Source organism: Triturus cristatus, chromosome 11 (genome assembly GCF_964204655.1).
Source record: "Triturus cristatus chromosome 11, aTriCri1.1, whole genome shotgun sequence".
In the NCBI taxonomy this organism is placed as follows: Eukaryota; Metazoa; Chordata; class Amphibia; order Caudata; family Salamandridae; genus Triturus; species Triturus cristatus.
Genome location: NC_140594.1, coordinates 93,142,345 through 93,214,433, shown reverse-complemented (window position 1 = coordinate 93,214,433; position 72,089 = coordinate 93,142,345).

The window sequence follows — 72,089 nt, the reverse complement described above, 5'->3', positions numbered from 1 at the left end:
TCTATGGCAAAATGAACCCCCTCATTTTGTTCCTTTGCAAATTAAATGTTTTAAATGTTACCACTTTATTCCAATCAAGATGGCTTCAGGTGTGCCATACCTTTGTCATAAGTAAGACTGTTAGCGCTCTAGTTGTTCTTTAAAACACTCTGGGATTTCTGTCATTGGGTTATACTTGGGTATTTCATCTCGGTGATATTTGTGCTACATTTGGGCTCTTTTGTCTCTGGTGGCCATCTTGGGAACCTTGTTATGAAGATTCCTAATTTCCTCATTTACTGCAGTCTCCTCAGTAGGCATACTGTCAGTTTTTTACTTTGATTCAATGAAGAAGGCATTCAGATGTGTCACACATTTGCCATAAATTCAGAATGTTAGCACTCTAGTGGCTCATTAGATCACTGTAGTAAAGCTACTGCTCACCAGGGAAGTCTGCTGCTGGTATTGAAAGTGCATGTTTCAGTCTGCATGTCAGAATTCTTTAATGAAATAGAAGAGGATTTGAGAAGTCACTCAAAATGTGCCCTAATTTTTCTTTCTGCAGCACTAATCATAATTTCTATGGCAAAATGAACCCCCTCATTTTGTTCCTTTTTAAATTAAATGTTTTAAATGTTACCACTTTATTCCAATCAAGATGGCTTCAGGTGTGCCATACCTTTGTCATAAGTAAGACTGTTAGCGCTCTAGTTGTTCTTTGGAACACTCTGGGAAGCTGCAGTAGAACACAAAGGAATCAACTGACAGTCTCTGCCCTTGTTGGATGTACATGTTTTACTGAGAATGTCAGACTTCATTCTCACATGACTGAGAAAGATAATGTGAATTTACAGAAAATATGCTCTCAGTTTAGCTTATAGATCACCTTCCAATCCTCTGTGGGAAAAGCATGTGAAAATAGTTTTCTCTCAAACATGATTCATGATATCCCAGCAGAAGGCTTTTTCACATGGTAAAATCACCTTAGAACATACCACAATTCCTAAAATGAGTATGGTACCATCAACAAATGATTTATAATGTAACTAAAGTCTTAAAACCTTCTATTAACTGCAATGCTTTTTAATGAGGTGTTATTATGTATATTGGTCCCAAGATGGCTGCCAACACTTCTTGGATGAAGTGCTGACAGCCAATCAGATCTCACAATGAGATGTGTGGTTAGGCTCTGCCCAGATATTTATATGATTTTACTTTTGATTTTCACAGGAACTACTGAACGGATTTACACCATATATGCAAAAGGCACATGCCTGGCCTGAGGACTACCTCTGTGCCAAATTTCACGTAATTCTGTTCAGCCGTTCGGGCTGTACCTTCGACTAAAGGTCCTATGGAAAAATGCATGTGGAAAACGCATTTTGGGGACCCCCCCTTTTTCTCAGCCCCCGCTTGACGAATGAATCACCCCGAGACTTTCAGGGTAGGAGCTGAACGGAGCACCCCATTTGTTTTGAAAATTTCGCGAGGATTCGTCAACCGGCGCCAAAGTTATTCAAAATAGAATTTTGAGATTTCCTATGGAAACTAGGTTGTAACTATAACTATCTACTGGCGACCGCCAGTAGATAATATATATATATATATATATATTCACTGAAAAAAACATAGGTTTCAGGGGCGTTATAGTTAGGAATTGGCATTTAAAAAACCTTAGAAATTCACTGAAAAAAACATTGGTTTCAGGGGCGTTATAGTTAGCTGGATATTTCCCTCGTACAAAACCCTAGAAATTCCCCTGTTATAGTTAGTTCAGCTAACTATAACTCGCGCCCCCGTAATGCACTGCTGATGATGTCACATATTACATCATTAATGACATGGTCAGTGACATCACTGATGACATCACTGATGACATCTGAAATGACATCACTGATGACATCACTGATGACGTCATCCATGTGATAAATTAGTGCATCTTCTCACACCCTTTGATATACTCAATCAAAATTTCAGACGTCCATTCTCAAAACCATAGATATTCCAATACCCATAACTACATACCCACTCATTGACTCTTAGATCTACACACACATCCACTCACTCACCTGTACAGTCACTCATACTTACAGTCACTCAGTACAGGACTATCATATGCATTTATACACCTACATAGACACTCACACACAACCAATCATCCATAGAGGTACTCTCACACCTAGTCAGTCATGCAAATAATTAATCACACTCCCATTTTCTCACCTATGCAGTTATACACACACATGTTCACTCATAAAAATAGTACCAGAAACGCCCCTGAAACCTATGGTTTTTTCAGTGAATTTCAAAGGTTTTTTAAATGCTAATTCCTAACTATATCAGGCCTGAAACCTATGGTTTTTTCAGTGAATTTCAAAGGTTTTCTAAATGACAATTTTGAATGTATTAATTGTTATACTGATTTTTTTGATACTGATTTACTACATTTTTTAAACTATTTATTTTTAGATATATTATTTTTAATTACATTATAATTACATTATACAATACAATACAAAATATACTTTCTCAGAATGAATTACTTTAGTTTAAATACTTGGCAAATAGGCAACAGACTTTTAAGTACAGTAGTTACAGTTGTTACAATGGGCAACACAATTTCAAACACAAAGCAACATTGAGCTCAATATGAATTTCTAGTTAAATGCAATTAGTTACTTTATGGATTACTTTTCTAACCACAAGACTGAATCCTAGATTCAGTCCTTGGACATCTCCTGTAAACAGTTGAGTAAAAGTGCTTTAGTTACAGTAGTGAATTTTAAGGAATATTATTGTATTTTAAAAGTTGACACTTAGAAACTTTTTCCCATAGAATCACCAATGTTATCCTACGGCAGAAAATTCACTTATCAGGTAAGTAGTGTTATTGTTAATTTTTCTGACTCAGTGGTGGATCCTGGATCCAGCACTGGCCAACCTCCTGTAAACAGTTGAAAGAATGTGTTTAAGTCATACAGACAATTTTTTAGGAATATTTTTGTTTGTGAAAATAGACACTTAGAAACTTTTCTGGTGAAAACCAAACAATGGATTCCTATGGAAGGAAATATAAGTTACTGGTAAGTACGCTTAGAATTACTTTTCAGGGTCAGTGCTGAGCTAAATGATGCAGCCCTGGGTTCTCTCCTGATAACAGGTGAGTAAATCGGAATTCGTAGTTCGGCTGATTTTAGAGGAATATTTGTACGTTTCAAAAATGGACACTTTGAACATTTTCTGGTGAAAACCACACAATGGATTCCTATGGAAGGAAATACAAGTTACTGGTAAGTACGCTTAGAATTACTTTTCAGGGTCAGGGCTCAAGCCCCCCCTCACAGGATTTTATTTTTTTTAAATCCCCGGGGGTGGCGGTCCCCGAGGCTGTGGGGGGGCCATGAGCCCCCCACATACATTAACATAAACCCCGGGGCGTGGCGGTCCCCAGGGCTGGGGGGCCCCTCTGGGCCCCCCATTATAAAACCTTATTTCCCCCGGGACTTGGCCCCCCCGGGGGCTAAATCTAAACGAAGCGCGGGAGTCCGCGCTTTGTTTTTTTTTCATTAGTGGGATGCACGGACCCTACGCGCATCCCGCGATTTAAAAAAAATAAAAAAATTTGGGAGGGCCTTGGGGGTCCTTGTGGGACCCCCTGAGCAGGCCTAGGGGGTCAGGGTGTTTCTACCCTGCCCCCTTGTTGCGTTTTGCGTCTTTGTTTTTGTGCTTTCTTGTGCCTCGGTTCTACCGAGGCACAAGATGGCTGCCAACACTTCCTGATTCAGAGTGTTTGCAGCCAATTAGCATTCAGCTCGTGCTCGGGAGGGTTCGGGGAGGGTGCGGGGCGGATCCGCGGATCCTCCCCGGCCATAGATATCACTAACTTTTAACTCTAATTTTCTCAGGAACTACTGAACGGATTTACACCATTTAAGCAAAAGGCACGAATCTGAACTGAGGACTACCTCTTTGCCAAATTTGGTGTAATTCCGCTCAGCAGTTCGGGCTGTAGCTGCGACAACAGATCCTATGGGAAATTGCATGGGGAAAACGCGTTTTGGGACCCCCCCTTTTTCCCGGCCCCCGCTTGACGAATCACCACGAAACTTTCAGGGTAGGAGCGGAGCTGGATTTGCGACCGCCAGTATATATATATATATATATATCACCATAAACCTCCTCCAAAGAAAGAGCAGAGGCCGCACTGGGGAAGCCAAGGAAACATCATTTATTCAGCGGTAACATCGGCGAATGCATTTCGGCTTCATCAGCCTTCATCAGCGCCAGGGATGTTTGGGAGGCTTTTTCAAAAATCACCACTGTATGAAGGTCCCGCCTCATGCTGATTGGCTTGGCTCCGCTCCACCCCAATTACGTATATATATATTCACTGAAAAAACCATAGGTTTCAGGGGTGTTATAGTTAGCTGGACTTTTCACTTGTACAAAACCATTGAAATTCCCCCGTTATAGTTAGTTCAGCTAACTATAACTCGCGCGCCCGCAATGCACTGCTGATGACGTCACATATTACATCACTCATGACATGGTCAGTGACATCACTCATGACATCACTGATGACATCTCAAATGACATCACTGATGACATCACTGATGACATCATCCTTGTGATAGAGTGGCAGACCTCCTCTCACCCTAATATAACCTTTGATACACACATTCAAAAATAGAGACTAAAATTTTCAAAACAATGGACATACCAATACCAGTTACAACAACCTCTTCAGTAATTCTAAGATCCACATACACATCCACTCATTCACCAACAGTCCTATACAGTCACTCATACATGTACTCACTCATCATATGTACTCATACACCTATACATCCTGTTACACAATGCCACTCATCCATAGAGTTACTCACACACATAGTCACTCATGCTAATAAAGAATCAAACATACATTTACTTGCATATACAGTTATACACACACCACCATACTTACTTCTACGGAAACTTACACATACTTAGTCTTTTAAACAATCACTTATAGAAACACATACTTATTCATACAGGAACTCTTTCAATCTCTCACTCTCACATATACTCACATATATACACCAATAGTCACATATACTAGTTTAAAACATATGTAGTTACTCATAAAGACACTATTGAGACAGTCATTCACTCACTAACACACCCATACACACACTCATCCACCCATACAGTCCTGCACACATGCTGTGTTCAACACATACAAACAGTGAGTCACTCATTCATGCACCTATGCACTACGTAATACCCCCCACCGAACCATGCAGACACTCAGACTGATACTCAAAAAACCAACTAATAACCTATATAGACACCCATGTAGCTACTCACCAACCCATGCAGCAACTTATACACAAAGTGAGAGACTGATACAGATATTTACATATTTAAACATTACTCACTAAGCCATGTATTCACTATGATACACTTAATCAGTCAGTTACACAATCAATTTTTCAAAAACAAATCATCCATTTAGACACTTATATACCCATTTATTCTTCCATCGACCTTGAGATATACATATATAAAACATATTTAATTTTCAGAAAAACACACATTCACTGGATGATGTCATCAGTGATGTCATCAGTGATGTCATTTGAGATGTCATCAGTGATGTCATGAGTGATGTCACTGACCATGTCATGAGTGATGTAATATGTGACATCATCAGCAGTGCATTGCGGGCGCACGAGTTATAGTTAGCTGAACTAACTATAACGGGGGAATTTCAATGGTTTTGTACAAGTGAAAAGTCCAGCTAACTATAACACCCCTGAAACCTATGGTTTTTTCAGTGAATTTCTCAGGTTTTTTAAATGCTAATTCCTAACTATAACGTGCCTGAAACCTATGGTTTTTTCTGTGAATATATTATATATATATATATATATATATATATATATATATATATATATATATATATATATATTAAAAATTTAATATATATATATATATATATATATATATATATATATATATATATATCTATAATTATATATATAAATATAATATATATATATATAATATATATTATATCAATGTGTAATTTCAGATGTCATCATTGATGTCATGAGTGATGTCACTGACCATGTCATGAGTGATGTACTATGTGACATCATCAGCAGTTTATTGTGGGCGTGCAAGTTATAGTTACCTGATCTAACTATAACGTGGAATTTCATTGTTTTTTTACGAGTGAAATGTACAGCTAACTATAACATGTGTGAAACCTATGGTTTTTTAAGTGAATATATATATATATATATATATATATATATATATATTCACTGAAAAAACCATGGGTTTCACACACGTTATAGTTAGGAATTAGCATTTAAAAAACCTTAGAAATTCAGTGAAAAAACCATAGGTTTCACACATGTTATAGTTAGCTGGACATTTTACTCGTAAAAAACCAATGAAATTGCCCCGTTATAGTTAGTTCAGCTAACTATAACTCGCACGCGCCCGCAATGCACTGCTGATGACGTCACATATTACATCACTCATGACATGGTCAGTGACATCACTCATGACATCACTGATGACATCTCAAATGACATCACTGATGACATCATCCAGTGAATGTGTGTTTTTCATTAAATTACATATGTTTAATATATGTATATCTCAAGGTCGATGGAAGAATAAATGAGTATATAAGTGTCTAAATTGATGATTTGTTTTTGAAAAATTGATTGTATTACTGACTGATTAAGTGAATCTTTATGAATACATGGCTAAGTGAGTAATGTTTAAATGTGTAAATACCTGTATCAGTCTCTCACTTTATATATAAGTGGCTGCATGGGTTGGTGAGTAGCTACATGAGTGTCTATATAGGTTATTAGTTGATTTTTTGAGTATCAGTATGAGTGTCTGATGTCTGTATGGTTCGGTGGGGGTTATTACGTAGTGCATAGGTGCATGAATGAGTGACTCACTGTTTGTATGTGTTGAAGACAGCATGTGTGCAGGACTGTATGGGTGGATGAGTGTGTGCATGGGTGTGTTAGTGAGTGAATGACTGTCTCAATAGTGTCTCTATGAGTAACTACATATGGTTTAAACTAGTATATGTGACTATTGGTGTATATAAGTGAGTATATGTGAGAGTGAGAGATTGAAAGAGTTCCTGTATGAATAAGTATGTGTTTCTATAAGTGATTGTTTAAAAGACTAAGTATGTGTAAGTTTCCGTAGAAGTAAGTGTGGTGGTGTGTGTATAACTGTATATGCAAGTAAATGTATGTTTGATTCTTTATTAGCATGAGTGACTGTGTGTGTGAGTAACTCTATGGATGAGTGGCATTGTGTAACTGGATGTATAGGTGTATGAGTACATATGATGAGTGAGTACATGTATGAGTGACTGTATAGGACTGTTGGTGAATGAGTGAATGTGTATGTGAATCTTAGAATTACTGAAGAGGTTGTTGTAACTGGTATTGGTATGTCCATTGTTTTAAAAATTTTAGTCTCTATTATTGAATGTGTGTATCAAAGGTTATATTAGGGTGAGAGGAGGTCTGCCACTCTATCACAAGGATGATGTCATCAGTGATGTCATTTGAGATGTCATCAGTGATGTCATGAGTGATGTCACTGACCATGTCATGAGTGATGTAATATGTGACGTCATCAGCAGTGCATTGCGGGCGCGTGCGAGTTATAGTTAGCTGAACTAACTATAACGGGGCAATTTCATTGGTTTTTTACGAGTAAAATGTCCAGCTAACTATAACATGTGTGAAACCTATGGTTTTTTCACTGAATTTCTAAGGTTTTTTAAATGCTAATTCCTAACTATAACGTGTGTGAAACCCATGGTTTTTTCAGTGAATTTGCAAGGTTTTTTAAATGCTAATTCCTAACTATAACGTGTGTGAAACCTATGGTTTTTTCAGTGAATTTGCAAGGTTTTTTAAATGCTAATCCCTAAATATTTCGTTTTTGAAACCTATGTTTTATTTCTGAGAATTTGTATGGTTTTTTATATGCTAAGTTATGTATTTTTAATAAAAGATATTTTTTTTTATTTAAATAAAATTACTTTATATTCATTTATATATTATCTGTATTTTTTTATAAATTATTTTTTTAAATAATTCAATTTGGATATTTTTTTTTATAATTTTTTAAATTATTTAATGTCCTCTTTTTTTTTTTTTTTTTTTTAATTTATAAATTCTTGGGGTGCGCGCTCTGAGCGCGCACCTAGTACTATTCCGTATGTTTTTCATGAATTCCGGCGTACGTTGTTTACGTACGCAAATATACTTATTGGTGCGCGCTGGGAGCGCGCACCCAGTACGTATGCGTACGTCCTACACCCTCGACGCGGTTTACTTCCGCATACGCTAAAATTACGCGCAATAACGGTCGCGTATACGCGTGTTAAACGTATGCGCGCTAGGTACGCGTATATGACGTATGCACCTGCGCGTTTACGCGTTCGTGCATACGTCATCACGGGGTGCGCGCACGGAGCTTGCGCAGTGCGCGCACCTTGGGTTTATACATAATAAAACAACATTTCTTATTGGTTATCATTACTTTCAGTTTCTAATTGTTTCAATACCACACCCAATCCCCTCATGGCAAGTCATGTGATCAAGAATCATCACTTATGATTGGTTTGAAGTACTTTCTGTTCCAGATTCTTCCCAAACCACACCTACTCCCCTCATTATTAGTTCTGATTCCTTTGGAGAAGGAGCTATTCTGTTGTTGAGAGACAATGGCTGAACAGCAACCTACTTCAGACAGTGAGCAGGACACTCTTGAGAGGCAGAGGAACAGGAAGCAGAAAGACAGCTTTGTATGGCAGTTTTTTACTTTTCCTGAGAATGAGAAAAAGGTAAATGCACCGAAAGTTACATGTGTACTTTGTAAAAAAGTCTTATCTCGTGGGAATCCTAACAAGAAATATTCTTTTAGCATTCACACTATGTTGAGACATGTTTACAAAATGCATCCAGCATCTTATCGTCGAGCTTCTGGAGAAAACTCTCCACCTGCTCAGCCGACGACATCAGCAGCAGCTCAGCCGAGCACATCTTCGGCAGCTCAGGGGAGCACTTCAGCTGCGATGGTGCCTTCACCTGTTTCTTTACCTCTTGTTGGTCCACCTTGTTTGGCGAGGTTGTCTACACGGTGCACTGATTGCGGTTCTCTTATTTCTGTGGGGGAGACCAGTCTTGATCTCCTTCAGAGAAAATTTGATGCACATTCATGCACTAGGCCATAGATGTTTTTTCTTTTTTTGCGTTTTTCTCTTCCTGTTTCCCTCCATTAACTCAAGGGCTCTTTTAAGAGCCACTTATAAACTTAACCAAACAATTTTTTTTTTTGAAAATTTTTTTTTAAATTTTTTTGAGGTGCGCGCACCCTGCGCGCACCCAAGGTTTTTTTTTTTTTTTTTTATTTTTATTTATTTTTTTTTTTTTTGAGAGAGACTCCCCCTTTTTCCTACTAATGCAACTGTGAAATCACCAGAGCAAAACGCAACAAATCTCTTCCTGTAATTCCTATTTGCACACAGAGTCATGTTTTCACATTAGTTACAAAACGAAAAATCTTTGCCAATTTGAATGCACACTTACTGCTCTTTTTTGTTGGCAAGTGAAAATCACTTTTACAGACTGACACATTATGAATCCACTTCTCAGATTTTTTTTAATGCACATGTCCAGACTGCTTTTTCAAACCACAAACCATGTGTATGCTGGGTGACTGCCTACACTCCAGCAAGGGCAACCAGCCTTAGTGATGCTGAATGTATTTGCATTACAGACTGAAACCTCAAAACCCCACAGCACATTATCAGAGCCAGGACCTCTGTTCTCTACACCTCTCTCCACTCAGCAGAACCAGATAATGGCAATCTTTCCCTCTATTTTTCCACACATATACATGTTAATTTCAAATCTCACTGCTTCCCCCTTTTTTTCAAATGTAATCACACATTTCTATTGCTTGAAAACCAACCCTTTTCCAAAAGTACCCTTCCCCCTACTTCACTTCTGCCTAGTTCCCTTCCCCCAACTTGACTTCTGCCTGCTACCATAGCAACAGCTCATGGAACACTGCTGTGTGCAGTTAGGTCAGAAGTTCGCCAAACAATGTTTCAATTCCACAGAGCAAGAGTGCTTGACCTTTCAAACCTAACAGCAAATCCATAGTACTGTTCTTTGGTAACACATTTTTCTGAACCAATACAAAACATGCATCTATTATTTTATACATACAGCCTAGTTTTTAGTGTAGAATGGTATGAAACAGCCAATCAGTTCTTTTTTTTATGAAAAAAAATATGTATGCCTCCATTTCCAAACTGTCTTTCATTTCTTTTTACCATTCTACTGAATTACACCTCCTGAGTGCATCCAGATCTCCTTTGAAGATGTTCACAGTGTGGATTGTAGGACACAGCTATGTCTTCTGGAGTGAAAAATTTGCAGAGAAAAGAGGTATGGTGAGAGACCTTGCTTTGCCAAATGTAGACATCAAGTGGATTGGTCAGAGAGGGTTAAAGTGGCACCAATTAATGCCTTTAGTGAAAACCTTTCAACATCTCCCACAGCCTAACCTTATTATTGTGCACTGTGGTGGTAATGATCTAGGCACTTTAACTGGGGTAGGTTTGGAAATGCTTATTAAGGACACCTTTGTGCAATTGATGTCGCTTTTTCCACAAACTGCCTTTGTATATTCTAACATATGCCAAAGGCAAAAGTGGAACTGGTCCAAACAATTTTGTCCGCAGATTGACAAAGCAAGGAAGCACGTCAACAAATCTATTTCTGCTTTCCTCAGAGACTATGGTATGGGTTCCATTTACCACAACAACTTGCGTTACGACATGCAAGACATTTATAGAGGAGATGGTGTGCACTTCAATGATGAAGGGAACAGAGTCTTCCTCTTGAACCTCAGACTCTGCGTCGGTACTTACTTGTAGGTACCGAAAAACAAAAAATAAACACAAGGGCTCTTTTTAGAGCCACCTTATATCTAAACACTTAAATGCAATTTTTTTTAAATTTCTTTTATTATTTTTTTTTCCGGGTGCGCGCAGGGTGCGCGCTCTCGGCGATATTTTTGTACAAAATATTATTCTTTTTTTTTGCCCTACAAGGTCCTACTTTGACCCCCTTACAATGCCTACTGGGTCTATTTCTACCCACTCTGCCCCCTTTTCAAGTGCTCCCCCTTTGTTTATCACACCCTCTTTATGCGATAGACAAAATGGCGGCCGCCGCTTCCTGACTTCCACCGATTCGAATGTTTACTAAGATCTAACAACCAATCAGAATTGGGCTCGCGCACGGCAAGGTGCGCGCACCCAGCGCGCACTCTGCGCGCTTACAGATATATATATTGATTCAAAGGCTATTTTCTCAGAATCTACTGAACAGATTTACACCAAACCTACAAAAGGCACTTCCTTGACCTAGGGACTACCTCTCTGCCAAATTTTGAGTAATTCTGTTCAGCCATTCGGGCTGTAGCTCGTTCTAAAGGTCCTATGGAAAAATGCATGGGAAAAACGCGTTTTGGGACCCCCCTTTTATCTCAGCCCCCGCTTGACGGATCCCCCGAGACTTTCAGGGTAGGAGCGGAGCGTACCGCCCCACCTATTTTGAGAAATTCGCGAGGATTCGTCGACCGGCGCCAAAGTTATTCAAAATAGAATGTTGAGGTTTTCCTATGAAAACGTGGTCCTAACTATAACTACCTACTGGCGACCGCCAGTAGGTAATATATATATATATTATCTACTGGCGGTCGCCAGTAGATAGTTATAGTTAGGACCGAGTTTCCATAGGAAATCTCAAAATTCTATTTTGAATAACTCTGGCGCTGGTTGGCGAATCCTCGCGAAATTTTCAAAACTAATGGGGCGCTCCGCTCAGCTCCTACCCTGGAAGTCTCGGGGTGATTCGTAAAGGCGCTGGTTGGCGAATCCTCGCGAAATTTTCAAAACTAATGGGGCGCTCCGCTCAGCTCCTACCCTGGAAGTCTCGGGGTGATTCGTAAAGCGGGGGCTGAGAAAAAGGGGGGGTCCCAAAACACGTTTTCCCCATGGATTTTTCCATAGGGACTTTAGTCGCAGCTACAGCCTGAACGGCTTAACATAATTATGTGAAATTTGGCAGAGAGGTAGCTAAAAGGTCCATGAAGTGCCTTTTGCAGGTTTGGTGTAAATCTGTTCAGTATTTCCAGAGAAAAAAGCATTTAAATCAATATATATATCTGTACACGCGCAGCGTACGCGCTGGGTGCGCGCACTCGGCAGTGCGCGAGCGCACTTCTGATTGGTTGTTAGAAGTAAGTAAACATTCGAATCAGTGGAAATCAGGAAGCGGCAGCCGCCATTTTGTCTCTCGCATTTAGAGGGGGTGAGAAACAAAGGGGGAGAACGTGTAAAGGGGGCAGAGTGGGGAGATATTGACCCACTAGGCATTGTAAGGGGGTCACAGTAGGACCTTGTAGGGCAAAACAAAAGATTTATATTATTAAAAAAAATATCGCCGAGTGCGCGCACCCAGCGCGCACCCGAAAAAAAACTTTAAAAAAAAAAAGAATAAAAATCGCATTTAAGTGTTTAGATATAAGGTGGCTCTAAAAAGAGCCCTTGTGTTCATTGTGTGTTTTTTGGTACCTACAAGTAAGTACCGATGCAGAGTCTTAAGTTCAAGAGGAAGACTCTGTTGCCTTCATCAGTGAAGTGTACACCATCTCCTCTATAAATGTCTTGCATGTTGTAACGCAAGTTGTTGTGGTATATAGAACCCATACCATAGTCTCTGAGGAAAGCAGAAATAGATTTGTTGACGTGCTTCCTTGCTTTGTCAATCTGTGGACAAAATTGGTTGGACCAGTTCCACTTTTGCCTTTGGCATATATTAGAATATACAAAGGCAGTTTGTGGAAAAAGCGACATCAATTGCACAAAGGTGTCCTTGATAAGCATTTCCAGACCTACCCCAGTTAGAGTGCCTAGGTCATTACCACCACAGTGCACAATAATAAGGTTAGGCTGTGGGAGATGTAGAAAGGTTTTCACCAAAGGCGATTAATTGGTGCCACTTTAACCCTCTCTGACCAATCCATTTAATGTCTACATTTGGCAAAGCAAGGTCTCTCACCATACCTCTTTTTTCTGCAAACTTTTCACTCCAGAAGACATAGCTGTGACCCACACTGTGAACATCTTCCAAGGAGATCTGGATGCACTCAGGAGGTGTCTTTCAGTAGAAAGGCAATATGAAATGAAAGACAGTTGTAAAATGGAGGCATACATATTTTTTTAACATAAAAAGAACACATTGGCTGATTCAAATCTTTTAACAGTAAAAAGTAGGCTGTATGTGTATATTTTTAGAAGCATGTTTTGTATTGGTTCAGAAAATTGTGTTCCCACAGAAGATTAGATTGGATTTGCTGTTAGGTTGGACAGGTGAACCACTCTTGCTCTTTGGATTTGAAACATTGTGTGCTGAACTTCTGACCTCTCTCCTCACAGCAGTGTTCCATGAGCTGTTGCTATGGTAGCAGGCAGAAGTCAAGTTGGGGGAAGGGTACATTTGGAAAGGGGTTGAAGTTTTCAACCAATAGAAATGTGTGATTTCATTTGAAAAAAAATGGGAAGCACTGAGATTTGAAATTAACATGTATATGTGTGAAAAAAGAGAGGGAAACATTGCCATTTACTGGTTCTGGAGAGAGGAGAGAGGTGTAGAGCTCTGATATTCTGACTCTGATAGTCTGCTGTTTGAGTGGCACATTTCTTTCACAACTAACTAATTTTAAAGGTGAGTTATGAGTTTGAGAGGGGATGTATGTGGTGCTTTTTGATATAAATATTAGAATTGTGAATCTTCTTTCAAAGTTATGTTTTACATTTTGAGGTTTGGGAGATATTTAACTGTCTTTAACTAGTTAAATATTATGGAGTATGTTTTCACCATAAGTTAATGTGTACTGGTAACAATGAGGAATACTGTTTTGTGCCTACCATCAAACCATGAGTCTGTGTGCAGAGAAGAATTGTTGACAGAGATTTAATTTGTGTTGCTGTTGAAAAGTAAGACTTGCAGTTGAAAGAAAAGCACAGCTTCTTTTTAATTGTGATGGTTAGGATTTAGCAGAAATCCCTTTGAAAGAAATGAGAGGAAAATGGCAACACATTTGAAATTAGCATTAGTTCTGTAAGAATTGCAGTCCCAGGAAAGGGGCAGCCTGTGTTTTGTGCCTACAAACACAGCATGAGTGCATATAGGAATTGTTGTCTGAGATTTAATTTGTGAAGTTGTTGTTCTGTAAGAATTGCAGACCCAGGAAAGGGGCAGTCTGTTTTCAAAACTCAAAATAACCCTTAGCACACATTCACTGTTACATACATCCCTGCAGTCTTCATGCAGTTTTGGAAGTCTCTTTGCTCATCTGTCTTGCACCAGACAATACACAGTCTCCAGAAACACACTCTTTGCACACATGCAGCAGCTTCTCCAACACTCCCATGCGTAGTACTCAGCTCTGTGTGGTGTTTCAGATAGCACTGTGTAACGCAAAGACATTCAACGTCACCAAGGCTCATTTCCTTTGCTCTAGTGTAGTCACTCACCCAGGTTGCACATGCTCATGGTATGAAGTAGCTGTTAGGACATGTGCTCTTTTCTGCCTCTGTAATCTACAAGGAAAATGTGTCAGGCTGTAACAGTAATTATCACTTGCTCTACCACAGTAGTAAATGTGCTTTGAAATTGCCAATCAAATTCTGTTTTCTGCTTAGAATCACACCATGAGGCTGTGTGCGCACAGGAATTGTGGCCAGAGTTGTAATTTGTGTTGCAGTTGTTCTGTAAAACATGCACTTGCAGGAAAGGGACAGCTTGTTTTCTTCAAATGTGGTGGTTAGCACTCAGCAGAAATCACTAAATCGCAAATGAGAGGCAAAAGCTAAAACATTTGAAACCAAAAGGGTAGATTTTCCTTTCAAAATAGCAAAGGCACAGGTAGTTGCCATATGTTCAAAACTCAAATTAACCCTTAGCACACATGCACTGTTACATACATCCCTGCAGTCTTCATGCAGTTTTGGAAGTCTCTTTGCTCATCTCTCTTGCACCAGACAATACACAGTCTCCAGAAACACACTCTTGGCACACACGCAGCAGCTTCTCCAACACTCCCATGTGTAGTACTCAGCTCTGTGTGGTGTTTCAGATAGCACTGTGTAACGCAAAGACATTCAACATCACCAAGGCTCATTTCCTTTGCTCTAGTGTAGTCACTCACCCAGGTTGCACATGCTCATGGTATGAAGTAGCTGTTAGGACATGTGCTCTTTTCTGCCTCTGTAATCTACAAGGAAAATGTGTCAGGCTGTAACAGTAATTATCACTTGCTCTACCACAGTAGTAAATGTGCTTTGAAATTGCCCATCAAATTCTGTTTTCTGCTTAGAATCACACCATGAGGCTGTGTGCGCACAGGAATTGTGGCCAGAGATGTAATTTGTGTTGCAGTCGTTCTGTAAAATATGCACTTGCAGGAAAGGGACAGCTTGTTTTCTTCAAATGTGGTGGTTAGCACTCAGCAGAAATCAATAAATCACAAATAAGAGTCAAATGCTAAAACATTTTAAATTATTGAAAAGCTAAAAAAAAATTTAAATGAATTATACTTACAAAAAGGTATTTTTTTTACAGTTTCTTGCAGGTATTGCTGAGCAACAGTGAAAAAATAAAAAAATGCCTTTAAGGACAAGAAAGAGAAAAGAAAAGCAACAACAACTATATCTGGACAAAACTGGAAAAAAAAATAGGAGGAAAAGCTTGTGATGGCAAAAAGAAAAAGTCTACTGGTAAGCAAAGTAGAGATTTCTTAAAAAAGATCTTCAAAAAAAAAAAATGGAAAAAATAAATGTAAAACAAACAGTGTTTTAGGTACAAAGCAACAACAGAGTCAGCAGCAAAAAACAAAAGCTAATGTACAATCAGAAGTAAGTAAAAGTGATTTATCACAAAAATTAGATTTTGAAAACTTTCTTCGAAAAATGTTTCAGAGAAGAGTGATGTTAAATTTGCTAAAGGATGTGAAAAAATATAAGAAAAAAACAACATTTATTAAGATTTTTTTTTTTATAGAAAATATTGTAAGTAAGCCTTTGGAAATAAAAATAAAACTTTTTATTTTAATTTTGAATAGGATGCGTAGATTAGACAAATTAGTCAATGCAATGAAGTCACAAAGCAAAAGGAAAAGAGAAGTGAAAAAAAGTAACTTTTGTAAAGTGTTCTTGGGAGAATGGAAGCACAGTTCAAGTACTGAACCATTTTTTAATGAAGAGAGTTATCTCTGTTGCATGCAGTTGACACCAATGGTAGAGCATATGAAGTTAGAGATGGTTGTGTGATGGAAAAAGAGAAAATGGTTCCAAGAAATGAGGAAGAAGTGATGGCTGCTGAGGCTATGGGGAGACGTCCAAAAGCCCCAGTGTACACTTGGAAATGTAGTAGTATTTGTACTGTGCGTCAGGAATCTATTGATAAATTACGTGACTTTCTAAGAGAATATAGTAAAAAGAGTGTAAAACAGAAGATTAAGGTGCTTCAAAGACTAGATCCATGCAGAGTGAGAGAGAATACTGGTTTGCAAGGACATTCTCTGGCTTGTCTATCTAGGAAAGTGTGTCAAAGTGTTTTTCACCATTTTAGGATGCTGGCTGTTCATCATACTGATATGAGAAAGTTTGTGAGAACATTGTATTTTGCTAAAAGTCCAGCAGTAAAGTTAAATGAGTTAAATAATGCTCTGTTCCGTGGATCTGTATCAGATGTAGTGAAGGTTACCGATGAGATTCAGTTTTGTTACTTTGGTCCAGAACAAGAAAGTGCAGAAAAGGACACAGTTAATGAGGAAAATGAGGAACAGAATGTAGAACTCATTATTACTAAAAATGTTGAGGATGAAATGACAAAATTTACAATCATCTCTAATGAAAGACCAAATATTACTTGTATTTGTTGCCGCAGAAGCCATTATAAAATTCAAACAAGGAATGTTGATCTGTATAAAAAAGTGAAAATGAAGATAATTATAAGTGGAAGGATTTTGCAACATATATATTTCTGGAAAATTGTTTTGAATTGGGTGAAGATCAGCGTATTTGTAAATACTGTTATAACAAGTTAGAAGAAAATAGAATGCCGACCAGAGCTGTACATAATAATTTAGAATTGGATGCTATTCCTGCCGAACTTTCTGATTTAAATACATATGAGTCTATACTCATTCAATGTATTCATCCGTTCCAGACCATAGTACGTATGGAGCCCAAAACTGGTAAATTACCTCCTTCAGATTTACTGAGAGGTTTAAAAGGAAGAGTGGTGTATATGCCATTGGATTTGAAGAAAAATATGGAAACTATTGATGCAGATACTTTGGAAACTGAACCATTAGTTATTCTGGTTAATGGTGTACCTACAAAGAATAAGAAGATTTGGCAGGAGCTGGTAGATGTACGGAAAGTACAAAGAGCAAATTTATATTTGAAAAGGAATAATAAATGGTATGAATCAATTTATATAGATGAAGATGAAGAAGATTTACAAGAAGACACAGAAACACCAACTGGGCAAATTGAAAAAGTGGACGAGTCAAAAGAAGAAGAAATTTATGAACATTTTAGCATACATCCTCTTCATTCAAAAGAAGTTATGGGAGACACTATTGATCTGTTTCAGATGAAGAAAGCAAAAGGAACTCCCGTGAGTGTATGGGAGAAGAGCTTGGAAGCTCGATGTTTTCCCCAGCTGTTTCCTACAGGAAAAGGTGGACGATACGATGATCGCCCAGAACAGATTCCAGCTTCTGAGTATCGGACTACAAGATTATATGCAGAAGATCCAAGATTTCGTCAAAGTATTCCTTATTTGTTTCATCTTTTATTTGAAAGCGACTTGTCTGCACTATCTTATGCAGTAAATCACATTTTAAAAAGTGGAGTATATCTACATAATGTGTCTGCTAAGGATTTTATGGACAAAGTGCAGCACCGAGATGATCATTTGGAAACACAATTGATCAATCTGATGGCTTGTCAGCGTGGGACAAATGAATATTGGTACCGACGCCATGGAGAATTAAAATGCATGTTATGAAATTTAGGAACACCAACATGGTTCCTTACCCTAAGCTGTGCCGAGTACGCTTGGATGATTTACTGGATTTTCTTCGAGAGGCAAATTCTAACATTAAAAACATCGAATACAAGACAGCAGGAGAATTGTGCTCATTGGATCCGGTTAATGTTTGCAGATATTTTAATCATAGATTTGAGGCTATGATGTCCTTCATCTGCAATAAAAAAAATCCACCTCTTGGAGAAGTTGTGGATTTCTTTTGGAGAAAAGAGTACCAAGCAAGAGGTGCTCCTCATATTCATATGCTGTTGTGGATCAAGGATGCCCCAAAATTTGGAACAGATGCAGATGAAGTAGTTTTAAGTTTCATTGAAGAATATGCAACATGTGCTATACCTAAAAGCACACAAGAGAAAAAGTTAAAAGAGCAAGTTCTACGTTTTCAAAATCACCGGTGTGGAAAATACTGTCGGCGAAAGTACAAGAGCAAAGATAAATTCTACACAAAATGTCGATTTGGATTTCCACGACCTGTTCTTTCAAAAGGAAGAGTAAACAGTTTTATGTCAGCTGTGCGACATACTATTCACCTAAGAATACCTACAACCTATGAAGAAAAGAAGAGTCAAAATACATAAATGACTACAACCCAGTCATTTTATCCATGTGGAATGCTAACATGGATATTCAGTATGTGGCAGACAATTCTATTGCTGTTGCTCGGTATGTCACATCATACATCACTAAATCTGAGAAAACAGAATTGAAGGAAATGTGTGAAGAGATTTCTCATGAGAAGACTGTCAGTAAGAAGCTATACAGTTTCAGTTTAAAGATGTTATCGCATCGAGAAATTGGGTCCTACGAATGCTCAGATAGGTTATCATCTGCAAGTCTTTACTCGAAATCCAGAAGAATAATTTGGGTAAGTTTAGGCCTTGCAGGAATGAGAAATCGGGTACTGAAATCTGTTGCAGAAATTGAATATTTGGCCGAGTATAACCCGGAAAGTACAGATATTTTGAAATCAAACATGTTGGACACGTATTACCCAAAAAGAAGTCGTCATCTTGAGAACATGTGTCTCTATGAAGTGCTGCAGAACTAAATTTTTTCACGGAAAGCCACAGAAGACATCAATAATGGAAAATATAAAGTCATTGGTGAAGAAGGATGTTTGGTGAAGCAAACAAAAGGAAGTTTGATTAATCACAGGAAGCTCAGTTGTGATACAACTGAGAAAAAGGAATTTTACTACTTGGCACTTTTACAGCTGTTTAAACCATGGCGTTCAGAGGACGAACTACTGGGAGAATTTCACAGCTATGAAGATTCATTTAATGCGTATAAAGAAACAATTCAATGCAGTACTTTCACGAATTACGTGCAAATGTTAAATGAAGAAATAGAACAGGAAAGTACAATTGCAGCTGAAGTAGCTAGAGACAGTTCTCAAGACAGTCAAAGTTCTGGAACACTCAGTCAAGATCCCCTAGGACAAACTATTGTAGAAAATGAAGCTGCAATAGCCATGACTGAAGTAGAAACGGCTATGAATCAAGCACAGGAAGATTCAATAGACTTACTAAATCTGGAACAACAACTGAATGAAGAACAAAAACAAATTTATGAAGAAGTCACCAAAAAAGTTGATCATGGATTACTACATGAAAATAAAGAGTGCTCATGCACATCATTTGAACCAATCAGGATGTATGTGAGTGGACAAGCAGGAATTGGAAAAAGTTTCTTAATAAAAGTCATCAGAAGCTACCTACAGCAAAAAACAGCTTCCACTTTGTCTTGTGTTGTAACTGCTCCAACTGGGTTAGCAGCCTATAACATTAAAGGAATTACCTTACATCGCTTGCTAATGTTACCAGTGGAGCATGAGAACCAAATACAATATCACAAGCTAACAGGAGAAGCATGCTTTGAAGTTTCAACAGTGTTGAAGAAGATGCAAGTTCTCATTATTGATGAGGTGAGCATGGTATCAAACTTAATGCTTGCCTTTGTGCATTTAAGAATGCAACAAATTCTAAAAAGAGACTATGACGTGTTATTTGGAGGAAAACACGTCATAGTTTTTGGGGATCTTTTACAGCTCACTCCAGTAAAAGGACAACCCGTGTTTAATACTGTGACACATGAAGACACGAATAAGTCATTAGGAAACATTGGTAATGCAAATATTTGGTCGTTCTTTGAGTACAAAGAACTCACTACCAATATGAGGCAAGCAAACGATGAAGATTATGCAAGTATTCTGAAAGATATTAGAATTGGACTTCTCACAGAAGATGGCTAAAAAGCATTACAGAGTCGGATGCTACATAATTTATTTCCAAAGGAAACAATAGTTGCAGAGAAAATATTCAAGAACATTGCTGAAAGAAATACTGTAATCTGCTTAATGCCAACACTACGTGAATAATCAATATTCAATGAGGAACTTTTGAAATTGGAAAAAGAAGTGATTAAGAAAATGGAAGCAGTGGACAAAATTCAGCATGAAGGAATTACTATTACATTGACAGGCAAACTGAAAAATAAATTGGATTCACTAGAGAAGAACATTTCAAAAACAGCTGGATTAGAAAAAAATCTATTTGTTGGCATGAATTGTCGAGTGATTTTAAGGAGAAATTTGGATGTAGAAAAAGGTTTAGTAAATGGAGCTATGGGTAAAGTTGTTGGTTATGAGAAGTACCAGAAAAAAGATGGAATTGAATTTTTAAAAATAAAATTTGACCAGATTGAAGAGGTTAAAGACATTAGTCATTGTTCAGTTCGTTTTTTGCTAGTGAAAGACTTGTATGTACGTAGGAAGCAGTTTCCATTTTCTCTAGCATATGCTGTAACTATTCACAAGTCTCAAGGATTAACTGTAGATAGTGCTTTTGTAAAGATTGGTTCTACTGTATTCAAAGAAGGTATGGCATATGTTGCTTTGTCACGAGTGAAAACATTATCTGGTTTATTTATGATAGACTTTGATGACTCAAAAGTTAGTGCTGATGCAAACTGTGTAAAGGAGTATAATAGATTAAGAAGACCCTATGCTCCTCATTTAGGTCAGCATCCTGTGATTGAAAAACATGTTGTTTCTCAGAAAAGGAGAATTGAGAATATTTGTAATGAGGATGGACAGATGAGAAAACAAAAGGAGAGTGATGTGATTGTAAGCAAAAAGAAAAAGGACAGTGTTCAAGAGGTTGTTGGTTGTCATTTTGAAAATAGCTCTGGTGTCTACTGCTATGCAAATGTAGTGCTGAATGTTGTTTTTTATCTTGAAAATTTGCAAGAGCAGATAAAAGTAAATCATGGAAAAATATTCTATTCTCTGCTGAGTCTCCTTTCTGAGAAGCTCAGTAATGATAAAACTAAAATAGAAAGTGCTTCTGATGTTAGAAATCTTTTAGATGTATGTTCAGGATCTATGCAGTTTAAAGAAAATGATCAGCAAGATGCACAGGAATTCTTAATATATATGCTGATGGTACTGGAAGATGAAGGAGTAGAAGTAGAAAATGTATTTGGTGTCTCTTATAAATGGGAACATTGCTGTGAAAACTGTATGAACACATGCAGTAGTAATGTTGATTCTGAAAGGTTCATATATTTACCATTACCACAAAGTAAATCAGTGACTTTTAGTAAATTAGTTAAAGATGCCAATCACAACATGGAATGTTCTGAATGCAAATCTGACATGTTTTCCACGTTATTTTTACAGAAATATGGTCAGTATGTAATTTTAATGATACAACGTTGTAGAGCTGATGGTTCAAAATTGGATACTTTAATAAAGAAGTTTATAGGACAACAATTATCAATTTCTGGAAAAACTTTTGTTACAGTTGCAATAATTTTTCATGAAGGACCTACTGTAACTTCTGGACATTACACAGTTTATCTTAAATGTGAAAAAGGCTGGACACTGTGTAATGATTCCCAATTAATTTTCAAGCAACGTTTGCCTTATGATTTACCCAATTCTTACTTAATTTTTCTGAAACCTAAATTTTAAAAACTAAAAACTGCATCTGAAGAAAGCATTTTTAGAAATTTTAAAGGATTATAATTGAAGATTTCACTTAAAAAGGATTTTGAAATTACGATTTGGCCTAAAGGAAAAGTAATAAAAACAAATGTGGACTTCTTTGACAGATATTATTTTGGCATATGTGCTTTTGCAACAATGTTTAAAGATGGAATATCTACAAAATTATTATTCATCTAGAAAGGTATTTGTAATATATATGTAATATTTCTATCAAAGTATATTTTAGTGTGGATAGTTTTGGGGCTTTTTTAAACAATCTTTCAGATTGCTTTTTTCATGCCCGCTGTTAAATGATGAATACAATTGTTTTCACTATTTTAAGTGAAAATTAAAAAATTCTGAAAACAGCAAAAAAAGGGCAAACAATTGCTTTGTAAAATATGTAAAAACATGTACTGCTTTATAAAATGTATGCTTGAATATTAATACTTTTTTTCTTTTTTTTCAGAACTTGAAAGAAAAATTTAAAAATGAAATTCTGTTTCCTTGCAAATTATTAAAAATGTTTTTAATCAAAATAAGGTATTTTAAAAATAAGATAAGTTAAAAATATTTGTATTTCTTAATCCTTCCTTTTCATGATTCCTTTTCTTCACCTCTCTTTGTTCATTAAAATAAAAAAAAAAACCTCCTCGGGTGCGCGCAGCGTGCGCGTACCCCAAAAATTTTTTTTTTTTAAAAATCCCCAAAAATTATTTTTGGGCTTAGTTTTTAGGTGGCTCTGAAAAGAGCCCTTGAGTTAATGTAGGGAAACAGGAAGAGAAAAACGAAAAAAAGAAAAAACATCTATGGCCTAGAGCACTGATGCGCATCAAATTTTCGCTGAAGGAGATCAAGACTGGTCTCCCCCACAGAAATAAGACTACCGCAATCAGTGCACCGTGTAGACAACCTCGCCAAACAAGGTTGACCAACAAGAGGTGTAGAAAAAGGTGAAGGCACCATCGCAGTAGAAGTGCTTGCCTGAGCTGCCGAAGATGTGCTCGGCTGAGCTGCTGCAGATGTCGTCGGCTGAGCAGGTGGAGGGTTTGCTCCAGAACCTCGATGAAAAGTCACTGGATGCATTGCCTCAACATGCCTCGTCATTGTGTGTATGCTAAAAGAATACTTCTTGTTAGTATTCCCACGTGATAAGACTTTTTGACACAATACACAAGTAACTTTCGGTGCATTCACTTTTTGTTGTCCCTCAGGGAAAGTAAAAAACTGCCATATAAAGCTGTCTTTCTGCTTCCTGTTCCTCTGTCTCTCAAGAGTGTCCTGTTCACTCTCTGAAGATGGTTGCTGCTCAGCCATTGTCTCTCAACAACAGATTAGCTCCTTCTCCAAGGGAATCAGAACTAATAATGAAGAAAGTGGGAGTGGTGTTGGAAGAATCTGGAACTGAAAGTACTTCAAACCAATCAAAAGTCATTATTGTGGATCACATGACTTGCCATGAGGGGATTGGGTGTGGTGTTGAAACAATCAGAAACTGAAAGTAATGAAAACCAATTAGAAGTGTTGTTTTATTATGAACATAACCTGAGGTGCGCGCACGGAGCAAGCTCGGAGTGCGCACCTGGCAATTACGCATGCGCGAACGCGTACGAGCGCATGCGCATACGTGGTATGCGCGTACGTAACGCGCATACGTAGCACACTCGTATACGCAAACGACAGCGCGCGTACTCTACGCGTATACGGAAGTGTACCGCGTGGAGCACGTACAACGCACGCATGCGTACGTACACATACGTATGCACGCATGCGTACGGACGCATGCGTACTGGGTGCGCGCTCCGAGCGCGAAAGAAAACGTATGTATACGTACGTAAATAACGTAAAACGGAATTCATAATGAACTTACGCAAACGTACTAGGTCTGCGCTCTGAGCGCGCACCCTAAGAATTAATGTAAAAAAAAAAAAAATGGACATAACTATGCTGTTCAACTTTATCCTAATTGAAATTTTTTTTAAAAATGAGCCAAACAAAATTAAAGGATAAAGATAATATATAAATAAATACATAGGAATTTTTTTTAAAAACAAATATTTAAAAAATATAAATAAAAAATACATAACTTAGCATTTAAAAAACCTTGCAAATTCACTGAAAAAACCATAGGTTTCACACACGTTATAGTTAGGAATTAGCATTTAAAAAACCTTGCAAATTCACTGAAAAAACCATAGGTTTCACACATGTTATAGTTAGCTGGACATTTCACTCGTACAAAACCAATGAAATTCCCCCGTTATAGTTAGTTCAGCTAACTATAACTCGCGCACCCGCAATCCACTGCTGATGACGTCACATATTACATCACTCATGACATGGTCAGTGACATCACTCATGACATCACTGATGACATCTCAAATAACATCAGTGATGACGTCATCCATAAGAAAAATTACCACATCTTCTCACACCCTAATATAACCTTTGATACAACAAAACAAAATTTAGAGTTCCATTGTCAATACCATTCCAATATCTACTTCTTAACTCTAAGGTCTACATACACCTCCACTCATTCACCTGTACAGTCACTCATACTTACAGTCACTCCATACAAGACTAGCACACGCTTTTATACATCTATATACTCAGTCACACACTATCAATCATCCATAGAGGTACTTTCACACCTAGTCAGTCATGCAAATAATCACACTCCCATTTACTTACCTATGCGGTTATACACACTCAAGTTAACTTACTCATAAAAATAGTACCACATTCTTACGCTCTAATAGAATCATAGATACTCACACACTCATCCATACAGTCACTCTCACAATCACAGACTCTCGCATCTACCCACTTATATACTCTTACACACATATATACTGCCTTTCACATATGTAGTTAGTCACAAATGTACCAGTGAAATATACATTCAATCACTAACATACCCATACATACACTCATTCAACCATACAGTCCACCACACTCTTAAAACCATGAACCCACAGAATCACCCACTCACACATCTAGTCACAGAGTCACACACACCCTACCACACAAACACTCAGACACCCATACAGATACTCAGACAACCAATCAATAACCCATATAGACACTCATATAGCTATTCACAAAACCATGCAACCACTTACACACCAACACACAGACACATAAAAACATTCACACAGTTTAGTAACTAGTATGCATTAAGATACATTTAATGACTCACTTATAGAGTCAATTACGCACATAGTAATATATCCATTCACTCACTTTTACAACCACTTTTTGTTCAACAGAGCTTTCCCTATATATATTAAACATATTAAAATTATTCAGAAACACATAGTCAATTGAAGACGTCATCAATGATGTCATCAGTGATGTTATTTGAGATGTCATGAGTGATGTCATGAGTGATGTCACTGACCATGTCATGAGTGATGTAATATGTGACGTCATCAGCAGTGGATTGCGGGCGCGCGAGTTATAGTTAGCTGAACTAACTATAACGGGGGAATTTCATTGGTTTTGTACGAGTGAAATGTCCAGCTAACTATAACATGTGTGAAACCTATGGTTTTTTCAGTGAATATATATATACATACTCCACAAGTGTTCCGTGAGCCCACTTCTTGCATTTACGTTCGAGTCTCCTATGAGTCTCCTATGCGATCCCTGGTCCTTCAATTGGTGGGTCCCTGTGAAGGCAACTCTGATTTTCCTTGGGCTTCCCTGGTTGCTCCAGATGTGACCTGACTCCTCACCGCATGGTGAGTCCCCAAGACCTTGCTGGTCTGCACCGAAGCAACTTTCTCTTTTCTGCGTGGGTTGCTGTTGCCAAGGCTTGTCGTGTCCAATCTGGGCACCATCATTGCAGCACTCGTCATCCTTTGTGGGACAGCTCGAATCCGGCTCCTGGTCATCCTTGATGCCTCCTGGTCCTTGTGGCTGAAAAGTCAAGCTTCACCTCTTTCACCTCTTTCACCTGAAACACCCAACATCGGTGGGAATTCGTCTATCGTGCCCCTGGTCACTGGCAAGTGACCCAGACTCTGTCCCCTCTGCTTTCAGGTTCTTCACATCTTCGATCCAGGCTTGGATCTCTTCGGACACTTCGCCTCTTCCCAGCAGCAGCGCTTCTTCGCCAGCTTCCATTGAAAACGATGACGCGTCCTGACACAATTTGACACCTATGCACCCTGCTTCCCTGGGTGAGGTAACTCGAGTACTCCAGTGCTCCCATGGGTGTTGACCCTAGAACTGTCTAAGTCCAAAAGGGTTTGATCCTAGTCCATCTCTAAGTGTCCCTAATCTTTAAAAATATAACCGCAAATTTCCCATAGAAGCTAACGGGAGCTCGCGGCTGTGTTCTCACACTGCACACGTCCCCCGCGGGTCCCCTGTGTCAGTACCTTGGGTGGTTCCTTGGGGTCCCAGCGATTCTACAGGCTCTAGGCCTTGTGTCTAATTATGTCGTGGTTCTTATACCGCTATTTTAGTATATGGTTTGGCTCGCACCTCGGGCCTAACGTGTATTAGTGCTACTTTACTGTAATATTTGAAGTGTAACTTTTGAGTTTTGACCTCTAGCCACATAAAGAGACTAGCAGAGTGTATTTAGTAATAAATACATATATTTTATATATAAATACCTGGTGTGGTTGCCGTTTATTTAGCCATTCAAGAGATTATAGACTGGTAAAACTAGCTGTTTTACATTCCTTCAAGACTTAGCCTGAAGGCTGCTCTCCATAGCTACCACTAGGATAGCTTTCAATCAAGGATGTCTTTAACCTATCATCAATAAGGCGTTGTTTGGACTGGTACAGGGTGCCCAATATAACTAGTGGACAGCATATAGCAGGCCAACTTCTCACATTGGTGTGCAGCGTATGGGATTCCAGCTTGCTATTGTTTTACCAGATAATCTCAATTGAGTGACTAACTGAAAACCACTAAAGGTACCCAAGGTACATATAATACAAGCTTTAGAATACAGTAAGTTCTACTGAAATTAGAGTTGTGTGTCAAGGGCTTAGCACACCCTTTCTACAACTCAAGAGAGTTTAGTAGGTCACACTAGAGTAGGTAGTGCATTCACCACACCTCACTAGTGATGTCTTCAAGGCCAGGAACCAGTGGGTCCCTGCCAGAAGCCACCGGGCTTCTTCCAACCAAGTATAATAATCTCCCATTCTTGGAATTGAGATCATTTTGCAGTACTAGGAGACTGAAGAAAGGCAAAAGTGCAAACACCCAACGCCTCACAGAGGTACTTCTGTTGGATGATCTCAGAAGACCTATAGGGTCTGAAGGGGCAGGCAGAGTGGGTGGGGCTGCAGATGAGGAAGAGCCTAGGGATGAAATTCCCCATGACCAGATCTCTGATGTTGACCAGGAAGATGACAATGATCTTGACCTGGAAAACCCAGCTCCCCTGGAAGATGAGGGGGAGGGCCACAATGGTCCCATCTTTACCCCTCCTGGGAGAGTTGGTGGTGGGCCTAGAAGGTCTAGATCTCCCTCAGTGGAGTCTAACCATTCTGTTTCATAGATAGGGACCTCTATCTCTGCTCATAGGAGGGAAATCTCCCAGGAGAGGAGAGAGACTGCTGAAGTATTTTAAGCTCCGCTTAAAATCAGAAAGCAGCAGCTGGCATTAGACAGGGAATCCCTAGAGCTCCTGAGAGCTAGAAAAAAGATGGGACTAAAGCCCCATGGTGGCAGCAACTTCCCTATTGTTAGGGAGAGGTCTTATGACCATAGAAACCTAAATAAGATTGTCCCTCCCTACCAGAGTGGGGATGACATCCAAAAATGGATTACTGCACTGGAAATGGCCTGTAAAGTTCAAAGGGTCCCCCAGGAGCAGTGGGCAGCAATCTTATAGTTCTGCTTTGCAGACAAAGGTAGAGATAAGCTCCTCACTGTCAGAGAGGAGGATGCTGATGATTATACCAGTCTGAAAAGTGCATTGATTGAAGGGTTTGGCCTAACCACTGAACAGCATAGGTTAAAGTTCAGAGATACCCAAAAGGCACACAATCAAGACTGGGTGGACTTTGTAGATTGTGCTACTAAGGCTCTGGAGGGTTGGTTACTTGGCAGCCAGGTGTATGACTTTCAAGGATTGTAAAATTTAATTATGAGGGAGAAGATCCTCAAACGTTGTCAAAATCAGCTGTTTCATCAGTACCTGGTGGACTCTGATCTGACCTCTCCCCAAGAATTGGGAAAGAAGGCATACAAATGGGTAAGAACCAGGGTGAGGCAGAAGGTTCAGAACCAAGGTGGTGACCAGAAGAAGCAAGATTCCAAGAACTCTGACATGGGTGACCAGAAGTCTTCACAAGGTCCCCAAACATCTTCTTCAGGGGGTGAATCCCAATCTAATAAAGGAAAAGGCCAAAAGAAACCATGGTGCAAGATCTGTAAGCACCAAGTCCAAAGACTCAACTCCAGCCACCATTGCCCCTAAGGCAACTGTTCCCCCTACTGCAGCTACAATTGGTGGTGGTAATACTAAGAATAAGGGTGTAGTAGGGTTAACCCTGGGTTCTGAGATGGACTCTGGCCTAGTCGGAGTTCCAACTCAGGCTGTCCTGATCTGTGATGGGGGCATGGATATGCCCCCCTTTGTGAGTCCCTGTAACTTGGGAAATACAGACCTCAGCCTTTGATTAATGGAAAAGAGGCTTTGGCATTCAGGGACACAGGAGCAAATGCCACAATGGTGACAAAAGATCTTGTGGATCCTGGGCAGATTATACTTGTTGAAATGTACCAAGTGACCAATGCTAGCAATGTCAGAACACACCATTCCTTGGCAGTTGTGAATTTCTCCTGGGGAGGGGTAACTGGCCTCAAAAAGGTTGTGGTAAGTGTAGACCTCCCTGTTGAATGCATGCTTGGCAATGATCTGGAAACGTCAGCTTGGGCTGAAGTGGAGCTCAGGACGCATTCAAAAATACTAGGAATCCCAGCACATGTATTTGCTGTGACTAGGTCACAGGCCATAATGACTAACACTGGACAGGCCTCGGATTCTGGAAGAATGGACCAGGTGCCTACCAAAAGGAGGAGCAGTAGGGTTAAGGCAGTGCCTTCCCTCCTGACTCAGAATACAGATCAGCCTTCTGATGGAGATGATCTTGGACCCAAAGAAGGAACTGTCCCAGAGGAGCTTGAACGTGACCAGTGTGAGTTTTTGGGGACAGGGGGCCCTTCCAGGGCAGATCAGAGCCAGGAGCAGAACACCTGGCCCTCTCTTGAACCCCTCAGAAAGCAAGCTGCTGATGATGCTGCTAGGAATGTTAATGGCACCCATAAAATCTATTGGGATGATGGACTCCTTTATTCAGAGTGTAGAGACCCCCAGCCTGGTGCTTCCAGGAGGTTGGTAATACCTCTGAAGTTTAAGGGCTTCCTATTGATACTACCCATGGTATTCCCCTAGCAGGACTCCTGGGCCAAAACAAGACTTGGGACAGAAGTGTTCCACACTTTCATTGGCCCCATATGTCTCAATACACTAAGGAGTTTTGTCGCTCCTGTGTGACCTGCCAAGCCAGTGGCAAGGCAGGTGGAAACACAAAGGCCCCCTTGATACCACTACCTGTGGTGGGGGTTCCCTTTTTTGAGGGTTGGGATTGACATTGTTGGACCCATGGATCCTCAAATAGGCTCTGTGCACAGATTTATCCTGGTGGTGGTGGATCATGCCACTAGGTACCCAGAAGCCATTCCTCTTAGGACCACAACAGCACCTGTGGTGGCAAGGGCCTTCCTGGTAATTTTCTCAAGAGTGGGCTTCCCTAAGGAGGTAGTGTCTGACAGAGTTGCAAACTTTATGTCCAGTTACTTGCCTGCAATGTGGAAGGAGTGTGGAGTGAATTAAAAATTCACCACACTCTATCACCCACAATGCAATGGTTTGGTTGAAAGATTCAAAAAAACTTTAAAGGGCATGATCAAAGGTCTCCCAGAAAAGCTTAAGTGCAGATGGAACATCCTTTTGCCCTGCCTTTTATTTGCCTATACGGGAGGTGCCACAAAAGGGGGTTGGTTACAGCCCTTTTGACATTTTGTTTGGCCATCCTGTTAGGGGTCCTTTGTGTCTAGTGAAGGAGGGATGGGAGTTGCCTCTCAAACCTCCTAAACAGGACATAGTGGACTATGTACTTGGTCTCCGCTCCAGGATGGCTGAGTATCTGAAAAAGGCAACTAAAAACCTTAAGGCTAGCCAGAAATTGCAAAAGGCCTTGCATGACCAAATGGCTATGCTGACTGTTTACCAGCCAGGGCAGAAAGTGTGGGTGTTGGAGCCTGTGGCCCCAGCAGCCCTTCAGGACAAATGGAGTGGCCCATATACAATTGTTGAACAGAAAGGGGAGATTGCCTACTTGGTAGACCGTGGAACCCTTAGGAGTCCCCATAGAGTACTTCATGTCAACAGACTAAAACCATATGTTGACAGGGCAGACATGGGCTTGCTCATGGCTACTGATGAGGGACAGGAGGAAGAGAGTGACCCACTCCCCGACCTGCTCTCTCAGAACCCTGATGATGGATTAGTAGATGGTGTAGCCTTGGCTGGCAGCCTCACTGTCCAGCAACAGACTTACTGCAGAAAACCTGTCAGCCATTGTAGACATATGTTTTCTCTGAGTCAAAGTCACACCACCTGGTGCACTCATGAAGTGGTCACTGGGGACAGTCTGCCTGTGAAGAGTAAAATCTACAGGCAACCTGATCTTGTCAGGTACTGTATAAGGACAGAAGTCCAATAGATGTTGGATTTGGGGTTCATTGAACCCTCAGATAGCCCTTGGGCTAGTTCAGTAGTCCTTGTGCCTAAACCTCACACCAAAGATGGCAAGAGAGAGATGAGGTTTTGTGTGGACTACAAGGGTCTCAATGCAGTCACTTGGACTGATGCCCATCCCTCCCCAAGGGCAGATGAGCAAAGAGATACTTTGGCCTCAGCCAAATTTCTAAGCACATTTGACTTGGCAGCTGGCTACTGGCAGATCAGACTAGCTGATGATACAAAGCCAAAGACAGCATTTTCTACCCCTAGTGCACACTATCAATTTATGGTAATGCCCTTTGGTTTGAAGAATGCACCTACCACTTTCCAAAGGTTGGTGAATCAAGTACTTACAGGCCTGGAAGACTATAGTGCAGCATATCTAGATGATATTGCTGTCTTTAGCTCCACCTAAGAGGATCACCTGATCCACCTGAGGAATGTTTTGGAGGCCCTGGAAAAATCAGGCCTAACTATCAAGGCTACTAAGTGTCAGATAGGGCAGAGTCAGGTTGTGTACCTGGGCCACCTTGTAGATGGAGGCCAGGTTCAACCATTGCAAAGAAAAATCCAGACCATAATGGACTGGGTTGTTCCCACTAACCAGACTCAGGTGACAGCCTTCTTAGGCCTGACTGGGTATTACAGAAGATTTATCAAGGGGTATGGAACACTAGTGACACCCCTGAATGACTTAACCTCTAAGAAAATGCCCAAAAAGGTTCAGGGGACAGCTAACTGTCAAAACGATTGATGACCTGAAGCAGGCCATGTGCACTGCTCCCATTCTGCAAAGTCCTGATTACTCCAAAAAGTTAATTGTGCAAACAGATGCATCTGAGTTGGGGGTAGGGGCTGTACTGTCACAATTGAATGATGAAGGTCAGGATCAGCCAGTAGCTTTCATAAGCAGAAGGCTGACCCCCAGAGAGAAAGGTGGGTCAGCCATAAAGAGGGAGGCATTTGCTTGTGGTTTGTGCTCTGAAGAAGTTGAGGCCAAACTTGTTTGGTGCTCACTTCATTGTTCAGACAGACCATAAGCCCCTTTTATGGCTAAAAAAACTGAAGGGTGAAAACCCCAAACTTTTAAGGTGGTCCATTTCCCTACAGGGGATGGACTTACAGTGGAACATAGACCTGGGAGAAACCATGCAATGCAGAGGGACTCTCCAGATATTTTCACTTAGAACATGAAGACTCATCTGGTCAAGGTCAGTTTAATGTCCCTGCGTTTGGGGGGGGGGGGTTGTGTAGGAGAGTAGGATCTATTTATTTATTTATTTATTTTAGTGTTTTATAGAGCGCGAACATGACCCATGAGGGTATCAGAGCGCTTTACATGGTTAACAGGAGAAAAAAACATCATAGAGAAACAGTGCAAGCAGTAAAGTATCAAAAGCAGAGAAATATAACATATAGGGGGGGGGATGAGGGAGCATGGGGGCAAAGGGTGCACACATGAGAGCTTAAAATTCAAGCTAGGGTTGGCGGAGACCGTGGCCCCCTTGGGTCTCGATGGAGTCCGGTTATTGAGTTGCGGAAGACGCAATAGTCATGGAATCAAGCAGCAAGTCATATCTGCTGAGAGGAGGACTTAGTACAGGAATTTACCCATGAGGAAGGTTTTGGCTTCCTTCTTGAAGCGAGCAAGAGTGGGGATTCTTCTGATAACGGGCGGGAAGGAGTTCCAAATTCTTGGTGCTGCCCCGGTGAATGCCCTATTGTAGGTTCTTTTTTTACGAAAGTGGGCGGGTCGGAGCAGGAGACTGTTAGTGGATCGAGATTTCCTGTTTCCTCCCGATAGCACAAGCTTCTGTGAAAGGTATGCAGGGGAGTTTGCGTATAAGGCCTTGTGTGTAATGCATGCCAGTTTCAACTGTATTCTGGCCTCTAGAGGGAGCCAGTTTAGGGCTTTCAGATGTGGAGAGATGTGGTCGAATTTCCTGGTGCCGGTGAGTAGTCTGGCTGCAGCGTTGAGACAGGCTTTTAGTGGTGCCAAGGAGCGCTTGGGTAGGCCTGTGAGGGTGGAGCATCCAAATTCCAGTCTGGATATGACTAGAGCTTGGACTGCCATTTTCAAATCTGGAGCATCGATGAAGGGTTTTAATTTCCAGAGGTAGCTCAGGTGGAATCTGGCTGCCTTGGCCATTGAATTAATGTGGTCACGCATGTTCAGGTTGCAGTCAAGAAATATGCCCAGTGATTTGGCGGAGTCCACGATGGTCGGGGGACAATTTAGGGCTGTGATGGCCTTGAACCACACCTGTAGCTCCGGGTTGGCTTTGGATGGGGAGATCAGGAGAAATTCAGTTTTCTTGGCGTTGAGTTTTAGTTGGTTAGTGGCAAGCCACTGAACGGTTAGTTTCAGGGTTTCGTTCAGGGCGAGGACCTCCTTGAGTGAGGAGATATTGATGTAAATTTGGGTGTCATCCGCGTACATGTGGTAGGAGATATTGGCGGAGCGTAGAACTTCAGTGAGAGGCTCTAAGTAAAGATTAAAGAGGGTAGGAGACAGGGTTGAGCCTTGAGGGACTCCAACCCTGACCGGGGTGGGAGCGGATAGTTTGCCGTCAATGAGGAATCTTTGAGATCGGTTATGGAGGAAGGACCTGAACCATTCAAGGACAACGCCATCCAGACCCATCCTGTGTTTAAGGCGTTCAAGTAGTTTTTCATGATTGACCGTGTCGAAGGCGGAAGATAGATCTAAAAGGATTAGGAGGCATGTTTTGCCTTGGTCCAGGGCTTGGAGGGCGTCGTCCACAATGTGGAGCATGGTTGTTTCAGTGCTGTGCCCTGGTCTGAATCCCGATTGGAAGTCGTCCAGCAGGTGGAAGTTGTCGATGTGTTGACTAAGCTGGTATTGTATGCATTTCTCTAACACTTTGGCTAGTAGGGGTATATTAGAGATGGGTCTGAAATTGTCTTGTGCGGCGGGATCAAGCGTTGTTTTTTTTAGAATAGGAAGGACTTGGCGGGCTTTCAAGGGGTCCGGAATCGAGCCCTGCTGGAGAGAGGCGTTGATCATCGCGGTCCAGCAAGGAACAATGGCACGGGAGGCCGCAGCGAGGCAGTTGGATGGTAGCGGGTCATTGAAGTGGTTGTTTGGGTTTAATGTAGAGAGGATTTTAGCAATGGAGTCTTCGTCGTAGACTTTGAAGTCAGTCCAGCAAGCTTCGTTTTTGGGTAAGGTAGAAGATGAGGGTGCATGGGGAGGCAGTTGGTCACAAGGGGGTTGAGCGCAAGAGGCGGTACTAAGTTCGATTCCTAGGGAGGCATTTTTTTCGGCAAAGAAGGAGGAGAATTCATCCGAAGATATAAGAGATTTCGGGGATTCTTTAGGGGTTTTGGCCAGCTTGTTTGATTGAAGTTTAACCAGTTCAAAGAGCTTGCGGGGCCTATTCGTGGCATTCCCCAGTTCGGATCTGAAGTAATCTTTTTTTGAGTTGAGGATGTGTCTGTTGTAGGAGTTTCTTACCTGCCGGAGAAGTTTGAGGTGCTCGGTAGATGGGTACTGCCTCCATATTCTTTCGGCTTGACGTAGGGATCTCCTCTCTGAGTTGAGGGAGGCGGAGAACCAGGGGTTTCTGTCTTTGATTTGTGTTCTCTTTAGTTTCAGGGGGGCAAGGTCGTCTAGAATGTTCGACATAGACGCCGAATAATGGTCATAGAGGTCATTGATTGTGGTAGTGTTCGAGGTCGGGTAGAGCTCAAGTTTGCAGCGAGCCTCCAGCTTCGTAAGGTCCAGATTTTTGGTGTCCCTGATCCAGCGTTTGGGAATCATCGGTTGTAGGGGCTTAGTCTTGATTGATCCGGGTAGGATGAAGGAGATGGTGTGGTGGTCGGACCAGTCACAAGGGTCGATTGAGATGAGTTTGACTACGGAGTCCTTGGATATGATCCAGTCCAGGGTGACTCCTTTTGAGTGAGTTGGTAGGGAGCAGGATTGAGTCAGGGCTTGGTCATTTAGGAGGTCTTTGATGGTATTGACGTGAGGGTCATTGGGGTCATTCCAGTGGAGATTGAAATCACCGAGGAAGATCTCTTTGGAATTAGAGGAAATTTTTGAGGTGATGACTTCCAGTAGGTGATCGGTGAAAGAGTCATTAGAGCCAGGGGGGTGGTAAAAAATGTGCAAGTTACAAAGGTGAAGGGCGTTGTTGGTGAGGGAGAGTGAGAGATACTCGCAGGAGTCGGTAGTGAGCGTTCCGAATTCCTTGACTAGGAGGGAGGATCTGTAGATGCAGGCGAGGCCTCCACCCTTTCTGTTTGACTGCCTGTCTAGCCTAGCAATGTTGTAATTAGGAGGGACTAATAAGTCCAGACAAGGGGAGGAGTATTCATTTAGCCAGGATTCAGTAAGAATAGCTAAGTCCAGGTTTTTGTGCAGGATGAGGTCAGCGATATCGGCTGCATGTTTAACTGCTGAACGACAGTTGATTAGGAGACCTGATAGTGGGGGGTCTGGGGGAGTGTCAAGTGTCTGGGAGGATGGAAGAATTGGCGCAAGATTGCTTTTAACCACATTTCTATTACGTCGTGTGGTTGGTCTGTTGGGGTTGATGGTGACCGTGCTGATGGGGTGTGCATGACCTGTGACAGGAGGGCAGGGGTTGGCTAGGGCAGTATTGTAATCTTGGAGGATAGCAAGGATTTCGTCTTCAGTGAGGTCAGCTGGGGTAGGGGAGGTGGGTGGGGAATTGTAGGAGAGTGACTACAGTAACGGATTTGACAAACTGCACACCAATATTTAACAAATTTATAAAAAGTTCTAACAGTAGTCTTAAGATAATCAAAGGTGCTGCCTTTTGAAAGCCTGTGCAACCCCTACGCAGGCCCTGAAAAATACCAAAAGTCATTCAAACAAAAGTTTGAAAAAGGCGCACTGTCCACCTGCCCTATAAGGTGCAATTGGTCAATGTGTAAAATTAAATGAATCTGTAACGTACATCAATTGCTAGAGATAGATAAACACTGAGCACATTTAGTGTCAATGTGAGAAGAAACCTATTTCAGTTTGAATCATGAACATCGTCCTAAATGGAAAGTAAACAAAAAACATATTCCAAAACACTTCTTTGTTGTCCAATCTTATATTGAAAGATTGGACAACAAAGAAGTGTTTTGGAATATGTTTTTTGTTTACTTTCCATTTAGGACGATGTTCATGATTCAAACTGAAATAGGTTTCTTCTCACATTGACACTAAATGTGCTCAGTGTTTATCTATCTCTAGCAATTGATGAACGTTACAGATTCATTTAATTTTACACATTGACCAATTGCACCTTATAGGGCAGGTGGACAGTGCGCCTTTTTCAAACTTTTGTTTGAATGACTTTTGGTATTTTTCAGGGCCTGCGTAGGGGTTGCACAGGCTTTCAAAAGGCAGCACCTTTGATTATCTTAAGACTACTGTTAGAACTTTTTATAAATTTGTTAAATATTGGTGTGCAGTTTGTCAAATCCGTTACTGTAGTCATTTACCCATCAGCCTCACTCCTGACAACTAGCACCCAACATGGATTTTGATGATATTTCCCACTTAACCACCAATCAAGCAGAGACTAAAGGCTATTCTGCTGAAGAAGCAGCAAGCATATATTCCCTTATAGATGAGACACGGGCATTTCAGGCTCCATCCGGGTCTACCAGCCAATTATTAAAGCAACTACATTACACATTAAGGCGGGAAATCAACCAAAGACTCCATGCAACCACACTTATCCAGTATCACAAGGCCAAGCGGATCCCGAGAGGGTTACGCATAGCACTAAGACCCATGCTATTTAAATTCAATAAACCATTCATGAACAAATGGTTTGCCATTCTGAATAAATGTTCCTTAGACCTCATCCTATTGATAGTCGAGGAATTTTCGGTCATCTTAAAAGAGCTAGAAACAGAGATTAAGGATTTAAAAGAGGATCTATCACAAAGACTATCGACTGAGGAACTACAACAAACTCTAAAAGACATGAACGATAAATTGGATGAACACGCAAAAGAAGTGCACACCCGCAAATTGCGGAAATTTCGAAGGGACACCATCGATTACAAGCTCGATGAGGTGTATACCTGGGCAGAGGTGTATGCCCAAAGACGAACCTTCCGAAAACCTGAGGCTTCGACTTCTGAAGAGAGTATTGCAACCGAACAAGATACACTCTCTACTCGCACTACTTTGGTTACAACCACAACTGAAAGCATACCTTCCACTAGCGGGGGGAACAAACAAACATCTTTTTTAGATTTGGGCCGAACTTCCAATCACCCCCCGGAGGGCACAACAACAACAGGAGGCGCTACCAGTGAATCAGGAGGGGAAAAGGCTAAAAAAAAAACGACAACAAACGGAGGTCGACGGAACCCCAGGAGGAACTAGTCATGAACATTTCCAGTGTTCAATTGAAACCCATCGAAAAAACTTTACTCAACAAAGGCATGTCATTCGTGCCAACCTATCGAACTAATGAACTTGAAACTGAAATTGCGTTATTCAAATTCATCCGAAAACTCAGATTACGGTGGTTTTTCCACCATATTACGCAAGAACAATCTATGACATCTGCAGAGGATATTTCATCAAAAAAAGTCAGACCAAAAAGTACTTTTATGGCACCCATTACTCACAAGGCCATTGACCTATTTGAAACACTTGTGAAAAAAGACCTCTCACGCTCTCATCAAGCAACAACCAACAAGAGCAATCTAACCAAAAAAGAGCAGGCTACACTCACCAACTTAGCCTCCAACAGAAACTTAACTTTTCAACCGGCTGATAAGGGCGGCGCCCTAGTAGTCATGGATACTACTTTCTACGAGGCCAGAGTGGATCAGCATGTTTCAGATACCGATACGTATTTGGTTTTAGATACAGATCCCACTGATACTTTCCAGAAAACTTTATCCTTAATCTTGTCAAAAGCCAAAGACTTAAATTGGATCAATGATAATACTTTCAAATTCTTGAGTAACAATTACCCAAAAAGACCACATATATACATGCTTCCAAAGATGCATAAAAACCCGGTGAATCCCCCTTTTCGCCCCATTGTGGCGGGCTGTGGGTCACTGCATGAACCACTAGGCAAATTCATTGACCATTTCCTGCAACCGCTGGTTCAGAAATGGGTGACATACGTACAGGACACCACGGATTGCCTCAATAAACTACAGAGCGTCACGTTACCCAACACAGATGAGGTGCTTCTAGCCACCATAGATGTCACGGCCCTCTATACCTCAATCCCCCATGGAGAAGGGATTGAGGCTGTTGAATGGATGTTGCTTCAACATGATTATGCTGAATCCATGAATATTTTTTTGCTTGAATTACTTCAATTCAGCTTATACCACAGCTATTTTTCTTGGAAGCAACAGTTCTATTTGCAAAAGACTGGCACGTCAATGGGTTTTACTGGGGCACCCACGTATGCCAATATTTTTATGGCTAGATTCGAGGATGAACACATTCTGAACAACAGCTCATGGACAGATCATTTATTATTGTATCTCCGATACATTGATGATATTTTGGTTTTATGGAGGGGTACGAAAGAATCTTTGGAGAGTGTGATCTTAAGTTTGAACGACTGCCACCCCCACATAAAATTCACATACTCTATTGATTACACCACCATTAACTATTTAGACATTCAGATTGAAAAACGAGGCTCCACACTGACAACCAGGATCTTTAAGAAACCGACTGACAGGAATAATGCACTGCACTTCCGGAGCTTTCACTCACATTCTCTGAAAAACCATTTACCCTTATCACAGTTCATCCGGGTGCGCAGAATTAGCTCGGACGATGACCAAGGGAAAATTGACACCGAAATCATGTACCAGCAATACCTAGATAGAGGTTATCCTGCACCAGTTCTGGATACGGCGAAACTCAAGGCATACAGTATGGAAAGAACGCAACTACTGAAAAAAACTGAAAAATCTGTTTCCAAACGTGAAGTTTGTGTTCTCAAATACTCTACAGCAGCCATGGCGATCAAACGGAGTATCCTCAAGAGATGGGAAATCATAGAGCAAGAAAATGATTTCGCAAACGTTTTCCACGCCAAACCCATTTTTGCCTTTTCTAGGTCTAGAAACATTAGAGAGATTCTGGCAAAAAAAACTCCCAACCAGCATATGCTTAAATACATAGGGATGCGAAAATGTTATAACTGCGGTCACTGTGGGAATGTCATGGTGGGTGACACCTTTACACATCCACACACGGGCAAATCTATCAAGCTCAAACATTCCTCTGATTGTAACACTGCCATGGTAATATACGCCATCAAATGCCCTTGTGGCTATGTTTATGTGGGGAGAACAACCCGTAAAGTAAAAATACGGGTGACTGAACACAAAAGTGCTATTCGCACTTCTAATCTGAAATCGTGTTTAGCATCACACTGGAACACACACCAGCACACCATACCCCAACTTCGATTCACTGTTCTTGAGCAGATATCTGATTCCACACATGCTGATCCCAACAGGCACCTGGCTCAAAGAGAAACATTTTGGATACGCTTTTTACAGACCATGAGCCCTGGGGGTCTGAATGACAAAATTGAACTTATACATTTTCTGTGATAAAATGTGGTTGCATTTCATTAACATCTTGATGGAATTTTACTGTTGATTTATTGATAATGAGTGGACTTTGTATTGCTTTATGTATGTTTAACATGATTTCACACATGTATTTTGTACGCTGATTTATTTATATTTAGTTTGCAGGCAGCCCTGCCATTCACGAGTTATTAATTGTTAACGTTAAATCTCTATGCCTTTTCTGCTCTTCACCGGGTTCCTGGTTAGACTATTCACCCGTTTTAATATGGCGCTTACAGTAGTCCACTTTCTCTGTTCACGAGCTTCCTCACTGGTCACGTGATCCGCGACGGCTTTTACTAACACACACTCGTACGTCTTGGACATATCGAGTCATTGCTATTCGAAGACAGAATCCCTCCGAGGTCGAGTAACACGCTACACAAGCAGGTAATTTTATTGGTGGTAGAACGCAATCGCTTTGAAACTTTGAGCATTGTGACATTGTCACGCATTATGCTTACGGCATTATCCCTTTACTTTACCCGCAGACGTTGTTTATGCGATTTTCACCACTGTGTTTCTACCGAATGGATCTTGATGCTTAAGCATCATGGATTAGGCAAAGTAAGTGGCATCTTATGCTTGACCCCTTTTTCATCACTGGTTGATTCCTTTCGGCATCACTAGATCGTCCATTTGTATTTATGACATATAGGTTCCTGCGAGTTACGACACGGACTTCTTTCCTGTGCCAATTCGCACTCGAACGTTGGGAGGTGAGTCCTCCGTATGTAGTTCTTGTTGGATTACGTTGGTGATAAGGTATTTGTCTTACTCGTGAACACAATCCCTTAATCCTCAAATTCACTAACATTCACTTTTAAGCGCGTTTCATCACTCTAACGGGCACTTTCATTACTCTAACGGGCACTTTCTAATTTGCTTTCTTAATTGCTGCCGCATTTCGGAACTCACTGGTGTTTCTTTTCTTTTTTATCTTCTTTGGGTTTTCAATACACCTTATTCATTAATTCTTCTTTTCTCCGCATTGTATGCTGAACATTGGCTGGATAACAATGGATGATAAGGGCTGCACCATGTTATATAATGTCACACATGGACATATGTACATTTGTATAGCTTTCATTTGAATTGACTTATACACGTACATGTATATTTTTACAGTATTCCCCTGAAGAAGGTGTTTTTACACCGAAATGTATTGGGACACTTGACGTTCTTCAGAACACACCAAGAAAATAAAGAAGAATCTCAGAATTTATGATGATTCACAGACTTATGTTTTGACTTGCAGTTATTTTTGATACTCATTGTATTATATTGAAAGATTGGACAACAAAGAAGTGTTTTGGAATATGTTTTTTGTTTACTTTCCATTTAGGACGATGTTCATGATTCAAACTGAAATAGGTTTCTTCTCACATTGACACTAAATGTGCTCAGTGTTTATCTATCTCTAGCAATTGATGTACGTTACAGATTCATTTAATTTTACACATTGACCAATTGCACCTTATAGGGCAGGTGGACAGTGCGCCTTTTTCAAACTTTTGTTTGAATGACTTTTGGAATTGTAGGAGAGTGCCAGAGCTCGGGATTCCGCTTCAGAGATGCGGCAGGGTTGCTTGCGCGGGCGTAGGTGTCTTAAGGGAAGCGGGAGAGGGAGCATGGGGGGCGCATTTGATTGTGGGGGGGGTGGATGAGGTTTGAGGTTCGCAAGGGAGCGTTCAGTGAGGTGCAAGAGGTTCATAAGGTCCAGAATGGAGCAGTGGATGCTCTGAGTTAGGGTGGATGCTCTGGAGTACAAAGCTTCTAGGTCGATGAGGGCTGGGGGTGTTGGCAAGGAGGGGGGCGAGGGTTCAGGAGCCGATGTTAGGGTAGGGGGGGTCCATGGTAAGGATCACAGAGTATGCTGGGAGGGGAAGGAGGAACTGTGGTGGGGGCTGTAGTGGGGGTATGCAGGTTGCTAGGCATAGTGGGCGGGTAGGACGGAGGGCTGCTGGTGATGGAGTCAGTTCTCCTGTCCGTATCGTGAACGTGGTTTCTGAGGAGGGTGAACCGGTCAGCGAATTTGTTAAGGTTATTAGTTGTGGCTTGGACTGGGAATGTTTTTAGATGAGTGAACATTCAGAAGGTGTGTTAGGGTTTTTCGCCAGGCGGCGTTTTTTTTCGAATAGAAGATAAGGTCATTTATGCAGGTGCCACTGCCCGAGTTGATGCGGAGGTCTGATATCAGTGTCTCAGGGTGGTTTTTTAGGGTGGTGTGTTTGAAAGATTTAGCAGCGGTTTTGGAAAGGTTGGGGGGGTAGACCAGAGTGAAGGCATTGTCACCCGCCTTCCCAATGGCCGGGCGGGACATGTTGGCTGAGGAGGGGCCCTGAAGTGGGAGGAGACTAGTGGGGTAGCGGTAGGGCTGGATCTCTAGGTGGGCTGGTGTGGGAGCAGCAGGGCTCGCAGGAGGGATTCTCGTGTCACAAGCGTGCGTGGGGAAGGGCACTAGAGTATGAGACAGTAGTGAAGGGCTGGCGCAGGTGTGGTTGGCAGCGATATGAGACTGTTGCGCGCAGGTTCATAGGGAGCCGAGTCTGCGGGTATAGCACTGGAGCAGGGTGTAGGGATAGCGGACATTAGAGGCAGCATTAGGATCGGGGGCATCTAGCCGGGAGAGGGTTGGAATGTTCAGACCAGGATTAGGAACTGCGTAAGTGTTGGCTGCAGCGGTATGTCCTAGGTAGCAGTGAAGTACTATAGGGTAGGGATCATAGAGGTAGAACAGCATATTTCAAGGGTAGCGCCATGTTAGGGTCAGGCAGTAAGGGACTAATGAGGATGTCCTGGACGGGCGCCATTTTGGAATCAGGCAGAACGGTTCAGGGCCCTGTTCGAGCTGTGCAGGGGGCCCCCAGGCCATCCAGACAGTGGAGGCCAGGGCGGAGCAGGAGCGCTGGTCAGCTGCAGAACCACAGCACTGGAGAAATGAAGGCGGGACGTGGAGGGCACCCAAGCCGCTTCACAGATCGCAGCGAAGGATTCCAACGGCAGGAGCAGGCGATGCGAGGGCACCTAAGCCGTTACTCAGATCGTCATACCTGGAGCACTGGGGCCGGTGAAATCGCGGGACATCTCGAAGGGCGGCGATCTCTCACCAGGATCGGCAGCTGGGGTCGCGGAGTCAGTGGGAGCCGTGCAGGGCTCTCGGCGGCTGAGCGGTGCACCATGACCAAAGTCGGCACCACTGGTGGAGGTCGCAGTCGATGGTCTCGGTGGTACAGATACCCCCGGTGCAGGCAGCCCACAGCGGCGACCGGCGAAAATCAGCGGCAGCGAAGGAGCCGGTCCGCAGTCCGACGGGAACCCAGATGCGAGGACGCAAGAGTCGGCGAGGGAAGACTCGACGATTGTATCTCCCCAGGTAGGTCGTTTAGTTGTGTCTGTTGTTGCGAGCTTAGTTCCAGCGAGGGACGGGGTGGAGCAGAGGTTTAAACGGGGATAGTAATCTTTGGGTGATCCCCAAACCAGGAGCTCCTCGTAGATGCTCCTACTCCTTGGCAGCCATCTTCATATGGTTACCCCCATTTTTTGCTGCTGTAACACTGTTTTTTTACTTTAGTCTGGCTGGGGCCCTGCTAATCAGGACCACAGCCTAGCTGTTTCTTCTCTAAAATGGTTTCCATGTACATTAGGTACATATCTAATTGGATTCTGGAGTGCCTTATAAGCCCTAGTATATGGTATACTATGTACCTAGGGCATAGGTACCCCAGAGGCCTAGCAGGGGCTGAAGCATGTATTATGCCATCCCTGGGAAGCCCTCCAAAATGACACCAAAGGTCTGCTACTGCAGCCTGGGTAAGGTGGTACATGCACCCCTTACAGAGATATAGGTTCACTATATCTCACCTCTCACTGCACATAGAAACCTATCAGTCACATCTATGGCAGGCCTTATCAATCCTGAAGGCAGGGTGCTTGGTTAAACGTGAGAGGGTGCCCAGGCATGAGCTGAGCCCCTCTGCACCCTTCGGAATCTATCCTCCAGGGTTGTCAGTGGTGCAGCCTTACCATATACTCTTAAGTGCATTATAACCCAAAGGTAAATGCTAACTTTGGACTGGCTGCACGGAAACATGTCGTGTTTGATGTCAAACACCTTGGAATCATACCCCCACACCTGTAACTGGTGTGGGAGTATGATCCCACCCTTCTAGTGGGAGTGACATGACAGCACCGATATACCTGGTACCACCTTAACTGAGCCCTGGCATCACAAAATCGATGCTACAGCCACAGACATTAGTCTGGAATCCTGCTGCTGATCGAAACTCCGACAGGGGAGGCCTGGACAATAGGTTTCCTGTCACAGGGAGGTGTAACTGTAGGAGAGTAGGATTTGCTTCACATGGGTACCCCCACTTTTTGCTGGTGTTTCACTGGTTTTTTACCTTAGTCTGGCTGTGGCCCTGCTAATCAGGACCACAGCCTAGCTGCTTCCTCTCTAAAATAGTTTCCATGTACATTAGGTACATATCTAATTGGATTCTGGTGTGCCTTATAAGCCCCTAGTATATGGTATACTATGTACCTAGGGCATAGGTACATCAGAGGCCTACCAGGGGCTGCGGCATGTATTATGCCACCCATGGGAAGCACTCCAAAATGACACCACAGGTCTGCTACTGCAACCTGGGTAAGGTTGTGCTTGCACCCCTTACTGTGGTATAGGCTACCTATATCACTACCTTATACAGACACATATAAACCTATAAGCCACTCCTATGGCAGGCCTTGACAATCCTGAAGGCAGAGTGCTTGGTTTTATGTGAGAGGGTGCCCAAGCATGAGCTGAGCCCCTCTGCAGCATTCGGAAATACTTCCTTATGGCTGTTCTGTGATACAGCCATACCATATACTCTTAAGTGCATTATAACCTCCCAGTAAATGCTAACTTTGGAATGGCTGCATCAAAACATGTCGTGTTTGGTGTCAAACGCTTTGGAACACTACCCTCCTGCCAGTTCTGGCGGCAGGGGTAGCATTCCACCCCTTCTAGAGGGAGAGACATGTTCACACTGGCTAAACCCGGTTAAATACTTTCAAAGCCCTGGCATCACAAAATGGATGCCACTGCCACAGACACGGGTCTGGCCTCCTTCTGCAGGGGGAAACTCCGGCAGGGGAGGCCTGGACAATAGGTTTCCTGTCACAGGGAGGTGTAACCACCTCCCCCAGACATGCTGATGTGTATTGGGGCAGGGTGGGTGCATTCAGAGAATGCTTTTGAGACACTGCGTGGGGCACACAAGGTGTCCCTGTGCATAGCCCAGTTCAAACCGGTTGCAGGGACACTCAGCCCCTGCTCTGGCGTGAAACTGGACAAAGGGGAAGGAGTGTAACCACCCCCAGCCCAGGCCCATCCATAGGTGGGGCCTTAGAGTTAGTCCATCCCCTAAACTTAGTATAAGTATAGGAATCCAGTCCCTAGGACTTTAAATTACCCTGGTCGAAACTCTGCAACGTACATCCTGGACCTTCGATGTTCTATCCTGACTAGAAGACTGAAGATATCTCCCTTGGGGTCAAGGAGTGACTCCCCTGCTTGGCAGGCACCAAAGAAGCAACTGTCCGGTCTGCATTGCTGAAGCTCCAGAGGACGCCAAAGTCTTTGAATCACCAGAGGTGGATTTCCAGACTTCCCGAGGCTACCCTGAGTCCACAGCAGAGCTGAGGCCCGTGGCTATCGTGGGTAACGTGGAACCGTGACCCCTGGACACCGTGAACTTTTGCAGCAACAACACCTTCCTGGTCATCCTCGAAGTTATGCTTTGGTCTCCGAGTGGCCCCAGCCTTGAGCACCTCCTGCACCGAAGATTGTTGGCCTCCACTCCATGAGTGACCCGTGGGCCAGCTCCAAGTGCGACCGCTCGAGGATCCTTCACGATCACTAGCCCATTGGCTAGCAGGTCCCCACGAAGGCAACTCCACTTCTGTTTGGGCTTCTCAAGTTGCTCCAGTCTTGCTCTTACTTACCCTCACTGGGTGAGTCCATCAGATCTTGCTGGTCTGCACCGCAGTCCTTTCTCTGATTTCCTGAGACTTGTCGTTGCCAAGGCTTGTTGGGTCTTTCCTGGTCACCGACACTGCAGCACTCGACAGTGTTACATTGCCATCTTTATATATTTATTTTCTTGTATTTGGCCCTTTTAATTTCTTGTATATTTTTGATTGTTGCACATGCTACACTATCTGTACATTCTTTTAGAACTGTGAATAGTGACTGTTACTTGGTCATTCTACCTGGAGATCTGGATGTGGAAGTACTGTGCCTCTTTGTATTAAACATCTCTTCAGCATTTCACCTTGCATGGACCTCATCTTTAATTGGAATTTTACACTGGCGACGAGGGGAGTACCCGCTACTTCATTGGAGGGGCACAGGAGCGGTACATTTAATTTGTGGACCTCAATTCACCTTGCCTACATTTTTCAAGAGCACTGCTGATTCGCTACATTTCTGCTGTATATCTAGCTGAAATTCTCGTTTTCAATGAGGTAACACACACCCTTTTGTGATTTTCTTTGACTTTTCCTAGATTTGAGGATACAGTATTTTTTAACTTTGGTCCTCCCCACGCGTGCTAAGTACAACGAATGCAGCACAAGCCTACCAGAACCATGGAAACCTGAAGCGACTTCTTCATTCTCTCACAAGACGCGAGGTTCTATCCTTCGGGTATTCAACATCTACAGACGTCTTCTTGTTGGGCGTAACGTCGCATCACAGCGCATCATCACGCCGACTGGAACGTAAAGTGTTACGTCTTTGGCCGCCATTTTAAAGTTTATTTACTGTGGTAACTTAGGGAACGTTTATACGGTGCTATTTCATCGCACCGAACAGCGGAAATATAACATCGCTTCATTTATTTCATTTATTTTGGACAACAAATGCACGCAATTTCGAAAGGTACTGTACAATTTGCATGATTCGCAAACAGTGAGCATTCTTCATTTTGTACTACACGAGTTGCTATTCGTGTGCAGTGAGCATTCTTCACCATATCTATCACGCCAATGTGTACAACATCATTATGTTGATAATATTCATAAATATACTATATGCATAGTGTTGTGTGTAACTAAGTTACAGTCAGATTTTCTCACCACCGATTTGTACACCACAGTATTGTATGACGATTTTTTTAGAAATATTCTTCTATAATACTGTAATCCTGAAACTCACTTATCTCATTTGAAATCATTTATCTTTTAACACAAATTGGAATTGAGTGACCTATATTGACATCAAGTTACAAAGTGTTTACTTAGGTTATTCATTATGCAATTTGACCCCCCAACCAAATTTCTCCAATCTAAAGGTGACCCTCCTATTCCTTGGGTGAGATGGAAGGAGGAGTTTCTAACGTATTTAAAAGCTATTGATGGGGAGAGAATGGGAAATGAAAGGGAAAAAAGTATTTTTCTTCACTGTTTAGGGTCAGAAGGGCAAGTTGTGTTTAGGGCACTTCCTGTTATTCAAGGTGAGTTAGGAGGGTTTGATGAAGCAATGTTGCGGATAGAGACTAGATTCAAACCTACAACCAGCATAGCGCTGAATAGATATAAGTTTCACACCAGGGCGCAGAGAGATTCGGAATCGTTTGATGATTTCCTAATGGTACTGAGGACACTAGTAATTTCTTGTAATTTTGGAGCCATTTCTGATGAAATGATTAGGGATCAAATTATTGTAAATGTGCGGAGTAAGAAAACGCAAGAACAACTATGGATATTAGGAAATCCCAATTTGCATGACACTATTGCTACTGCTAAAGCATTTGAGCAATCAGATAAGTGGATGAAGACCATTCAGATGTAAATTCGAAAGGTGAGAAAAGTGAGAAAAGTTGTGATGAAGTGTGTGCTATGAATAGTTCTAGTAAAAATTTTAAGACAGGAAAATCTACAGGAAGAAACATTGCATGCTATAGATGTGGAAGCAACAACCATGTGGCTTTGTTTAAATTTTGTCCCGCGATAGGAAAGGAGTGTAATAAATGTGGAAGAGTAGGACATTTTTCTAAAGCTTGTAGGGACGATAAAAGGAAAAATGTCGATAAGAATAGGAATTCTAATAGGAACAATGAAGTTTCGTGTGTGAGGCGTGATCAATTAAGTGAACCTACTTGCAGTAAGTGTGAACATTCACTTTGGGATGATTCTCAAACGGAAAAAGGAATTGTAGTGTCATTAGTGAATGTAGGTGTTGTGGAAGGAGAAGCGTTAAACTCTCCTAAGTGCATAGTTACATTCTTGGATGAAGATCTTATGCTCATGGCAGATTCAGGATCTCCTTGGACCATTATAACAGAATACTTTTTCAATGAAAAGTTCGGAAATAAAAGGTCTATTGGAGATTTATGTCCACCTGATATCATGGCTCAAGGCTTTGATGGTTCTGCCATTGATTTTATTGGATATGTTATGTCTCAAATTGAGTTTAAGGGAAGATCAGCGCTGATCAAATTGTATGTTGCAAAAAAAGGAGTTAATGTCCTAGGGTGGAGGGACCAGTGGAAATTGGGTATCATTCTGAATCCTCGTAGTAAAGAACCAGTAATGGTAATTGAAGATAACACAGTGATGTATGATATGGAAAAGGAATTTCCTGATGTTTTTTCAGAGAAGTTAGGGAAACTCAAGGGTTTCACTCATGTCATAAAGCTCAAACAAGATGCATCTCCAGTTAAGCAAAAGTTGAGAAATGTACCTATCAATGTCAGACTGGAATTGGGAGATACTTTGAAGGAAATGTTGAATGGTGGTGTAATTGAAGAAATAGAATCCTCAGAATGGGTTTCTCCAGTAGTTTTAGCACAGAAACCGGATAAATCCTTGAGGATGTGCATTGACCTTAGAGCTCTTAATGCCAATATCATTATAGATTGTCACCCGTTGCCTAACATAAATGAAGTAGTGAGTATGTTAGGAGGAGCTACTGTGTTCTCTACTCTGGATCTAAGGTCAGCGTATCATCAAATAGAGTTAGCAAAGGAATGAAGGCATCTGACTGCATTCATCACACCTCAGGGTCTTTTTCAATTTAAGAGGATCCCTTTTGGGCTAGCCTCAGTGGCTTCCGTTTTTCAGAGGTCTATGTGCCATTTGTTTAAAAACTTGGAGCATTATGTTAAATGTTTCCAGGATGACATTTTGATTTTCTCTCCAAGCAAAGAAGTCCATACACAGCACCTTAAGAGTGTGTGCAAGATCCTTAGTGATTATGGTCTTACTTTAAAAAGCAAAAAATTTAAATTATATCAAGATTCTGTTGAGTATTTGGGACATACGGTATCTAAGGATGGTGTTTTTCCAAAGAAATCTCTGGTTGACGCCATTTTGAAAGCACCTGCCCCAGATTGTAAAGACAAACTCCTTTCATTTTCCGGACTGTGTGAATACTACAGCAAGTTTATCAAGGACTTCGCTACAAAAATGGAACCAATAAGAGAACTGTCTAGAAAAAATGTGGAATTCGTTTGGGGCAAAAGACAACAAGATGCTTTTGACAACATAAAAGCTGAAATGATTGCTGCTCCAACACTTAGACCATTCTGCATGAACAAATTGTGTGTACTTACAGTTGATGCAAGTTTTTATGGTTTGGGGTGTGCATTGTCACAATGTGCTGGAAAAGAGGAGTGGAATGTTGCTTTCGCCTCCTGCACTCTTAGTACTACTGAGAGGAGGTATGTAGTTATTGAAAGGGAATTGTTAGCGTGTGTCTGGGGAATAGAGCATTTTCGTAATTAGATTTGGGGTGCTAGATTTGTTTTGAAAACAGATCACAAACCTTTGGTCTCTATTTTATCTCCTGGTGGAGGTTTAAGAGCTACTGCTCGCATTGCCAGGCTCATGTCGCGTTTACAGGAGTGTAGTTTTAATGATGAATATGTCCCAGGAAAGATTAACGTGACTGCGGATTGCCTGTCAAGACTTCCATGTGTCGCTAAGGATGAGTGTGAGGATGACGAAGTGGTTGCTGATATCACCGAAATAACTTCAAGTAGGTTTGGTTTTATTTCTGAAGAAATGTGGAAAAAGAGTATGGATGAGGATGCTCTTTTGGGTAAAATTATTGACTTCACTAGGATTGGATTGTCCTCAAAAAATGAAATTCCAGCAGAAATGGTTCCCTTTTGGAAAGTTTCTGGAGAGCTTGTTGTGGAGGGTGGCCTGATCTTCAGACAAGGAAAGTGTATTCCCTCTTCGTCACTTCGTGATCACATTTTATCTGTGAGCCATGAAAGCCATTAGGGGATGTCTTCAATGAAAAGGTTGATCAGATCTGTGTTCTGGTGGCCTGGTCTGGATAGGTTCGTAGATAAAGTTGTAAGAGAATGCCCTCAGTGTGTCAGTAGTGATAAGATGTATAAATGTGATCCTGCTCCTTTGATTCCAATACGATGGCCTGATCACCCTTGGCAAAAGCTGGGATTGGATGTTTCAGGCCCTTTCAACTTCTTACCTCAAGACTGTAGGTTTGCCTTGGTATTGGTTGATTATCATTCGAAATGGCCAGAAATCAAGCTTGTATCACATCCCACTACTGCTAGTGTAATTTTGTTTCTCAAAAAAATTTTTGCTCGAGAAGGCTATCCAGAAGTTCTAATTTCTGACAATGGAGTACAATTCAAATCCCACGAGATGTTAGAGTTTCTTAAGTTTTATAATATCAAGCACATGACCACAGCTTTGTATGAACCTCATGGTAATGGATTGGTGGAGAGGTACAATAGAGTACTTAAACAAGATATCTTGTGGTCCCGTTGTTTTGGTGAGATGTGGAAGGACAAGTTAAGGGAGAAACTCTGGTTGTATCGTATAACTCCTCATGCCACAACTGAAGTTTCGCCTTTCCGTTTGTTGAAGGGTAGGGATCCTGTCTCTAAATTATGCCCTTGGTGATTCAAAAAGAACATGAAACATTGTGACTCTGAAATTCATTTGGATGATGTAGCTAAAAACGTGGAAGCAAAACAACAGAAGAGCAAATGTTACTATGATCTCCGTATGAAGGTTAAAGAGCCTTCTTTTACTGTTGGAGAATGGGTTAGAGTGCGGAAGCCTGGTTTAGTGCATAAAGGTGAATCAAAATTTGGAAGACCTATTAAAATTGTTAAAGTTAATTACAATAGTGTTGTAACACAGGATGGTAAAGTATGGAATGTCAGACGTGTTACAAAATGCGTTCAAGGCAGTTCATAGCTTCCCTTAGGGAGGAGATGTGTTACATTGCCATCTTTGGATATTTCTTTTCTTGTATTTGGCCCTTTTAATTTCTTGTATATTTTTGATTGTTGCACATGCCACACTATCTGTACATTCTTTTGGAACTGTGAATAGTGACTGTTACCAGGTCATTCTACCTGGAGATCTGGATGTGGAAGTACTGTGCCTCTTTGTATTAAAAATCTCTTCAGCATTTCACCTTGCGTGGACCTCATCTTTAATTGGAATTTTACTGGCAGACTTCATGGGACAGCTCGAATCCATCTCGTGGACTTTGTCAACGCGTCCTGGACCTCGGGGCTGAAGAGTCAAGACACCCGTCCACTCACCTGAAGCACCCGACATCTGTGGGCATTGGTCCATCCTGCCCTAGGTCACTGGCAAGTGACCCAGACTCTGTCCCCTCTGCTTTCAGGTTCCTTACATCCCAGATCCAGGCTTGGATTTCTCCGGACACTTCTCCTCTTCACGGCAGCAGCAGTTCTTTGCAGGCTTCCATTGGAATCGACGACGCGACACGACACCAAAAGACACCTATGCACCCGGCTTTCCTGGGGGAGGTAACTTCAAGTACTCCGGCACTCTCGAGGGTGCTAGCCCTAGAACTGTGTAAGTCCAAAAGGGTTTGGTCCTATTTAGATTAGAAGTGTCCCTAATCTTTAAAATTCCAACCGCGACATTCGCCATAGAAAGTAATAGGAACCCGCGGTTGTGTTTCCACACTGCATACGGCTCCCGTGGGTCCCCTGTGTCACTACCTTGGGTGGTTCCTTGGGGTCCCAGCGATTCTAGAGGCAATAGGCATACTGCCTATTACAGTCGTGGTTCTTATACCATTTTTTTAGTATATGGTTTGGTTCGCCCCTACAGCCCAAACGTATATTTGTGCTTTTACTGATGCTTAAACACTTGTAACTAAAGTACTTCGAACTCCAGTCTCATAAAGAGACTAGAGGGGTGTGTGTTATCTTAAATATATATATTTTGAATATATACCTGGTGTGGTTGTCTTTTCATTTGATCATTCAAGAGATTATAGACGTGTAAAACAAGCTGATTTACATTCCTTCAAGACTTAGCCTGAAGGCTGCTCTTCATAGCTACCACTAGGATAGCTTTCATATAAGGTTGTCTTTAACCTATCACCATAAGGGGTTGTTTGGACTGATACAAGGTGCCCACTAGAACTAGTGGACTGCATATATCAGGCCACCTTCTCACATTGGTGTGCAGCATGTGGGATTCCAGCTTGCTGTTGTTTTACCAGATAATCTCAATTGAATTGATCAACTGAAAACCACTAAAGGTACCTGAGGTACATATAATATCAAGTTTAGCTACAGTAAGTTCTACTGAACTTAGAGTTGTGTGTTAAGGGATAGCACACCCTTTCTGCAACTCAAGAGAGTTTAGTAGGCCACACTAATGTAGGTAGTGCAATACACCACACCACATTAGTAATGTCTAACCAGCTAGGAACCACTGAGTCCCTACCAGGAACCAGTGAGCTCCTTCCCTATAAATATGAGGATCTCTCCTTTGCTAGACTTAGGGCCTTATGTACCATTAGGAAGCTGCAGACAGGCAAAAGTCCATCCACCCAGCATCTCATACAGATACTGAAACGCGATGATATCACAAGTCCTAGTGGGCCTGTAGATGGAGACAGTGTGGGTGGGGCAGCACCTGAGAATGGGTCCAGGGGTGGAAACTCCCCTGACCCTAACTCTGATGCTGACCAGACTGGTGACAATGACCAGACTCTGGTGGACACAGACCATCAGGATGAGGATGAGGGCAATAATGCTCCTTCCTTCATTCCTCCTGGTAGGCCTGAACACAGGGCTAGAAGGGATAGATCTCTGTCAATGGGATCTATTCAGTCTAACTCCTCTATTGGAACCTCTGTTTTTTCTCATAGAGGGAGGGAAACCTCCCAGGAGAGGAGAGAGAGACCGCTGAAGTATGAGCAAGACAAGTTCAACCTCAGAAAGCAGCATATGGCCTTAGATAGGGAAGCCCTGGAGCTCTACAGAGCTACTAAAAAGGAGGGACTAGAGTCCCTTGGTGGCAGCAATTTCCCTAGACATAGGGAGAGGTCTTATGACCATAGAAACCTATGTAAGATTGTCCTTCCCTACCAGAGTGGGGAAGACATCCACAAATGGATAACTGGCTTGGAGAGGGCCTGTGAAGTACAGAAGGTCCCTCAAGGTCAGTGGGCAGCAATCTTATGGCTCTCCTTTGCAGAAAAAGGTAGAGACAAGATCCTCACTGTAAGAGAAGAGGATGCTGATGATTACAAAGTCTTGAAAAGTGCTCTGATAGATGGGTTTGGCCTAACCACTGAACAATACAGGTTACAGTTCAGAGATACCCAAAAGGCACAAAATCAGGACTGGGTTGACTTTGTAGACTGTGCTGCTAAGGCTCTGGAAGGATGGTTATTGGGCAGTAAAGTGTGTGACTTCAAAGGATTGTACAATCTGATAATGAGGGAGCAGATGCTTAATCAGCTGGTGCACCAGTACCTGGTAGACTCTGATCTGACCTCTCCCCAAGAATTGGGAAAGAAGGCAGACAAATGGGTCAGAACCAGGGTGAGGAAGAAAGTACAGAACCAAGGTGGTGACCCCAAGAAGCAAGATTCTAAAAAACTCTGCTAAGGGTGGGGACAAGGGTAAAGACCAGAAGTCTTCACAAGGGCCCCAAAAATCTTCTTCAGGGGGGGGGGATTCCCAGTCAGGAAAGGGAAAAGGCCAAAAGAAGACCTGGTGCAAAATCTGTAAGCAGAAAACTCACTGGACTAGTGACTGCACCAAGGCTGAAGGGAATATTCCAACCACCACCAATGCCCCTAAGGCACCTGCTCCCCCTAGTGCAGTTACAATTGGTGGTGGGAATAGACAGAATAAGGGTGTAGTAGGGTTGACCCTGGTTTCTGAGATGGACTCTGGACTAGTCAGAGTACTAACTCAGGCTGTGCTTGTCAGTGATGGGGGCATGAATATGTCCCCCTTTGTGAGCCTCAGTAACCTGGGCAAATACAGACAGCAGCCTTTAATTAATGGAGTAGAAGCTTGGGCATTCAGGGACACAGGATCAAGTGTCACTATGGTGACAAAAGATCTTGTGGATCCTGGGCAGATTATACTTGGTGAAATGTACCAAGTGACCAATGCTAGCAATGTCAGAACAAACCATTCTCTGGCAGTTGTTAACTTCTCCTAGGGAGGGGTAACTGGCCTTAAGAAGGTTGTGGTAAGTGCGGACCTACCAGTACAGTGCTTGCTTGGCAATGATCTGGAAACTTCAGCTGAAGTGGAGCTCAGGACACATGCAGAAATGTTAGGGATCCCTGCACATGTCTTTGCTGTGACTAGGTCACAGGCAATAATGTCAAAAGCTGGACAGGCCCTGGATTCTGGAATAATGGACCAGGTGCCTCACAAGAGGAGGAGCAGTAGGGTTAAGGCAGAGCCTTCCCACCTCTCTCAGGAAACTGATCAGTCTCCTCAGGGAGATGATCTTGAGCCTGAAGAAGGAACTGTTCTAGAGGAGCTTGAACCTGATCAGGTTGAGTTCTTGGGGACAGGGGGCCCTTCCAGGTCTGATCTGAGCCAAGAGCAGAAAACATGCCCCTCTCTTGAAACCCTCAGACAGCAAGCTGCTGATGAGGCTGCTGGGAATGCTAGTGGCATCCATAAAGTTTATTGGGATGATGGACTCCTTTACTGAGAGAGTAGAGACCCCAAGCCTGGTTGGTTATACCTCTGAAGTTTAGGGGGTTCCTATTGACACTAGCCCATGATATTCCCCTAGCAGGACACTTAGGCCAGAACAAGACTTGGGACAGAATTGTTCCTCACGTTCACTGGCCACACATGTCTGAAGACACAAAGGAGTTTTGTCACTCCTGTGTAACCTGCCAAGCCAGTGGCAAAGCAGGTGGCACTACAAAGGCCCCCCTGATACCACTACCTGTGGTGGGGGTTCCCTTTGAGAGGGTTGGGATTGACATTGTTGGTCCCATGGATCCTCAAATAGCATCTGGGCACGGGTTTATACTGGTGGTAGTGGATCATGCCACCAGGTATCCAGAAGCTATTCCCCTAAGGACCACTACAGCACCTGTAGTGGCAAGAACCCTCTTGAGTATGTTCTCAAGGGTAGGTTTTCCAAAGGAGGTAGTATCTGACAGAGTTGCCAACTTTATGTCAAGTTACTTAACTGCTATGTGGTAGGAGTGTGGAGTGAATTACAAATTCACCACACCCTATCACCCACAATGCAATGGTTTAGTTGAAAGGTTCAACAAAACCTTGAAGGGCATGATCAAAGGACTCCCAGAGAAGCTTAGGCGAAAATGGGACCTTCTCTTGCCCTGACTTTTATTTGCATACAGGGAGGTGCCTCAGAAGGGGGTTGGCTACAGCCCTTTTGAACTTCTGTTTGGTCACCCTGTCAGGGCTCCATTGTGTTTGGTGAAGGAAGGATGGGAGTTACCTCTCAAGCTCCCAAAGCAAGACATAGTGGACTATGTACTTGGTCTCCGCTCCCGGATGGCTGAGTACATGAAAAAGGCAAACAAAAACCTTGAGGCTAGCCAGGAACTGCAAAAAGCCTGGCATGACCAAAAAGCTGTACTGACTGTTTATCAGCCAGGACAGAAAGTGTGGGTGTTGGAGCCTGTGGCCCCAGCAGCTCTCCAGGACAAGTGGAGTGGACCCCACACTATTGTTGAACAGAAAGGGGAGGTTACCTACTTGGTAGACCTTGGAGCCCCTAGGAGTGGCCATAGGGTACTTCATGTCAACAGACTAAAACCATATGTTGAGAGGGCAGACATGGGCTTGCTCATGGTTACTGATGAGGGACAGGAGGAAGGGAGTGACCCCCTCCCTGACCTGCTCTCTCAGAACCCTGTTGATGGATTAGTAGATGGTGTAGCCTTGGCAAGCAGCTTCACTGTCCAGCAGCAAACTGACTGCAGAAAACTTCTCAGCCAGTACAGACATATATTTTCACTAACTCCAAGTCAGACTACCTGGTGTACTCACGAAGTGGACACTGGGAACAGTCTGCCTGTGAAGAATAAGATCTACAGGCAACCTGATCATGCCAGGGACTGTGTAAGGACAGAAGTCCAAAAGATGTTGGATGTGGGAGTTATTGAACCCTCAGATAGCCCTAGGGCTAGTCCAGTATCCTTGTGCCTAAACCTCACACCAAAGACAGGCAAGAGAGATGAGGTTTTGTGTGGATTACAGGGGTCTCAATGCAGTCACTAGGACTGATGCCCATCCCATCCCAAGGGCAGATGAGCTGATAGATATTTTGGCCACAGCCAAGTTTCTAAGCACATTTGACTTGACAGCTGGCTACTGGCAGATCAGACTAGATGATGATGCAAAGCCAAAGACAGTATTTTCTACCCCTAGTGGGCACTATCAATTTGTGTAATGCCCTTTGGTTTGAAGAATGCACCTGCCACTTTCCAAAGGTTGGTGAATCAAGTCCTTACAGGCCTGGAAGACTATAGTACAGCATATCTAGATGACATTGATCTCTTTAGCTCCACATGGGAGGATCACCTGGTCCACCTGAGGAATCTTTTGGAGGCCCTGCAAAGAGCAGGCCTAACTACAAGGCTACTAAGTGCCAGATAGGGCAGAGTCAGGTTGTGTTTCTGGGCCACCTTGTAGGTGGAGGCAAGATTCAACCATTGCAGAGCAAAATCTAGTCCATAATGGACTGGGTTGCTCCCACTACCCAGACTCAGGTGAGAGCCTTCTGAGGCCTGACTGGGTATTACAGAAGATTTCTAAAAGGTTATGGATCCATTGCAACTCCATTGAATTACCTTACTTCCAAGAAAATGCCGAAAAAGTTTCAGTGGACATTTAGCTGTCAAAAGGCATTTGATGACCTGAAGCAGGCCATGTGCACTGCTCCCATTCTTCAAAGTCCTGATTACTCCAAGAAGTTCATTGTGCAAACAGATGCATCTGAGTTGGGGGTAGGGGCTGTACTGTCACAGTTGAATGATGAAAGTCAAGATCAGCCAGTAGCTTTCATAAGCAGAAAGCTGACCCCCAGAGAGAAACGTTGGTCAGCCATTGAGAGGGAGGCCTTTGCTGTGATTTCGGCTCTGAAGAAGTTGAGGCCATACTTGTTTGGTACTCATTTCATTTTTCAGAAAGACCATAAGCCCCTCTTATGGCTAAAACAGATGAAGGGTGAAAAGCCGAAACGTTTAAGGTTTTCCATTTCCCTACAGGGGATGGACTATACAGTGGAACATAGACCTGGGAGTAACCATGTCAATGCAGATGGACTCTCCAGATGTTTCCACTTAGAACATGAAGACTCAACTGGTTGAGGTTAGTTTAATGTCAATGTGTTTGGGGGGTTGTGTAGAATAGTAGGATCTGCTTCTTATGGTTACCCCCACCTTTTGCTGCTTTAACACTGTTTTTCGACTTTAGTCTGGCTGGGGCCTGCTATTCAGGACCCCAGCCTAGCTGCTTCCTCTCTAAATTGATTCCTAGTACCTTAGGTACACTACAGATTGGAATCCGGGGTGCCCTTATAAGTCCCTTCTATATGGTATACTATGTACCCAGGGCATAGGTACCCCAGAGGCCTACCAGGGGCTGAAGCATATATTATGCCACCCCTGGAAAGCCCTCCAAAATGACACCACAGGTCTGCTACTGCAGCCTGGGTAAGGTGGTGCATGCACCCCATACTGAGATATAGGTTCACTATATCTCACCTATCACTGCACATAGCAACCTATCAGTCACCCCTATGGCAGGCCTTATCAAACCTGAAGGCAGGGTGCTTGGTTTTGTGTGAGAGGGTGTCCATGAATGAGCAGAGCCCCTCTGCAGCCTTCGGAATCTCTTCTCCGAGGTTGTCAGTGAGGCAGCCTGACCATATTCTCTTAAGTGCATTATAACCAAACGGTAAATGCTAACTTTGGACTGGCTGCACGGAAACATGTCATGTTTGGTGTCAAACACCTTGGAATCATACCCCCACACCAGTAACTGGTGTGGGAGTATGATCCCACCCTTCTATAGGGAGAGACATGACAGCACCGGTATACCCGGTACCAACTTACTAGAGCCCTGGCATCACAAAATGGATGCTGCAGCCACAGACACAAGTCTGGCCTCCTGCTGCTGACCGAAACTCCAGCAGGGGAGGCCTGGACAATAGGTTTACTGTCACAGGGAGGTGTCACCACCTCCCAGACAGGCTTTAGTGTATTGGGGCTGGGTGGGTGCACTCTGAGAGTGCTTTGAAGTCCTGCACTGGGGGCACATTTGGTGTCTCTGTGCATAGTCCAGTTCAAACTGGTCGCTACCAGCCCCTGCTCTGGTGCAAAAATGGACAAAGGAAATGGGTGTAGCCATCTCTCTTTCCAAACCCTCCCATAGGTGGGTCCCCTGAGTTATTCCAACCCCTTCCTTGGGTATAAAGTAGGAACCCCTGGCAACAGGACTTTAGATATTCCTGGACGAAACTCTGCAACTGAATCGTGGACCTTCAATGATCTGTTCAACTCCAGATGACTAATGAATCTTCCTTGGAGTAAAGGAGTTACTCCCCTGCTTGCCAGTCACCAAAGACGCATCAGTTCGGTCTGTATCTTTGAAGATCCTGACGGATGCTGACGACTGTGCAACACCAGAGGTGGATTTCCAGATTTCCGAGAGGCCGAACCGAGTCCCCAGCAAAGCTGAGACTCGTAGCCCTCGTGGGTACAGTGGAACCGGAACCCCTGGACTCCATGCGCATTTGCAAGTGCATCAGCTTCTCGATGTCTCCTGAAGATGTGCATTGAGATTCTTGCATCCCACACCCCAGGCAGATAATCCACTGAATATTGTTGGCCTAGTCACCCCGAGTGACCCATGGGCGGCAATTTTTTGATTCCTCTCGAGATAACTTTGCGATCCCTGGTTCGTTGACTGGTGGGTACCTTTGAAGGTAACTTCAACTTTCTTTGGACTTCCCTGGTTGCTCCAGATGCGCCCTCACTCCACCTTGCTGGGGTAGTCCCTCAGACCTTGCTGGTCTGCACCGAAGCATCTTTCTCCTTTCTGCGGAGATTGCTGTTGCCAATGCTTGTTGTGTCCAATCCGGGCACCGACGCTGCAGCACTCGACATCCTTTATGAGACAGCTCAAATCCAGCACCTGGTCATCCTCGACACCTCCTGGTCCTCGTGGCTGAAGAGTCAATATTCACCTTCTTCACCTGAAACACCCGACATCAGTGGGCATTCGTCTATCGTGCCCCTGGTCACTGGCAAGTGACCCAGTCTCTGTCCCCTCTGCTTTCAGGTTCTTCACATCTTCGATCCAGGCTTGGATCTCTTCAAACACTTCACATCTTCCCGGCAGCAGCACTTTTTCACCAGCTTCCATTGAAAATGACGGAGCGACCCAACACCATTTGACACCTATCCACCCGGCTTTCCTGGGTGAGGTAACTCGAGTACTCCAGTGCTCCTGTGGGCGTTGACCCTAGAACTGTCTAAGTCAAAAAGGGCTTGGTCCTAGTCCAATTCTAAGGGTCCTTTAACTTTAAAAATCTAACTGCAACATTCCCCATAGAAGCTAACGGGAGCTCACTGCTGTGTTCTCACACTGCACATAGCCCCCGTGGGTCCCCTGTGTCACTACCTTGGATGGTTCCTTGGGTTCCCTGTGATTGTACAGGCTCTAGGCCTTGTGTCTAGTTAAGTCGTGGTTCTTATACCACTATTTTAGTATATGGTTTGGCTCGCCCCTAGGGCCTAATGTGTATTTCGTGCCAATTTACTGTTTATTTGAAGTGTAATTTATGTGCTTTTGCCTCTAGCCTCATAAAGAGACTAGTAGGGTGTGTTTAGTAATACATATATATATTTTATATATATACCTGGTGTGGTCTCTTTTCATTTAGTGACTCAAGAGATTATAGACTGGTAAAACAAGCTGCTTTAAATTCCTTCAAGACTTAGCCTGAAGGCTGCTCTCCATAGCTACCACTAGGATAGCTTTCAATAAAGGTTGTCTTTAACCTATCATCAATAAGGGGTTGTTTGAACTGGTGCAAGGTGCCCACTATAGCTAGTGGACAGCAAATACCAGGCCAACTTCTCACACTCAGACAACCAATCAATAACCCATATAGATCCTCATTTAGCTACTTACCAACCCATGCAACCGCTTCACACCAACTGACAAACTAAACTGTATGAATGTCTGTATCAGTCCCTAATACATGCATTCAATAAGACATATTTAATCACTCACTTATAGTCAGTCATACACCTACTAATTCATCCATCCAGACACTTATACATCCATTCATTCTTCAATACACCTTAGCATATATATAACACATAGTTAAACTTTATAGAAACACACACAGTCACTGGATTGTGTCATCAGTGATATCATCAGCGATGTCACTGACCATGTCATGAATGATGTAATATGTGATGTCATCAGCAGTGCATTGCGGGGGCACTAGTTATAGTTAGCAGAACTAACTATAACTGCCGAATTTCTCTGGTTTTGTACGAGTGAAATGTCCAACTACCTATAACGTCACTGAAACCTGTGTTTTATTCAGTGAATTCCTAAGGTTTTTTTTAATGCTAATTTATAACTCTAACATCCCTGAATCCTTTTTTCTCAGTGAATATATATATATTCACTGAAAAAACCATAGGTTTCAGAGACGTTATAGTTGGAAATTAGCATTTTAAAAACCTTAGAAATTCACAGAAAAAAACATAGGTTTTAGGGGTGATATAGTTAGCTGGACATTTCACTCGTACAAAACCATAGAAATTCCTCCGTTATAGTTAGTTCTGCTAACTATAACTCACGTGCCCGCAATGCACTGCTGATGATGTCACATATTACATCATTCATGACAAGGAAAAAAAGGGGTGTTAATATACACACACTATCCCTAAGTAAAGTTCTAGCGATTATAGTTCCATTCCATTCACAGCTCATTTGAGATGTCATGAGTGATGTCATGAGTGATGTAACTGACCATGTCATGAATGATGTAATGTCTGAGGTCATTAGCAGTACATTGCGGGGACGTAAGTTATAGTTAGCTCAACTGCTGAATTTCACTGGTTGTGTATGAGTGAAATCTGAGTCTAACTAAACTGTCCCTGTAATCTTTGTTTTTTTCAGCAAATTTCTAGTTTTTTTTAAACATTAAGTAAGATGCATATCACAATGGATGGTTGGAAGCAGGGCCTGGCATTGTGCTGCTCCCACCCAAGCTTGCTGCTCCTGCCTTCCCTCCTCCTAGCCATCCATTGTCCAAGTCCATGACCCTGCTCCCTTATTACAGCCCTGTGTGGCCCTTGTTCTGCCACTGGCCTTCCCGCCTTCTCTGAACAGTTAGCTTGCTGTCCCATCCACCTCTTCCCTACCCTCTGTTGTCTGAATCCATGGACTAGCCTCCTGCCATGCATGGTCTGATGTGCTGCCAATGCCCTCCATTTAGCATGATGTACCAGTCCACTCCTCCTGCCCTCCATTGCCCAATTCTATGCCTCATCATTGATCTCCTGCTTAGCATCTGTGCTTAGCTTGCTGCCCCTTTTCTCCTTCCCCCTGCTCTCCGATGTCTTTATGCATGCCCCTGCTCCATCCTTTTTGCCCACCATGTTCCATGGACCTGCCACTCTTATCTACTCTGAGTGTTCTGTTGAGCTGCCACTCCCCTCCCACCTGCCTAGCATTGTCAGATGACTGTAAGCTGTCCCTGCCACCTCCACCCTGCCTGTCCACATTCCATGCCCCTATCCCCTTCCTCCTGTCCTCCATGGTCCATTTTACTGCCACACCCTTCTGCCCTCCCTGGTCTGTTGTGCTGCAACTGCTTCTCCTGCCTGCCCCACGTGGTCTGTTGTGAGGCCTCTTCCCCTGAACTCTCTTGTCTGTGCCCAGGTCCTGACCCTCCCTTCTATCCTCCATGGTCCTTTGTGCTTGACCCTGCACCCTCCTTCTTGCCCATCATAGCCATTGTGCTACCACTAACCCTCCCGCTTTCCATGCATGGTCTTCTGTGCTGCCACAGCCCCTCCCACCTTCCCTGTGTGGTCTGTGTGTATGCCATCATAGCCTCACTGTTGCTTTCCATGGTGTGTCTTGCTTCTAGTGCCCATCCTGCCTGACCTCCATGGTCATCTTGCTGCTCCTGCCCTGCCCCCTTGCCCCCAGCCCTCTTTCCATGTGCAGACCCCTATTCCCTCCCTCCTGGCTTGTCTGTTCCATTGTAATGCCCCTGATCCGTCCCTCCTGCCCTTTATGGTCTGTTATGCTTCAGCTTTCTTTCCTGTCTGTCCATTATGGTCAGCTAGCTACCATTGCCTCTTTCCCCTCTGTTCTCTGTTGTCCATGTGCATGGTCCTGTCCCCTCCCTATTGCTTTCTATGGATTGTTGTGCTGCGCTCCCTTCCCGCATACCCTGTGTGGTGTATTGTGCTGGTGCAAACCATGATGCCTGCCCTGTAAGGTCAGTTTGGTGCACCTCTCCATGTCCCTCCTGTCCTCTGTTATCCAAGTCCATATCCCTACCCCAATTCCTCCTGCCTTACATGATCCAATATACCATACTTGCTAACATTTTGAGCTTGGTAAGAGGGAGTTTTGAAAAAAACCTGGGGTATTGATTTTCCCCTTTGACTTACATTAAAAAAGAGGAGATTGTAGACAGGAGACAGATCAAATAAAGCCCATTTGGGCTTAAAAACATTGGACGTTTCCTGGCTGAACTGGGGTCTGTTGGCATGTACGGTTGTACTCCCACTGCCTCTTCCTTCTGCCCACAATGGTCTATTATATTGCCACAGCCTCTCTTGCCAGTCCTGTATTGTGGGTCTGTTGCCCCAGCCCCCCTTTCCACTGCCCTCCATAGTCTGTTTTGCTGCCACTGCCCTTCCTGCCTGCCCAGTGTGGTCAAATTGTTGCCTCTGCACCCTCCTACCTGCATTCAATTTTCAGAGTCCGTGCCCCAGGCCTCTGCCTCTCAACAGTATCCTAATGAACAACAAGATTGCTAACATTCTATATTTATTACAAAAGTGTGGAACGCCTGACGTCATCTTGATGTAATCAAAACTGTAATACCAAGAGCATTTCCTTTAGAAATTACATATATGAGAGGGTCTTATTTAGTCCTCTAAAAACTAAAATGAGGACATATTTTCTGAGTTTTCAAATAGCCACAAAGCATTTTTAAATTATTTGTTATCTTTATTTTTTTTATCCACTTGACCACTTGATTAAATGTTGCACTTAGGGGAGAGGATGTGGTGTTACTTCCAGAACTGCAGACTTTGCAACTGGGGAACCAGGTTGGAGTTTCTGCTTCAGCTCGACATTCTGTGATTCTGGTCAAATCACTTAATCTGCCCATGTCTACAACCAAAATGAATTTGTTCTTGTGTGATGTAACCAATGCTCATGTAAAGCACTCTAATACCTGACAAGTCTTCACTATATTAAACTGCAAAAACACACAAAAAAAGTGCACACTTCTGTCATTGGGCTACATGTGGGCTACATCTGGGTGATATTTGTGCTGCATTTGGGCTCTTTTGTCTCTGGTGGCCATCTTGGGAGATTTATTTGTTATGAAGTTTCCTAATTTCCTCATTTACTGCAGTCTCCTCAGTAGGAAATGCTTTCAGTTTTTTACTTTGATTCCATCAAGAAGGTATTCAGATATGTCACACATTTGCCATAAATTCTGAAAGTTAGCACTCTAGTTGCTCATTAGATCACTGTAGTAAAGCTACTGCTCACCAGGGAAATCTGCTGCTGGTATTGAAAGTGCATGTTTCAGTCTGCATGTCAGAATTTTTTTATGAAATAGAAGAGGATTTGAGAAGTCACTCAAAATGTGCCCTAATTTTTCTTTCTGCAGCACTAATCATACTTTCTATGGCAAAATGAAACCCCTCATTTTGTTCCTTTTTAAATTAAATGTTTTAAGAGTTACCACTGTATTCCAATCAAGATGGCTTCAGGTGTGCAATACGTTTGTCATAAGTAGGACTGTTAGCGCTCTTGTTGTTCTTTAGAACACTCTGGGAAGCTGCAGTAGAACCCAAAGGAATCAACTGACAGTCTCAGCCCTTGTTGGATGTACATGTTTTACTGAGAATGTCAGACTTAATTCTCACATGACTGAGAAAGGTAATGTGAATTTACAGAAAATATGCTCTCAGTTTAGCTTATAGATCACCTTCCAAATCTCTGTGGGAAAATCATGAGAAAATAGTTTTCTCTCAAACATGATTCATGATATCCTAGCAGAAGGCTTTTTCACATGGTTAAGTTACCTTAGAACACACCACAATTCCTAAAATGAGTATGGTACCATCAACAAATGATTTATAATGTAACTAAAGTCTTAAAACCTTCTATTAACTGCAATGCTTTTTAATGAGGTGCTATCATGTATATTGGTCCCGAGATGGCTGCCAACACTTTTTGGATGAAGTGCTGACAGCCAATCAGATCTCACGATGAGATGTGTGGCTTCATCAGGGCCAATAAATTAGAATAAGAAGGGGAAACACACAGCCCCCTTCTTGAAAAACATAAAATAAATAAAAGACTGGCATTGTGCCGGAGGCCACGCCCCCTCCTTGCAGCACTCTGCAAACGCGCCCCCTGGCGAGTTGTAAGTTGGGGAATTAATTCCTCTTCAATACTGAGGGTCCCTCAGGGCCAACTAGCCCAACAGGCATCTCCAGTATGCGCCGGGGAGCTGTGCTGCAGACAGGTGTTCTGAGGCCAAGCCCCTTTTTACAACTCTCTGCAACGCAGCTCTGTGGCGCTTACTGGAAGTACCTAGTGGTCTAGTTTGACCCTATGGACCCTTAGGATTCAAGGGGACTTAATCTCTCAACTTAGAACAGCCACAGGGTGCGTTTACACTGAAAAAAACATAGGTTTCAGGGGCGTTATAGTTAGCTGGACTTTTCACTTGTACAAAACCATTGAAATTCCCCCGTTATAGTTAGTTCAGCTAACTATAACTCGCGCGCCCGCAATGCACTGCTGATGACGTCACATATTACATCACTCATGACATGGTCAGTGACATCACTCATGACATCACTGATGACATCTCAAATGACAGCACTGATGACATCATCCAGTGAATGTGTGTTTTTCTGAAAATTACATATGTTTTATATATGTATATCTCAAGGTCGATGGAAGAATAAATGGTATATAAGTGTCTAATTGGATTATTTGTTTTTGAAAAATTGATTGTATAACTGACTGATTAAGTGTATCTTAGTGAATACATGGCTTAGTGAGTAATGTTTAAATGTGTAAATATCTGTATCAGTCTCTCACTTTGTGTATAAGTGGCTGCATGGGTTGGTGAGTAGCTACATGAGTGTCTATATAGGTTATTAGTTGGTTTTTTGAATATCAGTATGAGTGTCTGAGTGTCTGTATGGTTCGGTGGAGGGTATTACGTAGTGCATAGGTGCACGAATGAGTGACTCACTGTTTGTATGTGTTGAAGACAGCATGTGTGCAGGACTGTATGGGTGGATGAGTGTGTGCATGGGTGTGTTAGTGAGTGATAGACTGTCTCAATAGTGTCTTTATGAGTAACTACATATGTTTTAAACTAGTATATGTGACTATTGGTGTATATAAGTGAGTATATGTGAGAGTGAGAGATTGAAAGAGTTCCTGTATGAATAAGTATGTGTTTCTATAAATGATTGTTTAAAAGACTAAGTATGTGTAAGTTTCTGTAGAAGTAAGTGTGGTGGTGTGTGTATAACTGTATATGCAAGTAAATGGATGTTTGATTCTTTATTAGCATGAGTGACTATGTCTGTGAGTAACTCTATGGATGAGTGGCATTGTGTAACAGAATGTATAGGTGTGTGAGTACATATGATGAGTGAGTACATGTATGAGTGACTGTATAGGACTGTTGGCGAATGTGTGGATGTGTATGTGGATCTTAGAATTACTGAAGAGGTTGTTGTAACTGGTATTGGTATGTCCATTGTTTTGAACATTGTAGTTTCTATTTTTGAATGTGTGTATCAAAGGTTATATTAGGGGAAGAGGGGATGTCATCAGTGATGTCATGAGTGATGTCACTGACCATGTCATGAGTGATGTAATATGTGACGTCATCAGCAGTGCATTGCAGGCGCGCGAGTTATAGTTAGCTGAACTAACTATAACGGGGGAATTTCAATGGTTTTGTACAAGTGAAAAGTCCAGCTAACTATAACACCCCTGAAACCTATGGTTTTTTCAGTGAATATATATATATACACATACATCTTCATGGTACATATGTGAAGTTAAGAATAATAAGTCTATATTTACCTGTTTGTACTTACCTTCTTGATATTTTGGTCCTCGATGTTTTTGACACAATATTCTGTCCCAACGATATTGCTGTTTCCACTATTCTGTCACTGATCCCTCCGCCTCTCATAGGACATTGGGTTGCTGTATTACATTTAATGAGCGCTAACTTTAATAGGAACAGTTAATTATTAGCGGTGGCCAGATCATATAATTCTGCCAGTGGAATTAGCAGCATTTCGGTGACCCTGTTGTCTTCGTTATGCGGAGTTCCAGCCAAATTCTGCCAATCGCGGTGCGACTGAATTTTTCCTGATGTGAGGCTCCACAACAGTAAAGGGCGAGCTAGATTTGGTGCACCAAGAGCAACTTCCGGTTGCTAGGAGGACATCTCTTGAGATTTTTTTAAATGCAGGCGCTTGCACGCGGTTGCAGCTATCTGGGGTCAGAGGCTGTAGCTCGAGTAGAAAATCTCCTTGGGCAGAAGCAAAATCAACTCAAGTAGCTGCATCCTCTGGCACACAGCACAGAGTTGTTCACGCTCATCTTTCAGCATGGAACACATTAACGGCTCAAAATCACAGGGCAAGCATTATGACATGCCAACTGCTGCCCATTGGCAGAACTTTGCGGGTTTAGCACTAGAGCACAGTGCATAATGGAGCATGTCCTGAGATTCGATCAGCCCATTCACTCTATCCTGAATATCAACAATCTGAGGGCATTGTGCAAACTTAGAAGTGTTAGCTTCAAAGTAACCTGTAAGAGAGAGGACCTGGAACAGGGCCTCAAAGACTATGAGTCTGAGAACCCAGAGAGGGATGGCTACTCCCCTGCTGGGCACACAGCAGAAGATGGAGAGGATGTGGTCACAGCCCAAATTGATGAGGGAGAAGAATTTGAAGACCCTGAATCACAGATCTTCCCCTGAACCATTTCACCAGTGGAAAGTGACAGGGGTCACTCTAGGTGCCCCTCCACTGGCAGGGGGGTAAGAACTCTTCAAGACCAGCTTGCCCAAATCTCCCTGGAGGAGTAAGAGAGCTGGAACTACAAGAGAAAATACAACCCTGTAAGAAAAGAGGGCTAGGGAGGCTAGTATCCAAGGATGAGGGCAGCAACAAAGGTAAAGAGGAGTTGTTTGACCTCAAAGTCCTCAAAGGGATTGTCCCCAAGTTTAGTGAGAGAGATGACATAACCAAGTGGTTGCCACTTTTGACAGAGCTTGCAGAGTGAGGAGGTTATGCACCAACACTGGTGCTCTCTACTTTGGGAGTTATTCTCAGTGAACGGCAAATATAGACTGCTAACCCTTGATGAGTGTGGCTGAGTTCTATTTATAATTTGGGGGTACCATTTCCCCCCGCCCAATCGCACAGCTTGTGTGGCCTACTGGGCCATTATCTAGTGTTTCGAACTTTTTCATTATAATCCATTGCATTCCATATTTTTAGTTTATACATTCATCCTGGTGAGTTCTATTTACACATGAAGGAGACACTGATAGAGGGGTTTGGACTCACCACAGAGGAGTACAGAGTAAATTTGAGAGATGCCTAAAAGAGACAGGACCAAACTTGGGTGGACTTTGTTGATTACTCAGTCAAAGCAATGGAGGGCTGGATAGTAGTTAAGAAGGTGGACACTCATAATGGGCTATATAATTTGATTATGAAGAAGCACATTTTGAGTAAATATCCCAAAGAGTTTTTGAAACAGCATCTGGTAGATTATGATTTAACTTCAGCTACAGTTTTGGGGAAGAAAGAAGATAAGTGGATAAGATCCGGACACCCAATAAGTCCAGGGGGGGACTCTAAACAGGGGGGTTTGGCCCACAAATGTCAAAGGAGGGAGGTGGTAAGCCCACAAAAGAGACTATCTTTTGTCCTCAAGACCCCACAAAGGAGGGGAGTAAATCCCATCCCAACTCTGGCAAGCTGAGGCTGAGAGACCAAGGACTTAAAAAGTTTCTAGGAAACAGATTGTGTTTGGACTGCCAGCAGTCAGGCCACTACAGGAGTGACCCGGCGTGTTCCAAGAAGAAGGTAGCGAGCACAGGGTTTCTCAGTGTTGCCATAGGTGAGGACTCATCAGATAAGGAGGGTTTCTTAGCATTGAGCTGGTAAACAGGACCAGATGGTAAGCTAGGGATCCCTGAGGGTGGGAGTAGGCACTTCCACTCCATTAAGGTGAATGGGATCCCTGCATTGGCCTGAGGGGCACCTGTGCTAGTCACACCACAGTGATGGACCGGTTGGTGACCCCAGATCAGTATGTGAAGTGAGAAGTCAAGAAGATAAGGGTAGCCTCTGGGGAGGTCTCAATTAGGCCTATATCAATAGTGTCCCTGGAGAGGGAAGGTACCCTCAGATGGCACAAGATGATGGTCAGTTCTGACCTCCCATTGCATTGCCTACTGGGTAATTAACTGCCAGAGGTTGTTTAGAACCTAAATGGGATGGTTGCCCAGAGCACCCCGCAAACCTAAGTTCCTGGAGAGGCAGTCCCTGCAGTTGAGACAGGTGTCCCAAAAGCAATGGAAAAAGAGAAGCAAAAAGAACCCAATTGCAAAGAAGGGACCTGTGAACCAAGAAATATTTGACCCTCGAGGGGCAGAACAAAAAGTTGGCACTGGCAAGGCTTTCCCAATTCCTGAAGTACTGAACAGACAGACAACTGTGCAGAAAAAAGGGTGTTGTTTCTGCTCTGACTGAAGGGAGATTGGAAGAAGGGTGCCTGCCACAGAATGTGGTAGCCCCCGCACTCTCAACTGCAAGACAGGTTGGAAGAACCCACTGTAGGAAGGTGGAATCTGACTACATGGCTGCCCCCACTTTTTTCTTGGTGTTTAGATGGTTTTTGACTTAGTTTGGCTGGAGCCTGCAATTCAGGTCCCCAGCCTATCTGCTTTCTTTTCTAAATTGATTCCATGTACCTTAGGTACATCACAGATTGGATTATGAGGTGCCCTTATAAGTCCCTAGTATATGGTATACTATGTACCCTGGGCATAGGTACCCCAGAGGCCTTCCAGGGGCTGCAGCATATATTATGCCACCCCTGGGAAGCCCTCCAAAATGACACCACAGTTAACATCCCCAGACATAGTAATCCTCAACCGGACCTGCCACCCACGTGTGCCCCTTTTGTAGCTGTCCTGATGAACGTCCCTCCCGTTAAGAGGCAAGGTGGCAATCCTGTAAACGGTGAATCTCACTCGTCACTAAAGAATAAGACTGTGGACTGGCTCCACCGACAGTGTGATTTCCCTGTAGCCCTATCTAGGGATATATTAAGTACCAGGAGAACCAATTGGGTTGGCAAATCACGCAAGACCTGTGAAGGCGACTGTATAGTCATTAACTTCCGCAACCCCCAACTTACCTCTACAGTTCTGATTAAAGCCGCATCTCTCCTTGTGAGTGATCAATGCATTTCTTTGCGGCCCCTTGGGTACTTCTATAGGGACTATGCTACTCAACCTGTTATTCAGTCTGCTGATGAGCACCACTGGTGTAGGCCTAGAGCCCAGAACCTGTGTGCTGCCCCCGCTATCCCTACATTTAATAGATTCCAACCTTTAAGTGGGCTTGACTCTAATGATTGACTGGAGCCCGCTTAGATGATGCAGGGAACGAGGACTTGAATTTGGGTAAAAAGAGCTCTAATATGGACCCTAAGTTACTAACTAGTATTACTATTGATACTGGTGTAAGCCATCTAGACCCTATTGTGGCTTGTGATCACGATAGCCTAGTTAGTGCCGGAAGGGATAGGTCTGTATTGAATGCCCCAGTCCGCCCAGTTAATTACGGCTCATGTTCTATTGCCTGCTGGAATGTCGCAGGCCTATCACACAAGGATGAATGCTTAGGTTGGTTTGATTTTATCAACCTTTTTAAAATTTTATGTTTTCAGGAAACCTGGAGTCTGGACCCCATCAATTATAATGGCTTTGTTTCATATCAATTACCTGCTGTGGCTTCTAACTCGGGAAGAGCCAAGGGTGGCCTCCTGATATTGATTTCGGTTGATGTGCCACTTACTGTCAAGAAACATGTTCTGGTGGGGGTCCATTCCCAGATACTATGGCTTTGTAAGGAGCAGGATAGAAATATCCTTTTAATTAACTTTTATAATAATGTTTTCGATAATACTAGGCAACAGGTAGCTTATGCCTTGGAGGCTGCTTTGGCTAAAATTGTAACAGGTAATAATATTGTTTTTGACTTCATTTGGATGGGGGATTTCAACATTTCTGCCTGTTTATTCTCTGCCCATAGGGTCTGTGGTTTTATAAATGGTCGAGGAGATGGTGCCGCCCATTTTCCACATAACCCATACGGGGACTCATTAAACAAAATCTTGATGACATACGATATGGAGATTTTGGGGAATGGGAGGGGCGTTTTTGGTGAAGTTCTACCCACTTTTAAGGGCAGAAACGCAAACACTGTTATTGATTTCATTTGTACCTCCTCCAGCCTTAACCCATGGTGTTCAGTCCCTATGGTAGTGGACAACTTAATTAGCGACCATAATTGTCTGACCATGGAGACGGTTCTCTGGAAGGCCAACTCAGACCCTAAACCATGTGCCGTTGAGAACATTGAACCCCATAGACTCAACGGAACCAGAATCAGGTGGAAGGGGGAGAAGGCAGATCTTTTGTCCAATTCAATTATTGCAAATTGTTTAGAGGAAATTGATGCTATTTTAGCAAGCAATGAGCTAACAGATATAATCCTGCATAAATTTGTTGATATTAATCATTGTATTGAAGCCAAATTTACTAAGCAACACAAGGGCAATTTAAATCAGCAAAAGGGGTGGTTTGATCACGCAAGTACTGCCGCCCTTAAGAGCCTTAAAGTGGCACTGGCTGCTAAACAGAGGGACACAAACCTTATTAGGCATCTTAGGGTTACTTATCGGGCAGCAGTATCAAAAAGAAAGGCAGAACTGAAGCGTGAGGCCTGGGATAAGCTAGACCAGGCCGCTGAAACCTCTGATTCCTCTCTATTTTGGGCTACTGTCAATAGCCCTTTTTTAAGGAACGAGGATACACCTGTTCTGTCGGCAAATGTCAGTGAGGAAAGTTGGGTCTCTCACTTTTCTTTGATTTTTGATTCTGATAAACATATGGAAATTGGAGGTGGGATCTGGCCAATAATTCCCCTTGATATTTCCCCTACCGAGGTTAAGAAATGTATCAACGCAAGCAAAGGAGGGAAGGCTCAGGGACCAGATGGTGCGCCGGTTGATGTTTATAAAAAAGAACCTGAGATCTGGGGCCCGCTACTGACCAAAGTATTTAATGCTGCTGTAAGTCTCGGCGCCCCGCTTACTTGGAAGGAATCTACTATTATTCCTATCTACAAGAAGGGGGAGAAGGGGGATGCTAAGAACTACCGCCCTATATCCCTCTTAGATTCCTCCGTGAAAATTATGAGCCGGGTTCTTCTTCTTAGATTGGAAGAATGGGCAGAAACAAATAACATCCTGGCTAATTCCCAATACGGATTTAGGAAGGGTAGAGGCACAGTAGAACAGTGTCTCAACCTAGAACTACTTATTGGGAAATACACTATGGCCAAGAAAGGTTCCCTCTTTCTCTGCTTTGCAGACCTTAGTAGTGCCTTCGATATGGTTAACCATAAGATTCTTTGGGAGACACTACTTGAAATGGGGGCACCGGAGGGTATCGTCTATTTCCTGGCCAGGCTTTATGCTAATCTCAGTTCTAGCGTTCGATATGGCCCAGGTGGGGAGTGTACTCCGAAGTTTTCTGTTAAGCGTGATATCAGGCAGGGGTG